Source organism: Nomascus leucogenys, chromosome X (assembly GCF_006542625.1).
Source record: "Nomascus leucogenys isolate Asia chromosome X, Asia_NLE_v1, whole genome shotgun sequence".
Classification (NCBI taxonomy): Eukaryota; Metazoa; Chordata; class Mammalia; order Primates; family Hylobatidae; genus Nomascus; species Nomascus leucogenys.
Genome location: NC_044406.1, coordinates 117,512,965 through 117,585,053, shown reverse-complemented (window position 1 = coordinate 117,585,053; position 72,089 = coordinate 117,512,965). Strand labels below are relative to the sequence as shown.

General features: G+C 40.5%; 2 pseudogenes; both read left to right on the top strand.

Moving 5' to 3' along the window:
- Positions 1-38,519: 38,519 nt before the first annotated feature.
- On the top strand, positions 38,520-38,956 carry LOC100583918 (annotated as a pseudogene).
- Positions 38,957-46,242: 7,286 nt separating this feature from the next.
- On the top strand, positions 46,243-58,442 carry LOC101179610 (annotated as a pseudogene).
- Positions 58,443-72,089: the final 13,647 nt, after the last annotated feature.

The window sequence follows — 72,089 nt, the reverse complement described above, 5'->3', positions numbered from 1 at the left end:
CTTTAAAATCGTTGAGAGTAGATTTTAAGTATTCTCATTTTAAAAAATCATAAGTATGTGAGATAATGTATATATTAATTAGTTCGATTTAAGCATTTCACAATGTATGCGTTTTCAAAACAACATGCTGTACCTAATAAATACATACAATGTTTTATCCGTAAATTTAAAAAATTAATTAGTTTTCAAAAAGCAGTTCCCAACTGCCAGACATAGTTGATGACGCCAGAGACAGAGTCCATAGTCAAAACCTAGGAGCTCAAGATAGGAAATGCCAAGAAAAACAAATAATGACTGAGGCCTTACCCTGCAGGGCAAGATGGCAATTAGAATAGCTAACACATATTGGATGTGCAGTTATGTGCCAAGCATTTTCATAAGTGTTTTAGAAATGGTGATTTATTTCAGCCTCACAGTAACTTTATGACATAGGTACACGATTACAATCTTCATTGCATACGCCAGAAAACCCGAGCACAGAGAGGTTAATTAACTAGCTCAAAGTCACACAGCCACTAAGACGGGACCCCAGTCCTCAGACAAGCCTACAGCATTGTTAGTTGTTGGCGTCAATTGTGCTGAGCCGAGGGAGGCAGGAGGTACAAGGAACACGGGAACAGCCAAAAACAGCGCCATCCCCAGCGCCTATCCTACCCATGTTGTTTGTGGAGATGAACATTCACACTGTGGGATCTGAGAGGGGAAAGGGCGGTAAGGGGAGGAGTATCCCAGGCGGCAGCAGAACGTGGTTTTTAGCCTTCATTCCCTCAAAGATGTGTGTGAGAGGTATGGGGGCGCTGGTTGGTCCTGAGCTCTAATTTCACCCATTGGAACAGGAAAAACTGGACCTGTGAAAACGTTGCCCTCAGCCCTGAAGAGGTGAGACGTCCTGCCGATGTCTCTTTCGCCATCTAGTGGCCAATGGGATGTATGACACACAACGCAGAACCTGAGAGACGTGGGGAGCAGGGGCTCCTAACCTGGGGCTTGGCGAGGCGAGGGGAGGGGAGGTTCTGAGAAAGCAAAACTCCTAGAATCCTCTGTATCAGCAATTCTGGTGCATTTTCCCGCAGCTGCCATGAGATCCGCAGTGGATTTTGGGACACATACGATGTAAGGGCCACAGCTGGAGGGTGGGGAAAGGGTGGCCAGAGAGGCCTGCTCCCGTTGCAGGTGGCTCCAGCTGGGGGAACTGCAACCACGGGAACTTCTTGGTGGAGTTTAGGCCGTCTTGGCATGGAGAGGACGGGGCGGCCCCTTCCCTGAGAGAACCCTGTTGGGCCCCTCACGTTTTCTCGGCCATCAGGGCCTGGACTGGAGCCCCCGGAGTCTCTTCTGCCAGGCAGCCTGGGCTCCCTCCTAGGCCAGACCGAGCCCTTCATGCTTTCTTTCTCGCCCTCTGGAATATGGCCCGGGGACCCTACCTGCTCCCCTCTCCATAGCTGCCACCTTCTACTCCACCCTGTGGGTTCAGCTGTCCCTTCGGAACGTGGCTGCCAAGGGGGCCGCAGCCGGCCCAGCTCCTCCCTTGCCTGGGACCCAAATGGCCGGCCCTGACCCTTCCTGATCATAAAGGCTTCACTCCCCTCTTGCTCAGGCAGGGAGGCATTCAGGGCACACACAGCCGACTGACACCTTCAGGGGCCACAAACAGCAAAGACACTTTCAGAGGGCTCACAGTCACCACCACTGGCCTGCAGGTTCCTCCCACCTTTTGACTCAGAGACGCCATGTGTAATCTCTTTATATTTCAGAATAGCAGCCCCCCACTTTGTTCCTGACCCCAATCCATCCTACTATGCATTGCTTATCTGAAGCAATATGTATTCCTTCTCAGCACAACCCTTATCCTCACACTTACTTCCACCTCTCCTTCCACCCCTAACTTGACCTCTATCCCTGATTCCAACCTAATCCCTTACCCTATGTAAAATCGGTGCTTCCTGTTATCAAGGAAATGAAAAACAGACATCTTCAACCCTCACAAACTTCCCAATCCATCCCGTCCCTAACTATGATCCTAACACTAAGAATAATTGCAAAAATCCTGCGTTGTGGACACACCTGACCCTCGCTCACCCCATCTTCACTTGATCCCTGACTGCTACCAAGACCTCTTTCACCTATAGATCACTCTTTTTCAACGTCCATATGATCGCCAAAGCACACACCTTTGGTTTCATCCTGTCACTAGTCCTGATGCCATCTTTAAGTGTCACCAACTATTAGACACACACCTGATCCTTTATCCCCTCACCTTGCTGTCTTTTAAGAAATCAAGACTGGAAGATACACAGTAGTGAGAAGATGTCCAGGAGGTGCCCTCTTGATTCTGTGGTCTGGGAGGTCCTCCAGAAAGGATGAAACTTCGTGCCCACCCACGCACCCCGGCTCCAACCCCATTTCCTAGGCCTCTGCCTTTCACTGAGGAATGATTTCCACTGGTTTCCTGTAAGGCCATGTCGCAGATATGGTTAGAACTTGTGTCTGGATCTCATTTTACTCTGCTTCTGGGGCCTGGCCTGACATGAAATGCTAATCTGGTCCGGCTTATGTTTACGTCAGTGAAGCCAGCCTCATGAAGAGGACGTGCACATTAGACCACAGTGGGGTTTCTAGAACATGTCCTGTCCCTACATAGGTGACACTATGGGTCAAGGTATCTTTGGTCCTAGATGCAGGGGCTAGCAGACTCTTTCTGTAAAAGGCCTGATGGTGAATCATTTAAGCTATGCAAGCCACAGGTGGCCTCAATCACATAGCCTCCATTTTTTCAAGCGAAGCTTTAAAAATGTAAAAATCACTCAGCTTTCAGGCCTTACAAATACAAGTCACTGGCCACATCTGTTCTGTGAGTTAGCTTGCCAACCCCTGGCTTAGACATTCATTCTCACCTCTCAAATCCATCAAAGCCCTCCCTCCTCTCCTGGGCTTTCCATAGTACAAGTGCAGGTTTATAATGAATTTCCTCACCATGAGTACCTGAAAAGAGACTATGGAATTGAGTTTTGTGTACAGTGTGAGGGAGAAGTAAAGTTTCATTTGCACGCACGGATGCCCAGTAATCCCAAGACCACTCATTGAAAACTCAGTCATTTCCCCCACGGAATTGAAATGTTGCAGCTGTCATATATCACATGTTTTATTTTAAAAGCTATGGCTTTCTCATCTGTGACTATGGAGGCTACAAGACAGTGTCATGTCCTCTTGAAAGTGATGATGGGAAAAAAAATCAACCCAGAGTTCTCCATCCTTGAAAATATCTTCACAGATGAAGGTGAAATAAATGTTTTCAGACAAAAGACAACTAAGATTCTTTGTCACTGTAGGCATACAATAAAATAAATGCTATAGGACATTCTTCAGGTTGAAGAAAACTACATCAGAGGAAAATTCAGATCTTCCAGAGCCAGAACATATTTCAGAGTAAAGAACATCAGAAAATTTTAGTGTCTGAGCATGTACAAAAAAAATTTTCACTTAGTTCCTTTAAAATACACTTGAATGCTTAAAGCAAAAGTTCTAACATCGTTTTGTGGTGTTTATAATGTATCTAGATAAATTACATATGACAATAATAGTATAAAGGACACCGAGGAATAGTAAAAGTATGTATATTGTTATAAGGATTTTACATTCTGTATGAGGCAGTAAAATATCAACTCTGAGAAGATTATAAAAAGTTAAGGACGCACATTGCAATCGCAAGAATAATCACTAAAAAATAACACAAAGTGGTATAGCCAAAAGGCCAACAGACATATTATAATAGAATTCTAAAAGATAAAGTGTTCTAATACTTGAAAGGAAGGAAAGGGGAAATGGAAGAATACAAATTAATGAGGACAAACAATGTAAACTATAAAATTGTAGCCCGAAATTCAAACCTATCAATAAATACATTAGCTGTTAACGGTTAAACATTCCACATAAAAGACACAGTTTTTTTTAATAGATACAAAAGCAAGACCAATTATACCTTGTCTGTAAGATATGGACTTTAGCAGCTTTAGAAGTGTTTTTGTAGAATCATTCTATGTAAACAATACTATCCTCTGTGAAAGCACTTTCACTTCTTTCTTTCCAAACTTTAATCTTTTCCTTTCTTTCCTTCATTCTTTTCTTTTTCTCTTTTTTTTTTTTTTTTTTTTTTTTTTGCCTAATTGCACTCCTTAGAAAATCTGGTATGATGTTGAATAGAAGAGGTGAGAAACGAATTCCTCAGGTTGCTCTAGATCTTGAAAACAGTGTTGACTTTTTCAGTGTTAAGTATGATATTAGTTGTATATTTTTACCATACTGAAGATATATTTTCTTCAATTTCTAGTTTGGTGAGAGTTTTTTAAAATCAGGATTGGCGTTTATGTTTGTCAAATACTTTTTCCACACAATTTCAGATGATTATATGCTTTTTCTTATTAATTTTATAAATATGAATTAACCTGTTAATTTTTGAAACTTTTAAAAACAGCTTTATTGAGATACAATTCACACACTATAAATTCCACCAATTTAAAATGTACAATGTGGTGGTTTTCAATATATTCACAGAATTGTGCAATCATTACCATAATCAATTTTAGAATATTTTCATCACTCCAAAAAGAAATATGCCTAATAGCAGTTAGTTCTCATTCTCAGCTTCCTCTAGTCCCTGGCAAACACTAATCTACTTTCTGTGTCTATGGATTTGCCTATTCTGGAAACTACATATAATTGTCATCCTACAAGATATGGTCTTTTGTGTCTGGCTTTTTTCACTTAGCATGTTTTGAGGGATTTTTCATGTTTGTACAATGTATCAATAATTTATTCTTCAATATGGTTGAATAATAGTCCATTGTATGGATATACCACATTTTTTAGATATATTCATCAGTTGATGGACATTTAGGTTGTATCTACTTTTTGTGTGAACATGTTTTCATTTCTCTTGCGTAGGTAAATAGGTTTGGAATTGATTAGTCATATGATGATAGAATCTTCAAACTTCTGGGGAACTGCCAGACTAATTCTAAAGTGATTGTACCATGTGATATTTCCACAAGCCATATATGAAGCTTGCAGCTTACCCATATCCTTACTGACACTTGTTATTATCTGTCTTTTTAAAATATAGACAACCTGGGGGCTGTGAAGTAGTACTTCACTGTGTTTTTCATTTGCATTTCTCTAATAGCTAATGAGATTGACCATCTTTTCACATGCTGTTAGCCATATACATATCTTCTTTGGATAAATATCTATTCAGATCATTTGCCCATTTTTAAAAGAGTTATCTTTTTATGACTGAGTGGTAAGAGTTTTTTATATTCTGGATACAAGTCCCTTACCAAATATATGATTGGCAAATATTATCTCCCATTCTGTGAGGTTTTTTTCTTTCTTTCTTGATGGTATCATTTGTGAAACAACTTTTTTAAAACTTGATGAAATCTGGTTTGTCGAGTTTTTCCTTTGGTTGGCTATGCTTTTGGTATCCCTAAGAAACTAATGTCTAAAACAAAAGCATGAGGATTACCCTTATGTAAGACTGTTTTTCTTTACTGTTACACAGAACCATAAACATATACGGATTCTAGAGGGTGAATATGTACTACATACAGTTTCTGGAAGGCTTCTAATCAAACACTAGTATAGTTTATATCTCAAAAATACAAGTTAGAGTCTACAGGTTTTAACTATTTATGTCTTAAAAATTGAAATGTTGAAAACGAGCAAGGGTTGCTTCTGAAATTTACAGAAAATCCAAAAAAGGTCCTAGTATACATTTAATAAAGGTACAAGTTGTACAATATTGTTTTATTTCAGATTCTATTTTCCATAAGAATAGGCACACTTCTATACACACGTTGAAATGATTAAATGTCCTACTTTTAATGGTCATGGAAACAAAAGCTTTTGGCAAATAATTACTTAACATAAAATCCAGTCTTCTTTGGCATGCTTAATGGCATTGTAAGTGGCCTCGCTATAAAAGACCTGAGTAAAGCATAAAAAAGAAAAATAAATTAAAAAGAGAATTCCATATATAGATCATGTCCATTTAAATTCATACCAAAAAACCCCTGTACACTCCCATGCAAAAGTGTATATAGAAGAAAAGGTGGAATGCACTAGATTGAAATATCAATTGAGTTTGTGTGATTGAGAGTATCCTCTCTTTCCTGTTTTATGATTACTCATTTATCATTTCTTTGCCACATGTATTTATTATCTTTAAGAACTTAAGAACAAAGCAATCATATGAGATTAAAAATAAAGTACTATCATGAAGAGATATGCTATTCAGTATCCATTATTCAATGTTGAATGAAGAAACAATGACACAAAACTCTACCTACATTTTAACTAGAATGTAATCGAAGAAAATAAATGGTATATTCCTCCCTGGATGAATGTATGTATGCCCCAAGCATCTCGTCAGCAAATAGGGGAGTTTATTGATGTGCAGTAGGATATATTTATTTAGTTAAATAATATCAGCTCTCATGAGTTGTTGTACACCTTGTTTACAACATTTGAATACATGTACCCATTAAGCTGCTAATAGTGGTTCCCTTGGGATAGGTTGATTTGGGATAAAGTATTTCCTTAGGTCTTTCATTGATTTGTGCACTGTATGAAATTTTTCATAATGCTTCTATTATCTTTGTAATTCAATAACAAATCCAGAATAAATATGTGCAGAAGGCCGTGTGCAGTGGCTCACGCCTGTAATCCTAGCACTTTGGGAGGCCAAGGTGGGCGCATCACCTGAGGTCAGGAGTTCGCGACCATCCTGGTCAACATGGTGAAACCCGTCTCTACTAAAAATACAAAAATTAGCCGCACGTGGTGGCGCATGCCTGTAATCCCAGCTACTCAGGAAACTGAGGCAGGAGAATCACTTGAACCTGGGAGGCGGAGGTTGCAGTGAGCTGACATCGCGCCATTGCACTCCAGCCTGGGCAACAGAGTGAGACTCTGTCTCAAAAAAAAAAAAAGTGCAAAAGAAATTATTGGTGAAAACTTGCTGTGTTGAACACATGAGAGAGTCCTAAGGAATCTATATCTCTGAATGTATACAACATATATCTGTGAAATATGGTTGAAAATACAACCATATTTTGCAAGTCCTTGTCCTCTTGAGGTGGCATTACCTATGATTTTGCTATGCTTCTTTAAAAATGGATGTTGTACCTGAACACATTTAGAAATACATCCGATTTGTGAAATCCCAAAAGTAAGAGGCTACTCTCTAAAATATAATCAGTATTTCAAAGAATATTTAATGAGGTTTGGAAAGTACTCTAGCTACAATATGTACAGAAAATGTATCTGAACACTGAAGGTACAAAGGAATTTGAATATTATTTTTAATGTTATTATATGTACATAAGAGATGAGAATGACATTTTGTTTATTTATTTATTTATTATTTATTTTTGAGACGGAATCTTGCTCTGTCACCCAGGCTGGAGTGCAATGGCACGATCTTGGCTCACTGCAGCCTCTGCCTCCTGGGTTCAAGCGATTCTCCCGCCTCAGCCTTCTGAGTAGCTGGGATTACAGGCATGTGCCACCACGTCCAGCTAATTTTTGAATTTTTAGTAGATACGGGGTTTCACCATGTTGGTGAGGCTGGTCTTCAACTCCTGACCTTGTGATCCACCCGCCTTGGCCTTCCAAATTGCTGGGATTACAGGCGTGAGTCACCGTGCCCAGCCTCTTTTATTTATTTTGGAGACAGAGTCCCACTCTGTCGCCCTGGCTGAAGTGCCATGGCACAATCTTGGCTCAGTGAAGTCTCCACCTCCCTGGGCTCAGGTGATCCTCCCACCTCAGTTTCCCAAGTAGCTGGGACTACAAGCACACTCCACCTTGCCAGGATAATTTTTGTATTTTTTTGTAGAGACAGGTTTCACCATGTTGCCCAGGCTGGGAGAATGACATTTTAAAAGTCTTTATTCTTGTTGAGATTGAACTATCATTCATTTTTGGCTTCATGATTTCTCAATATCTGAACAGTTTGCCAACAGCAACTATTGCTTTTTAAATTTTCTGGATAATAAGACTCCTTCCAGGGTTGAATAAAAAGTTTTCAAGTTGTCCATGTACATATATGTATATGGGAACATGGAAATTGTATGAGATAATGATGACGTTTCTGTTCAAAACTACCTTCGGTATTCATTCAATTATGTTTAAAGATAAATAAACATACACATTAGTATATAGTCATGCCCCGTATAACGATCTTTAGGTCAATGACTGACTGCATACATGATGGTTATGCCCTAATATTATAATATCGTATTTTTATTGTACCTTTTCTGTGTTTAGATACACAAATACTTACCATTGTTACTATTGCCTACAGTATTCAGTATAACAACATGCTATACCACTTTGTAGCCTAGGGGCAATGGGCTATATTATGCAGCCTAGGAGTGTAGTAGGCTATACTACCTAGATTTGTGTAAGTACACTATGATGTTTGCACAATGATGAAATCACCAAACAATGCACTTCTCAGAATGTATCCTTGTCATTAAATGAGGCATGACTCCGTATCCATCGATATGTGTACTTATGTTTAAAAAGTATACATATTTTTTGAGACAGAGTCTCACTCTGTCTCCAGGGCTAGAGTGCAGTGGTGCGATCTTGGCTCACTGCAACCTCTGCCTCCCAGGTTCAAACAATTCTCCTGCCTCAGCCTCCCTAAAAAGTGTATATTTTTAATTATGATTATTATAGTAACAATGAGCTTAAATTTCACTCTTTGTCTGTATATTCATGTGTGTTTGTATATGTATGTATATGTGTACATGTATATATGTATACACATAGAAATTTTGATATTTAGCTTCATATATAATAGTAACTTAACATTCATATGGGATTTATTCATATATCATAATTTTGATCATATTTTCACTTCTGTTTTCTTGGCAATTTGTCATTATGAAAAATTTGCAACACCTAATTTTTAGGAAATAAATAAAGGGAAACATTAAGAAAAGGTTATAGATGAATATAAAAATATGTCAATGCATTCACCTTGAAACTTTGATAGAGTACGTGTTTGGGTCACAGTCACAGTGCTAAAGAGATGAGGACACAGACTTTATTTATACAGTAATGCAATCTGTCGTTAATTTTTTTAGTAATAAAATAATATTAGGCCAGGTGCAGTGGCTCATGTCTATAATCCCAGCACTTTGGGAGGCTGAATTGGGAAGATCACTTCAGCCTACAAGTTAGGGATCAGTCCAGACTGATGGGCAACATAGGGAGACCCCTTCTCTACAAAAAAATATAAAAAAGAAAAAATTAGCTGGGTGTGGTGGTGTGTGCCTGTGGTCCTAGCTACTCCAGAGGCTGAGGTGGGAGGATTGCTTGAGCCTGGAGGTCAAGGCTACAGTGAGCCATGATTGCATAGACTTGCCAGACCCAGTCTCTAAAAATATAATAATAAATAAAATAAGATGAAATTTTAGATTTAATTGTAGGTTAAAATTTTGAGAAGGAAGGAATATCCTATATTTTCTGATGCACGCATGTTATACTTGTGATTCAATATTTGTTTTAGAGTATATACATGTTAACATAATAAAGATTAGAAGCTCTTCAAATCATGATACCTCAGAGGAGACATCATAGGAATTAAATTTCCAGTTGTTAAATAAGTGTTTTATGAAGTGAACATGTCTTCAGAGACCATATTGTTATCGAATGTAGCAATCAAGAAGCTCTTGGTCAATGTTTCATTTACTAAAAATTCAGGTCTTGCAAATTTTTCATAATAATGACAAACTGCCCAGGAAACAGAAGTGAAAATATACTCCAAAACATAACATACAAATAAATCTCATTTTAATGTAAACTTACTATTGTGTATGACACGAAATATAAACTGTTTATGTGTATTTATTGAAATGAGTGCATGAGTATATGAGTTTGCATGTGTATGTTGAAACTGTGAAAGGAAAATAAATCTCAGGACCCCAAAATCACTAAGCCAAAGGGAAACGTCAACCTGGGAACTGCGTCAGGCAAACCTGCCTCCCATTTTATTCCTAAATAAGATGGCTACAATGACTGAACAAAACAAAAACAAAAAGCTACATATCTCCCTCACAATTTGCCCACTAGGAAATTCCTTGTGAGCCCCAAGATTTTTACCCTGAAACAGTTCTGTTGAATTTCACCCTGACAATGCAAATTTTGGCTTATCCTCACAGGTATGGAACAAAAGACAGAACTCAAAGTCTTTCCTCTGCTCACTTGAGACAAATGCGCGTCTGATTGCTTCCTCTGCCCTGTGTTTATTTTATCCTATGTAAAAAATGCAGATTCACTGAGCTAGGTGAATGTGTACGTGACTATTCCTCTACCCTCATCTCACCTATGAAGGGCTGATCAAAGACTCAAAAGAATGCTACCCTTTGCCTCTTATCTACCCACAGCTTTTCAAAATTTCTTCCCCTTTCCCCAGTATCTGCCCTTTCCCTTTTAAATATTGAAGCCCTCAAAATCATCTTTGAAGGAAGGCATGGACCTATCTCCCAGGCATGCTTGTGCTTAAACTGGCAAAATAAATTTCTAAAACTATTGAGACCTGTCTCAGACACTTTTTAGTTTACAAAACATAATCCAGATGTTTATCAGTATTACTAATAGGTACTGTTTATGACAGTGCTTTACTCTTGGTCAGCACATGGTTCTTTTCTGAATCCTTTGCAAATCCTTTGCAAGCACCATGTCTTAATTACTTAAGATAAAATACCATAAGATTGACCCCTAAGTGATAAGCACATACACACTATAAGTCACAGGAAACCATTGACAGTCATATAATAACATAGGAACATGCCTGTGTTCCGATCTTAAATTATTTTGACTATGAGACTGTATCAGTCTCCTCTGACTGGAATTTATACATATTTGAGTTTGTGTATCCCTCCAAATGGGCACTGTATAGCACGCAGTCTTGAGAACCATCTAGACACTTACCTTAAGGTTCCAGACAACTGCTTCTCCCTCAACACACAGGCCTAGTGCCTAGGCCAGAAATGGAGTAGGACTCCCAGGAAACCCGGGAAGTGAGTCAGGCAAGAACAACATGTACAGGTGCCTGGATTTGCCCTTCTACAAGCCCTTAGATGCAACCATTTGCTTTTCCGTCTAGGCCTGGATCCCTGAGGTTTGACCCGGATACACCAAGACAATTTAGCACCATGAGAAAAAGCTAGGTGAAGAAAAAGCAGAACTGTGAAGACTAGGTAAGTGGAAATTGAGTTCTTGAACTGAAAAGACCCCTGATGAGAGTGTAGGTTTAGGCGCCAGTTTGATTTCAGATGAAAAACCAAAAGCAAAATCACAATAGTGTGAGCAAGTTTCTCAAGTCAGCCATATTTCCTGGTGCCTTAATCTGTTGGTCACTTTTTTTTTCACACCGGACGGGTGGGAGAAGAGGGCTTGGGGCAGTATTGGATAGAATTCCAGGAGCAACACTGCCATCGTGAGGAAATTTCTGGAAAAAGCCCCATCCCTTAGAGGACTTGTATTGGAAAGTTCCATTCTGTTAGATGCTGAGCAGGCTCGGACCATGAGCTGGATCTTAGTTACACCTCCTGAGGCCTACCTGAAGCTCTGGACAGAGTGAAGTCCAGGTGTAGGAACTGGCCCGTGGGGAGGGAAGACTAAGTCGGCCTCTGGCAGGAAGTGCAGGCCCAGGAAGTTGTAGGGTGGAGTCTTGGTATTCTCCCAGTATGGGCGGGACTGGAGGAAGCCACCAACCAACGAAATACTGCGCCTGTGGGTATTCGTCTCTCTCCCCGCCCCCGAGAGTCTGGGAAAGGCTGACACGTGGTGCCTTCAAGCTCTGGGGCCTAGGACCTTTGTGGTAGCAGAGTCAGTGCAGAGAACCAGACAATACCAGGTTGCTTATAAAAGGATGCCATGTGCTTGCTGGAGGTCCCAGGTGCAACCAAATTGCTTGCAGCTAGGAGGACCTTGAAGAGAAATGGAATCAGCCCGCGAAACCAAGAAGAGCTGACCACGCACAAACAGATGAGAACCAAAACCGAGTGAAGAGGATTGAAGATGAACCCACATTTTAAAAGTTCTTGTCTGCTGGAGGTGGCATTACCTGTGACCTCGCTTCACTTCTCCATACATGGCTGTTATAGCAGGTACATTGTAAAGAAGCGTGATTATTTCCAGAAATGCAAAAACATGTGGCAAGATTTTAAAACCTGTCATTATTCTAAAGAATACTTAATGAGATTTGAAAAGCATTCAAGTTACAAATGAGGAAAACTTGTTTTAACATTCAAAGTACAAGAGAATTTGAACATTTTTTTAAGTATATATTATTTGTGCAAAGTGAAGATATAAGAATGTATGGCAAGGATATTTTTAAGTGGCTATTTCTTGTTGTGATTGAAGTACCGTTTACCCTCTACTTTATAATTTCTTAAAATCTAAACGGTGCCAGCAGTGGGTGTAACTTTTGTAATTTCTTGAAATAGAAAGGTCTTCTAGAGTAAGATACAAAAAAAATCCAAGCACTCAAATATACATTGTTATTCATGTATGCAAATGGTATAAGGTAGTGTTGAAGACTTTGTGCAAAACTATATCCAGTTTGCATTCAATTATCTTTAAAGGGAAGGATAGTCCATGCTCCCAGAGGTTGAATAAAAATAAATAAATAAATAAAGAGAAGTAAATATATATATAATAGGTGCAATCATTTTCTTTTCCCTCTAGGCCTGTAACTAGGTAACTTGGACCTATCTATCTAATGCATATACATATATATTCATTATGCATATCATGCATAGTCATGTCAGTGTTAGAGTGAGTATGCGTTTCAACTTTATAGATTTTACATAAAATTTTAAGATAAATTTTTGTATAAGTTTTGAAAAATATAAACAAAAGAAACCCTAATGTTCTGAGGCATAAGCACATAGTGCCTGTTCCAATGTTAGTATATATATATAGTCAGCATAGTAATGATTAGGTAAGGCAGGTATCAAAATTAAGATACTTGAGTGGTGGCATTATAGGTATTATGTCCTGTGTATAAATTTTTTTTAATTGAGAACTTAACATTCTTTAATGAATTAGTCAATCAAGAAGCTCATTGCAAATGTTTTATTATCTAAAATCCAGGTCTTGCAAATATTTCATGACAATTTCAGTTACCCAGGAACGAGCAGTGAAAAGTTTGCATCTAAAATATGATGCATATATAAATTTAATTTAAATATGTTTATTGTAGTGTATTACCGTAAATATAAACCTGTGTGCGTGTTGAAATAATGGGAGTAAATATGCAAAAGGCTATTAGTGTTTAATACAAGATTTTATGACAGTGCTTTTGTTCTTGATCAGCACATGGTTATTTTCTAAATTCTTTACAAGCACCATGTCTTAATTACTTATGAGAAAACACCATAAGACTGATTCCTAAGCTTAAGCAGTGGCACACACATACATAATAAAGTCATAGGAAGCCATTAAAAGTGAAATAATGACGTGCATGGGAACTTGCTTGTGTTTTAATGTTGAATGATGGAACCATAAGACAAAATCATGTTCCTTTCTACTGGAATTTTGTAAGTTTGGAGTGTGTGTGTCACCCCAAGAGGGACATTGTATGGAATTCAGCCTTGAGATCTATCTGGACCCTCCTATTAGGGTTCTGACATGGCTGCCCCCAACTCAATACACAAGACCTAGTGCCCAGGTCAGAAAATGGAGGACTCCCAGGGAACCTGGCAGTGAAACAAGTCACATGGCCTGGTGCCTAGATTTGCTCTTCTCTAGGCTGTTATTTCCATTATTTTCTTCACTTTCTTAGCCCTAGGTCCCTAAGAATTTCCCACTGAAGCAGATAAGTTGGGAAATTGTTGGGGATCAAGGTTGAATGAAGAAGAGCAGACCTACAAAGCTGTGGTAGAGTGGAAATGGGATTCTTTAAACAAAGTATGGCTGATGAAACTGGGTGGTATAGGCTTCAGTTTGAGTTCAGAGGGAAACCAGGAGCAAAAGTGAATTCGAATGAGCAGATTTCTCCCAAACAGGGCCAATAGCAAGGCATCTTTGTTTCCTGTCTCCTTTGTCTTGGTGGCTTTTTTCAGATTGAATGGGTGAGAGGAGAAGGGCTTTGGGGGTGGGGTGCCCAGGTAGGGCTAATCAGCTTTTCCAGAGCAATACTGCCATCAGGAGGATGTAGTTTGACAAAACACAAACCCAAAGTTGTTAGCGCTCCCTCAAGTTTTAGCAACTGAGAAATGTTGGGCCTTTTGTGAGGTTGAGTGGACCCTAGCCCTAAGCAGGTCCCCTTCACTTTAAATCTGAAGCCTTCCAGGAGCTCTGGACAAAGGCAGGATCCTGGGGGAGAAGCTGATAAGTGGGGGGTCAGGGGGAGGACTGAGGGGACAGATGCTAGGCAGGTGGAGTATAGGAAGTATTGGGGCTTAGATATCTACCCAGTGAGGGTAGGGCTAAAACAAATGGCTCAGATCCTATTTGGGGGGACTTCTGGCCACATATCCTCTGGCCGTGCCTCTTGAACAATGAGGTAGGGGGTTGGCACAAGGTGTCAGCAATGTTAGGGTGCAGATGAAACATCTCATTCCAGATGATATCTAACAGCAGCCAGTGTGCTTTCTGGGGGTCTCAAGGATACCTAAAAGTCTGGTGCCCCCATTGCCTAGAGCAAGGAAGACCTGAGGAGAAGGCAGTGTGTGTCACTTGGCCAAGCCAATAAATCCTTGAACATCAATAGGAGTGCAGATATACACAAGCAGAAGACCTGGAAGTATTTTCCTGAAGCCAGGAGGTAACAGCTACTGTGGTTTCGCAGCACTTTTTCTAGGGCCCAGTGTGAAGGCCTACCTATTTAGAGAGACCTACTCTTAGCTCTATTAGGGGAACAGAAATGAGTTCTTTAGCTGTTGGCCCTCCCCTAAGGAAGATGAGGCCATTGAGACTTGGGACCTAACTGTTCATTCAGATTAGCAAGTATTGTTCTCTGTGCCTGCTTCTTAGCCTTTTTCTAATGAAGATTCCTTGTAAGGCCTCTAAAAGCTGAGCACATCAGGACCCTCAGGACACTTGCTCATAGCATAGCAAGAAAAGGCAAAAATTTCGTAAGATTGACTGCACGTGAGAGTTTTCTCGTGTATCAGTGATGGATTCAGTGGCTGACCACTTACAGAAGAGAAAGGAATGCTATTCTCATGCACTGCTGTAATATATGGTCACCACCTGAATTCTACTTACCCAGGGTGGAGCTATAACATCTACTAGGAAATTTTTAGCAACTACTACAAAGACCATAGGGTCCCTGGGGAAATTGACTCTCCTGCTATTCATGCCTTGGTCTAGCTGTCCTTGAGTATGTTATAGGTTGACATGAGCCAAGAAGGGTTTGAAAACATTTGAGAAAGCATGTCTCAATGGTCGCAAATACCTTATAAAAGTGTAAGGTGACCTCTGACCTTTTCAGCCTACTTCAGCTAAGCAGGTGACTGAGAGAAACCCTGCATCAGATGGGTTAGGCTGCCTGCTGTTGAGTCATAGTTTGACTTGACCATATGCTAGACTAGGAAAGCTAGATGTGTGGAGACAGTGCACCATATCTGAACTTAGAATTGTGAGTGACAGAGAGGTAGCCCCAGCCCTAGAATTCCTCAGGGTCGGGAATTTTGTATTCCCACACATTTTGGTTTACATTAAGAGACTATCTGGTCAGAGAGTGGATAGAGGCCTAAAGCAGCAGCACCCTGCTGAGTCCCAGGAATTCAAACGTGACACCGTGACCAGTAATAGGAGATTATAACTATTGCCAACTCTCAATACCACTCCATCATTGACACTCAGCTCAGATCAAAAGCTGTTTCAAAATGTAGTTAAAAAGAAAACCACTCAGCAGGAAAGATGGCAAAGGAATAAGGCACCTCTATTATCACAGTCTCAAATTCACCAGTACTGAAGTAAATTGCAGTTCACTGTGTTCTTCCATAATGCCCTTAAATCTTCATCATAACACCAAGCAAGCCTTTGAAAAGGAATCCATTGATGTCAGTGTTTGTGTAATGATTTGTAGAATTGGACAAGCTCCTACCAGGTGAGAAGCACTGTTAATTGGTACACCTCTTTGAAGGCCAATTGGCCAAATCATTTAACCTTTCACATGAGCATACCCTTTGTCCAGAGACTACCTCTTGAAAATGATCACACAGCCAAACTCCCACAGGAAAGTAGAAAGGAGAGGACAAAGAGGATCGCTGAGATTTCTTTTGCAAGGATGGCGGTGGGGAGGGGGCAAAACATCCATTGTCCAAGTTCAACTACAGTAAGTTCAGCTATAGTAGGTAGTCTTTTTAAGCCTTTGGAAAGATTGAAATCCATTCGTCAAGTCCTCAGTAGGGGAGATGACCACACCTCTGATTTAGGGAAGAAAATGCAAAATGTTGTAACAGGAATCAAACCATTCTGGTTGGCTAATAGCAAGGAAATAGAAATGAAAAATGAAGTCTTTCTTTCTCTCTTAATTACATACATTATTAGTTCAAGTTGAACACATAAACCTATTGGTTCAGAAAAGTAAATAGGCAGAAAGGAAGTTATCTGGAAAGTTCCCCAGTCAAGCAACTAACAGTGTGTAATTTTCTACAGTGATGTTTCTAATGACTTGCCTTCACGTTTTAACTTACACTTGTCTGAAGGCTTGAAATGTTGAAAATGAGAAAAGCTTACATTTGCAAGTTTTTTAAAAATCAAGAAACCAGCATCATCTCAATATATAATTAGGAAAAGAACGTATTACAAGATGTATTTTTCTTTAAAACATACACACTTCTACACACACGCAAGATTTAAAGGCTCTATTCTGAAATTCTATTTCCAAATTTTACTTAACAGAAAATCCAGCTTTCTGAAGCATATTTAATGACATATGATGAGACTTATGTGATGTGAGACCTGAGAAAACTATGATAGAAAGAAGCAACTCAAGGTGCAAGGATATTCCTCATGTATCATGCAAGGATATTCCTCATGTATCATGTAAGTAAAAAGTCACCAAATCTTGACAACCTGTCCACATGTGCCCACACATGTACAATTATATAATAAAAAGAGCAGAATGCAATATAACAAACATCAATGGAATATCGATTAAACTTCTTAAGGTATCATTTCTTTACTGCTATTTATTTGTTCCACTTACTGATTTTTTTCCAGATGCATATAATTCTTACGGTTTGATCAACAGTAAAAGAATGCTATGAGATTTAACCATAAAAAACTATCTTGTTCCTCAAGAAAAGTTAATGATATTGGAGAGTACTCATTGTCCAGTGTTGAGTTGAGAATTCAGGGCACCAAATTCTATGTGTAGTGGGACCAAGGAGGATGAATTTGAAGAAAAGAAATGGAAATGTGTGTGTGTGTGTGTGTGTGCGCCTAGCATTGTGCTGAGGAATGTGGGGAGTATATTGATGAGATATAGATGAAATTTATTTCACTGAATAACATCAGTTCTTATTGAAGTTATATATCATTTTTCTAATGTTTAAACCAATATACTCATGAAGCTGCTAACAGTGGATGCCTCAAAAAAGTGGGATTTGGAATAAAGTGTTTCCATTTGTTCTTCATAGATTGTGTATTCTAAGAGATTTTTCAAGAAGCTGATAAGATATTTGTAATTTGAGAGTCAACCCAGAACAAATATGTGCAGAAGAAATTATTGGTGAAAACTTGATTTGTTGGCTATTTGAGACCTAATATATTTATATATTTAACTGATCACAGAAAACAGGTGTATTCAGGACACCCACATTTTAAAAATCCTTATCTGCTTCAGCGGGCATTACTTGTGGCCTCACCGCACTTCTTTGTACAAGGCTAATGTGTCTGGTTATTTTGTAAACAGGTATGCTTAATTTTAGGAAATGCAAAAATATGAGAAGCAACCTTAAAAATATTGCATATTCCAAGGAGTAGTTAACGATGTTTCCAAAGACCTCAAACTGTCCTAAGTGAGAAAAGCATGTCTGACATACAAGGTAACTGGGATTTTAGGTTAAAAAATATACATTAAATATAGATAGGGAAGATAAGAGAATGTATGGCAAAGACATTTGAAAAGTTATTTCTTCTAGTTTTCATTGAGATACTATTTATTTTTGGCTTTGTAATTTCTTAAAATATGAGCAGATTTCCAACAGCAGATGTTACCTTTATAATTCCTTCGAAGAGAAACCTCCGTGTAGAATAAAGTATAAAGAAATTTCCAGCTAGGGAAAATAGATGTTGATATATGGAAACATGCAATTTATGTAAGTTGGTGCAGAAGACTTTGTATAAACCTATGCCCAGTATAAGTCAAGTTATAATTAAGGTGAAATAAATGTGCATATATATAAAGCAATATTATACATTATATATGCCATATTTAAACTATATAATCAATGGAGCAATAGGAAACATTTTTGTTTGTTTGTTTTTTGAGACGAAGTCTCGTTCTGTAGCCCAGGCTGGAGTGCAGTGGCGTGATCTCAGCTCACCACAACTTCCGCCTCCCGGGTTCAAGCGGTTCTTCTGCCCCAACCTCCAGAGTAGCTGGGATTACAGGCGCGCGCCACTGCACCCGGCTAATATTTTGTATTTTTAGTAGAGACGGGATTTCACCATGTTGGCCAGGCTGGTCTTGAACTCCCGACCTCGGGTAATCCGCCCGCCTCGGCCTCCCAAAGTGCTACGATTACAGGCGTGAGCCACTGCGCCCAGCCAAGAAACATTTTTTTTGCAGTGTTTTGATTACTAAACATGAAGACAAAAATTTTATATAATGTGGCCAAACTGAGAATCAGGAGTGGCAATCTCCTAGGCAAACCATCATGTACAAACAACCAGTTTTAATATAAATTCATTGTCACATATGAACATAAATATAAAACTCTGTGTGTATTGAAAGGAGTAAGAAGACATGATCCAAAAAGTTATCAGTGGTCTTAATCAGTTTTATGATAGCGCTTTACTCTTTATCAGTGCATGGTTATTTCTGAGTCCTTGGCAAACGTCATGTCTTTATTACTGAGGAAGTGGTTTTAAGGCTTATCTCTAAGAGATAAATGGTAAATACAGATACAAAGATAAATACACACACACACACACACACACACACACACACACGTCCCTACATACCCAATAAAGTGGTAGGAAGCAATTGCAGACCACTTAATGGCATCGGAAAGTGTCTTCAAATGGTAAATGAAATCACAAGACAAAACTCTTGGAATGAGAGCTATTTGGGCGCTTAAGACTCCAGCCAAATGGCTGCCAACAAGTCAACACATAAGACTTAGATCTCAATCCTGAAAATACAGAATTCCTTGGGAGCCTTACAGATGGATGAGCCAGGCAAGGACATGTGGTTTGGTACTTAGAGATAACCTCCCGGCCTTGAGTTTCTAGCATTTTCTTTTTCTGCTTAGGCCTGGATTCTTGAGTCTTGAATCCAGAAGCAGACAACGTGATAGCTTGGGAAAATACTGGAGATGTAATGCTGAGTGAGCGAGAACACAACTGTGAAGGCTAAACCTATTGGAAATGTAGTTCTTAAAAAGAGAAGGCCTCAGTTTCGTTTGAAATGAAAACCAAAAGCAAAAGTGCAGCAGCGTGATGAGATTGTCTCAAACTGGGCAAAAGTAAGGCTGCCATGTTTCCTGGCGCCTTTTTCTTGCTGGAGTTTTTTTGGACAGAAAGGGCGGGAGAAGGACTAGGGAGCAGTACTTGTTGGCATATCTGGAGCACGACTGCCATCGTGAGGAAATAGTTTTAAAATACCCTACGCCATTACAGCGTCCGTCCCGTGAGGTCTTTCGGTTTAGAAACGTCCGTTCAGCGGAGAGATTGAACAGGCTCTGACCCGAAACTGGGCTTCCCTGACTTCTCTGAGTTATTCCGGGAGCTCTGGGCAAAGACTTGATGCTAATATGACAAAGGTGGCATCCAAGTGTTAAAGCCTGTTGTTGGCGAGGCCGGACAGAGCCAACAGCTGCCGGAAGTCCGGGCACAGGAAGTTATTGGGTGGGGCTTCCGTTGAAAAATTTCAGGGCCCAGTGCAGGGCTTGTGCCCATCGTCTCCTGTTCCTGCCCCTGTCCGTCAGAAGATGGTTTAAGCCAATTCACCTTGTTCTGGAGCCATAGAACCTGGGCTCCTTGTGATAGCAGCATCACAATTCATAGAATAGGCTAATTTGAGGAGATACCTTATAACAGCATTTGTGCTTGCTGGGGGATCTCATACACAGCAAAAGTCTGGACCCCATTGCTTTACAGCAAGGAGGGAAATGAAGAAGCATTGGGAGCCATCCTGCCGAGCCAAAAAAGGCCAAATCTCCTGCTTAGAGAGCAGAGGCATACACTAAGAGGCCAAAAAATGTTATGCCTATAGCCAAGGCCTGTCCCCTAATAGAGCTTTGCCGTGATCTCAGGTCTCTTTGTGGGGTTGGTGGGGAAGAAGGGAGGAGTGCGCATCTCTTTATTTGTTCTCCCAGAGGATGCTGAACTCCTTGAAGTCTAGTGATTCTCCTCCTACATAACAATTGTTCTTCTCTGTTACTTCTTCATAAAAAGCTCCAGATGAGGATACTTGGTAAGCCTGACAACCCATACTTCTTGCTCCTAAGTTGGTGGAGAATGTCTAGAATTACTTGGGATTCACTGCATAACGGAGAAACATTCTGGCGCCCTCTTCTACTTTCCTCACTCAGTTAGCATTTGACCTCATGGAGTAGTTGAAGATGATTTTTTGTACGTGTGTTTGCGTGTAAGCGTCCTGTGACTAAAAAATTTAAAACTTTCTGTTTCTGTCGTATTTAAACCAACGGCAAAATTGGTAAAGGAATTAAACAGGCAATTTACAAAAGAAGAACTCCAGCTGTTTATTAAATAAATGAAAAGATATTCAATTTTACTAGTGTTTACGACGTTCCAATTATCTACACACATTGTGTTTATGTATATATTGTGTTAGTTTATAAATATATGCACCAATATTTGCACATATTCCTATATCTATGCATACATACCTGTTATATATATGTATGTACTATGTATATACGCATGCACATTAAGTTATATACAATTTTACAAATATAGAGATATATATATAAACACATGTACGTGTATGTGTAAATGTGTGCACAATTAAAATAATTCTATTCACTTAAATATTATATTCAATTACATATTAATAATTTCAGTTAAATATTCATTATAACTGATATAGTAAATAAATATAACTAAATTATATTAAGTTAAATATTAAATAATTCTATTCGGTTAAATAATTCTATTCAATTAAATATCCTATTTAATATTCTTTTATCCCCAAGGCTTAGAACAGTGCTCGGAACTTGGCAGGAATTAGATAAATATTGGTTAAAGGAATGTATGATTTCCTCTACATATTGAGAGAGCTGAGATGATAAACACCAAAGTGCAAATAGTAGTTACTGTACTACCATATACTGTTTATGAATGGGTGCTCATGCCTCTTTTTTGAAAAACATTTTTCATATGAAAGGATGCTTTATAAAAGATAAGAAACATCTATTGTTTTAATATATTTAAAAATACAATTCCAGATTATTAGGTATCATCAATAGTAAGAGTCTTTTTTTTTTTTTTTTTGAGACAAAGTCTTGCTCTCTCGCCCAGGCTGGAGCGCAGTGGTGTGATCTTGGCCCACTGCAACCTCCGCCTCCCAGGTTCAAGCAATCCTCCCACCTCGGCTTCCCAAGTAGCTGGGATTACAGACATGTGCCACCATGCCTGGCTTATTTTATTTTATTTTATTTTTTGAGATGGAGTCTCGCTCTGTCGCCAGGCTGGAGTGCAGTGGTGCAATCTCGGCTCACTGCAACCTCCACCTCCCAGGGGTTCAAGCGATTCTGCTGCCTCAGCCTCCAGAGTAGCTGGGACTACAGGCGCGTGCCACCACACCCAACTAATTTTTGTATTTTTAGGACAGACAGGGTTTCACCATGTTGGCCAGGCTGGTTTCGAACTCCTGGCCTCAAGTGATCCACCCGCCGTGGCCTCCCAAAGTGCTGGGGCACCAGGCATAGGGGAAACTGGACACATTGGAGGAGGTCAGAAAATTTTGAGATAAATTTTGCGAGGAAAATTAAATTGATCAAAATCTGTAATATGAATGAGACTCTTGAGAGATATTTTAGTCAATTTGTATATGTGTGTGTTTGAATGAACTATGAGTACACAGACCATCAAATGAAATGCCAAGTAAATTATTCTAGGGGACAGAGACTAGAGGAAAGATGTCCAGAAAAAGAAAAGCAAACACAATTTAGTACATGGATCATCTCAAGATATTTACATTGTCATAGTATTGTATGCATTAAACATTGACACAAGCAATTATAGCTACATTGGGAGGATGGGAAGAAAGGAAGGATGTAAGTGAAGTAGTAATATTGATATTAGTGAAGTGTAGTGAGGGCAAAGAAAGTGAAATATTCTTCTAGAAGGAAGAGTATATATTATGAATGTATGGGTTAGTTTATAGATTGGTAATATGGGCATTCTATTTAGGGATACATAAGCAAGTAAAAACTTACTAGCTAAGAGTGTTAAAAGTGTTTCAGTCAGCCTGGCACGGTGGCTCACGCCTGTAATCCCAGCACTTTGGGAGGCCAAGGCAGGCGGATCACGAGGTCAGGAGATCGAGACCATCCTGGCTAACACGGTGAAACCCCGTCTCTACTAAAAATACAAAAAATTAGCCGGGTGTGGTGGTGGGTGCCTGTAGTCCCAGCTACTCAGGAGGCTGAGGCAGAAGAATGGCGTGAATCCGGGAGGCGGAGCTTGCAGTGAGCCGAGATCGCACCACTGCATTCCAGCCTGGGTGACAGAGCAAGACTCCATCTCAAAAAAAAAAAATAAAAAAAAATAAAAAAGTGTTTCAATCTCGGAGGAATGTCAGAGATGGCATAATGTTGTTTGTAAAGTATTGTACAAATAACTAATGTTGAAAAATGTGTTCATGTATAATTTTGACTTAAAATCTTTAAAAACTGTATCTATCTATCTCTCCATCCATCCATCCTTCTGGTATACAGGCAGAATTCTAAGATGATTCCATCTCCTTGTATAATTCCTTAAGTATGAGTGGGACCTGTGAATATGATAGATTATCACTTCTCTGATTCCTTTATATTATATGGCAAAAATGATAGGGTCTCAAAAGGGAGATTACCCTGGGGGGGCCTGATCCAATCAGGACAGGAAAAGAGGGCCTGGTGGTCTGAGATCTTCTCTTTTGCTAGCCTCAAAGAAGTAAGCAATTATGAGTTCTATAGCTGCAACAAAATGAATTCTGCCAACAACCACATGAGCTTCCAAGAGGATCTTGAGCCTCAGATGAGTCCCCAGCCCTAACCGACACCATGATTGCAGCCTTGAGCTGAGGACCTACCTGAGCAATGCCCAGACTCCTGACTCACAGAAACTGAGATAAAAAATATATGTTGTTTTAAGCTATTAAGTTTGAAGTAATTTGTTACATAGCAAGAGATAATGAATACAATGCTTACACACGGGGAAGGAAAAAAAAAAGAAAACCTAGTAGTATGGACTGAAAGTTTGTGTCACCTCGAAATCCATATATGAAAGCCTTAACCCACAGTGCGATGGTATTTGGAAATGAGACTTTTGGGAAGTAGTTAAGTTTAGATGAGGTCATAAGGGTGGAGCCTACATTATGATTAGTGCCCCTATAAGGAGATGAAGGGACAGAGCTTTCTCACTTTGCCTTGTGAGTATACAACAGGAAGGTGTCCATCTGCACACCTGGAAGAGGACCCTAGCCAGGAACTGAATGGGCTGCCACCATGATCTTGGGCTTCCCAGCCTCCAGAACTATAAGAAATACATATATTTTGTTTAAAAATCTATGATGTTTTTATGGCAGCCCTCCCTGACTAAAACATCTAGAATAAAGTATGGAGAAATATTAAAACTGGTTCCCTCTAAGAAAATAATGTAGGAGATTCAGTTTACAAACTTAAAAGAACATATATTGACTATTGTTTTGTTAAGGAAAATAAAATAGTAAAATGCAAACCTGTGAATTCAGTGCAATGACATAAGTGAAAAAGTGTTTGTGTGTGTGTGTGTGTGTGTGTTTGGACTTCCACATTTAGCATTGTAAGAAGTGTATTGATAATTACAAAGACAAATTGGTCACATGACAGATGTACTGAATAACTATATGTTTTTAAGTGCATGAAAAAATAGATACACCAAAGTGCAAAGAAAAGTTACATCTGAAAACTGGTTTTAGATAAGAACTCACCTTTTTGTTTAATACATTTCTTCATTAAGAGTTTCCTAAGAACAGGCTAGGCCCAGTGGTTCATGCCTGTAAATACAGCACTTTGGGAGGCTGAGACAGGAGGATCACTTGAGGTCAGGAGTTCAAGACCAGCCTGGCCAACATGGTAAAACTTCATCTCTACTAAAAACACAAAAATTAGTCAGGCATGGTGGCGGGTTCCTGTAGTCACAGCTACTTGGGAGGCTGAAGCATGAGAATCGCTTGAACCCAGGAAGTGGAGGTTGCAGTGAGCCGAGATTGCACCACTGCACTGCAGCCTGGGAGACGAGTGAAAGACTCCGTCTCAAAAATAAATAAATAAATGTAAAGGTACATTTGGTATGTCACATATGACATGACAAACCAATGAGAGCTATATAGGCTATAAGAAAATAATCTCAGGAATTCGGCCAAATAACAGCCTTCCACCAAACAAAAAGATTAGTGTCTCCTACAAAATGGAGGGAGATTCCCTGGTAACCTAGAAAGCTGCGTCAAGGACCATGATGCCAGGTGACTAGAGATGACCTTTTCCAGGCCTGGAACTTACGGCGTTTTCTTCTACCATTTCATCCTGGAATCCTGAGTCTTGTTCAACTTTAAGAAGTCAACTTAATACATTGAGAAAATGCTGAAGAACTAATGTTGAGTGAAGAAGAGCTGAACTGTGAAGCCAAAGATGTGGTGGAAATTTAATGCTGGAAAAGGGAAGATGCCTGACCAGGGCGGGGTGGTTAAGGACTCATTTTGATTTAAGATGGAAATAGAAAGCAAAAGCACAGTGGTGTGAACAAGCTTCCTCAAACTGGGCAAGAATTGAAACAGTTTTGTTTCCTTGTGCCTTTGTCTTTTGTTGGCGTTTTTTCATACTGGATGGGCGGGAGAAGAGGCACTGGGACAGGGCTGGTTGACATTTCTGGAGCACTACTGCCATCGTGAGGAAATCAGTTGATGAAAACCCAAGCCATGAACAATTCCTCCCAAAAACCCAGGATGTTGAGGAAGGTTGCACCTATGGGGAAGTTGGGACGGCTTCTGGCCTCAAGCATGATGTCCTTGCCTTCATCTTTCAGACCTTCTAGGATCTGTGGATAAAGGTGTGATATAGTTGTAGAAGTGGCCAGAACGGACCGGGGGCAGGCAGGAAATTCATGCACAGGAAGTCCTGGAGGTGGAGCTTTTGTGTCCTCCCAGTACAGGAAGAGCTAGAGGAAGCCGTTTACTGCTAAGTGCAGGGCTTCTGATCATTTGCCTCCTGCCCCTACTCCTTGTTGTAGAGGCAGACAGTCTGGGACACAGTCCTCTAGCACACTGGGGCCTGGGATATGAGCCCCATTTGGCAGTAGTGTCGGAGCTCAGAGTACAGGGGGAAAATTCCCACTATTTATTGTAGAGCATATATTGAAGAATGCATTCAGAGCTGAGAGGCAATAGATAATTGACAAGAAGGGTCAATAACTCTCAGGAGTGTCTTGGAGACGTGGTAAAGCATCCCTTAATGATCCCAGATGTCTTGTGAAGGTGAAAGGTCATTGCTGATCTCCTGATCTCAGTTAAAACAGACCGAAAGGGAAGGCCTGAACTAGATGGGTTAGCATGCCTGCCTTGGAGCTGCATTTTGACTAGGTCGTATATTTGAAGTAGAGTAGACAAATGTGTGCAGACAGAATTGTGGATGGCACTAGCAGTGGCCTCAGCTCAGGAATTCCTCAGGCTCAAGAATGTTATGCTCACCTCACCTGGCTATACTTAATAGAGGCTAACAGGCCTGATTGCAGATGGAAACAATTTCATTGTTTCAGGCATAATAAAAATAACAGCAAAAACAGGAAACCATAAGCAATTATTTGTCAGTGTTTACTGCCCTTCAACCATTGATATCCATTACAGATCATTAGCTATTTCAAGATGAAAAATTAAAGAGAAACAATTCAGCAAGGAAAGAGAAAACGAACCAGGCACAAACTTCGCAGAAGAAAAAGGCCACGGAACAACAAAGTCCATTGGCAGAGGTTCTCAAATTCACCAATACTCAAGTAAATTACAGTGTGACAAAGTCTCAACCATTCCCCACCTCTTCAAAATATCCCTGAGTAAGCTACTGAACATGAAACCACTGATAACACCTGGTTTGTGTGAACATTTGTAGAATTGGACAAGTTCCCGTGAGGTGGGAAGCATTGTCAATTGGTTTAACTATTTGGTGGGCAATATGTGTGTATCACTTAACCTTTCACATGAGCACACTCTTTGTCCAGAGTCAAGGTCACATTCCCATAGGAGACAGGAGTGTAGAGATGAGTAGGTTCATTCAGCTTTCCTATGCAACGTCAGAGAGTGGGGAGGAGCAAAGGGTCTATTCTCTAGTAGATTGACTCCACATGTTTCAGCTATACCAGGTAGTCCTCTTAAGTCCTTGAAAAGACTGAATTCCATTCTCAGTGTCCACATCAGTAAAGATATTCCACCTCTTTGATTAGGGGTTAAAGCAAATTATTGACTCTTTGGGATCAAACCATCCTAGTTTACTAATACAAGAAAACAGGCCGGGTGCGGTGGCTCACACCTGTAATCCCAGCACCTTGGGAGGCCAAGGCAGGCAGATCACGAGTTCAGGAGATCAAGACCATCTTGGCTAACATGGTGAAACCCCGTCTCTACTAAAAATACAAAAAATTAGCTGTGCATGGTGGCGGGTGCCTGTAGTCCCAGCTACTCAGGAGGCTGAGGCAGAAGAATGGTGTGAACCTGGGAGGCGGAGCTTGCAGTGAGTCAAGATCCTGCCACTGCACTCCAGCCTGGGCGACAGAGCAAGACTCCGTCTCAAAAAAAAAAAAAAAAAAAAAGAGAAAACAAAGGAAAAAATAAAGTCTATCTCTCTCTACTTATTCCATATATGACTACTGTAAGTTGAGTGCATATATATGAATTCTAAAGAATGAATTTGCAGTCTTCTAACGAAGCTACTCATTGTGTCTACCTTCCTGTAGTAATTATTTTAAGGCCATGCCCTCAAGTATTAACGTTATACATGTCTCCATGTTTGAAATAGTAACAAGCAAGGTTTACATTGGAAATCAAGAAACAAAGGTATACCCTTCAGGTTTTAAAATGGCCTTCAGTGTAAGAATCAGTTTCTCTGAAAATTATACATTGCTCTGTTTACATATGGAAATAAAAAAAAATTACTTTTTATGGTGAAGAAAACAAAAATCTTTGGGCAAATTTATAAGTAACACAAAATCCAGTCATCCGAAGGATATTTAATGGCCCATGCGGTGGCCTTATAATAAAAGGGAAAAGTAAAAGGAAAAATTTCAAAACCCAAGGAGATCTGCAAACTATGGGGAAGCCTAAAGTCATACCAACAAACCCATGAGTGCTCACACATACATGTACTCATGCAAATATTCAAATGGAATAGATTTAGAAGAGAGCAGAAGAAAGACGATCAAAATACTCATGCTTGTTTTCATGGACTGCTCAGCATTTTCTCGAAAGGATCATGTACAGAGATCATCTCTGGTACAAAAGAGTGGCACTAAAGAGGCAAGTTTTCTGGGGTCCTGATGTACTCAACTCCTTGAAGGATATCTTGTCAGGCCTACAAGGAATCTTCATCAGAAAAAGGCTAAGGAGCAGGCACAGAGAACAATACTTGCTAATCTTAATGAACAGTTAGATCCCGAGCCTTAAAGGCCTCATCTTCCTTAGAAGAAAGCTAAAGAACCCATTTCTGTCCCATTAAGAGAGCTGAAATGAGAGCAGATCCCTCCACGTGGGTATGCCTTCACACTGGACCCTAGAAAAAAATGCTGCAAAGCCACTATAGCTGTTAACCCCTGGGCTCAGAGAATACCTCCAGGCCTTCTGGTTGTGTATATCTGCACTCTTATTGATGTTCTGGAATTTATTGACTTGGCACAGTGACACATGCTCCTTTTCCTCAGATCCCTTTTGCTCTAGGCAACAGAGGCACCAGACTTTTGGTGTCCCTGAGACCTCCAGCTGCTGTTAGATGCCACCTCAAATGAGATTCATTTCCCCCTCCTCACATTCTAACGTTGCTAACATTGGTGCCCATACCCCAAAGTACAGGGATATCTTGTGCCAGCCCAACAGTCTCATGGTCTAAGGGGCAGGGCCAGGAGACCAATGCCCAGAAGCTGTGTGTAGACTGTAGTTTTTCTATAGTCTTGCCCACAGTGAGAGGAAACCAAAGCCCTGCATCAGTCCTGGTACCTTACTCAGCAGCTTCTTCACTGAGATTTTGCCTTTGTCCAGACTGAACTCCTGGAAAGCCTAAGAGTTGAAGTTGAGAAGGCCCATCTTGGGGTCAGGCCCTGTTGGACCTTTCAATTTGCTAAATCTTTCTTAACTGCTAGGTAGGAGGGAAGTTCAAACCCAAAGCTTTTGCTTTTGTCAAACTACTTCCTCGCGATGGCAGTATGGGCCCAGAAAAGCAAACTAACCCTGCCCCTAGGCCCTCTTCTCCCTCCCATTCCATCTGAAAAAAACCACCACTAAAAGGCAAAGCCACCAGGAAACATGGCTACCTTGTGTCTTGCCCAGTTTGAAGAAACTTGCTCACACCGCTGCGCTTTTGCTTTTGGTTTCCATATACAATCAAACTGAAGCCTAAAACCACCCACTCTCATTAGGCATCTTTTCTTTTCAGTAATTCAGTTTCCTCTACCACAGCTTCATAGATCTCCTCATCAGTCACCATTAGATATGTAGGATTTTCCCCATTTTCAAGTTTTCTGATACAAGGTTCAAGTCCCAAGGAGTCCGTGCATGAGGAAAAGATATTGCTGGAACTCCAAAGCTTGTATGAGTCTTGGCTATCTGTCTCCATCAGACGTTGTGGTCTTTGACCTGGCTCATTTCCCAGGCTGTTATGGCGTACTCCATTTTCTGGCTCACATATTTTAGAAAGTAACCAAAATGGCATCCTTCTTTTTAAATGTCTTTCCAGATGGAGAACTCACTAATAAATATTTCAGTTGCTCAAACTTGATGTTCAAAATAAATACTCATATTTAGCTATTATCATTCAAAGATGTTAGAGTTAAGCTCTTCCATAGGTTTTGAACTAATATGTTAAAACATTATCGACTTTATCGTATGACCTTTTCTTACACTTTTATATTTTTATGCCTCATACGTATTCATGTTTTAATTTTCACATAGATGATGCCTTGAATGAATAAAGAAGCAACACATTTTAAATAATTAATTGGGCAGTTAGGTAGAGAATGTACATTGTGTATCCTCCTTAGATAATTATATAATTTATTGTCCAAGTTGGACAACTGTGTGAACTGTGACTTCCTAAGGCAAACTGAATGTTCACCCTATTTATCATTCCACAGTCTTGAGACAAATACTGATCACCTCTTTATGCTTTATTTACCTAAATATATTGATAATTCTTTTTTTTTTGAGATGCAGTTTCTCTCTTGTTGCCCAGGCTGGAGTGCAATGGCGCAATCTCAGCTCACCACAACCTCCGCCTCCCGGGTTCAAGCGGTTCTCCTGCCTCAGCCTCCCTAGTAGCTGAGATTACAGGCATGTGCCACCACGCCCGGCTAATTTTGTATTTTTTTTTAGTAGAGATGGGGTTTCTCCATGTTGGTCAGGCTGGTCTCAAACTCCTGACCTCGGGTGATCCGCCCGTCTCGGCCTCCCAAAGTGCTGGGATTACAGGCATGAGCCACCATGCCCGGCCTTTTTTTTCTATTTTTGAGACAGAGCCTTGCTCTGCCACCCAGGCTAGAGAGCAGTGACGCAATCTCGGCTCACTGCAACCTCTTGCTTCCTGGGTTCAAGTGATTCTCCTGCCTCAGCCTCCCAAGTAGCTGGGATTACAGGCATGTGCCACCGTGACCAGCTAATTTTTATATTTTTAGTAGGGACGGAGTTTGGCCATGCTGGCCAGGCTGATCTCGAACTCCTGACCTCAGGTGATTGGCCCGCCTTGGCCTCCCAAAGTGCTGGGAGTACAGATGTGAGCCAGTGCGCCTGGCTGATAAATTTTAATTTGTATATACACATACATGTTTACAAAAATTGGGCATTGTCCTGCATATTTTTTCTTTTATACTTTTTCTCTTGGTTATATTATGAGCATTTTGACAGTAGTACTTTAGTTATCCAAAAGTATAATTTAAAAATATGAAAATAGCTATTTATTTATAAGAAATAGAAATATTTCTATTTATATAAATATTTATTAGTAGAAATATTTAAAATTAAAAGAAATAGACTCTTTTAATAAAGAATATTTAGAAAATATGGAATTCAGATAAGTGAACACAAAATGACCTATCGTATTACTATAATCTGTATGTATTTTTTCTTTAAACACCAATTGCATAATAGCGTATGTTGGATGTTTTTTCCCTGATATTTCTATTTTCTCCTCTTTAATCCACTCTTCATTTTTCTCTACTTCTCGGCGTATCAAATGGCTAATCTGTACGGACTATGTAATCTGGCTGTCTTCCTCTATGGGTCCTGGTTATGTTCTCCTATAAAGGGTTCTGACAGGATTTCAGGAGTAGGTTAGGTATTTATTTAATCAGATTTATGGGTTTGACTCCATCCCTTAGCCAAATACCACTATCTTGACAGTATCCAGGAGGAGTAATTGAAATATTTGGCAAACAGCCTTAATGAATACCCATATACCCATAAATATAGTTAAACAACGTCAGCATTTTTAAAAATTAAAACATTAGAACCTGAATGTGACTGTATATTTCTACATTCCCAACTCTAATTAATCTTTTTTTTCTGAGCCAAAGGGGTCCTTGGGCCTATAGGTAGCTAGGGATAAGTGGGGCCTTTATGGGAATTTCTCCCTTGAGCTGCCTGCCAGGCTGGAGTGCAGTGGCGCTATCTCGGTTCACTGCAACCTCTGCCTCCTGGGTTCAAGCAATTCTTCTGCCTTAGCCTCCTGAGTAGCTGGGACTACAGGCGCATGCCACCAAGCCCAGCTAATTTTTGTATTTGTTTTAGTAGAGAAGGGATTTCACCACATTGGCCAGGATGGTCTTGATCTCTTGACCTCGTGATCCTCCCACCTCGGCCTCCCAAAGTGCTGGGATTACAGGCATGAGCCACCGCACCCGGCCAGAACTTTTAAAGCTTGCAATGAAAAGGAACAGATTGTGGAAAGGGCTTGGCCTGATAAACAGGTGGACTAATAATTGGAAGGTCAACTGAGTCGGACTTATTTTCGCCAGTTTTTCCCCTATGCCAAGAATACAAGATAGAACTGAATTTATTACCTGAGTCCTCCGTGGACCTGAGACTTGGAGAAGCAAGAAAACCAATAAAAGTTGGGAGGCTTCCTCAAAGTGCCTTGGAAGTGAGCTGACAGTTTGCCTAATGTAGATCCTAAGAATGTGAATTCTGAAGCCTTACTAATCCGATTTTAAAATTTGTTTCTAACTATTCTTCTGTCACTTTGCATAAGGTATTTAAACTTTCTTTGCAGCTGGGCACGATGGCTCACGCCTGTAATCCCAGCACTTTGGGAGGCTGAGGCAGGCGGATCACAAGGTCAGGAGTTCGAGACCAGCCTGACCAACATGGTGAAACCCCGTGTCTACTAAAAACACAAAAGAAAATTAGCTGGGCATGGTGGCAGGTGCCTGTAATCTCAGCTACTCGGGAGGCTAAGGAAGGAGAATCGCTTGAACCCAAGGAGAATCGCTTGAACCCAGGAGGCGGAGGTTGCAGTGAGCAGAGACCACACCACTGCGCTCCAGCCTGGGCAACAGAGCAAGACTGTGTCGCAAAAAAAAAAAAAAAAAAAAAAAAACCTTTCTTTGCTATCTGTCCTCATTAATTAAGTGGCTAGAATCATACTACTTACATTAGAAGGATGTTGTGAGGAATAAATATATAAATTTGTATTCAGATCCTTAGAATATTCCCTGGTATGTGGTTAAGTGTTCGATATTTGTTAGCTATTGTCCTTGATGGTGGTATTCCAGTAGGTTACAGGAGTAAAGAACACTTTATACTCTACCACTTGTGGAATTTCAGCTACTTGTTACTTAGTAACTCCAACAAAATAAATTGTAGCCCACTTAAGCAGCATTAGCAGCCTTAGGCCCCTAACAGCCTCTGAACAAGCCAACCTTTGAATCAGCAAATACAGTAGCTAGATGAGAAAAATGACAACTTGAATTAAAAAACAAATATGAAATTATTAAGATTCAGATGCCTCCCAAAAGCCTTTGTTTAGGAAAACGCTAAACCATTAGGAAAAGTTTTGAAAGGGAGATCAACTGACATTGAATGAGAGGCTAGAAGGATCAACTGCATAAAATATCTCAAAACAAACGAAAAAATAAAGCAATGGGAAAAATAAGGAAAAGTTAATAACCTTAAAGATTTAAGGTTTTAACATATTACTAAAAGATGTTACAATAGGGAAAAAACAGAATAAACAAGGCAAAATTTAAGGTAACAAGTAGAAGAAAACTTCCCACAATTGAAGAAGGCCCAGATTGTAGAGCCTCACTATGGTATAGAACGGAATAAAGATATGCACTAAGCATATGTTGGTAAAATACTAGAATTATTAAAAAGTCACCTTATAATCTTCCCAGGTAAAAATTAAAACTTACAAAAGAAATATTGGAATGAGACTGCATTCTGACTTCTCTGCAACACTGGAAAACAAATATCAATGGAATAACATCTATAGACTATTGGGAGAGAGAGAATACAACATAACCGCTGTGTGTCTCCAGCCAAGAAATTATTCATCAGTCAGACTGAACAGAAGTTCCTTGTGCATATGGAAACCTTCAGACCATATATCATCCACATATCCTGTATAAGGATAATACTTGAATAAATATCTAGACATGGCCAGGCGCGGTGGCTCATGCCTGTAATCCCAGCACTTTGGGAGGCTGAGACAGGTGGACCACCTGAGGTCAGGAGTTCGAGAGCAGCCTGGCCAACATGGTGAAACCCCATCTCTACTAAAACTACAAAAATTAGCCTGGCATGGTGGTGGGCGCCTGTAATCCCAGCTACTCGGGAGGCTGAGGCAGGAGAATTGCTTGAACCTGGAAGGCAGAGGTGGCAGTGAGCCGAGATCTCGCCATTGCACTCCAGCCCAGGTGACAGAACAACATTCCGCCTCAAAAAAAAGAAAAAAAGAAAGCTAGTCAAGTGAATATTCCAGAAAAGAGAACTGAAGTGGATGAAGAAGGAGAAACAGGAATAAAGACCTTACACTCTTTATAAATGAAGAACATAAGCACTCCAAATAGTCATAATCGAGGGACTCTACTGCAAAGGAAATAACATGAATACAGAATAAAAATATTAAAGAATTTTAACAAATCTTTTAAGTAGAAAAAATATAAAAGGACGAATTGGAATACATATTTTAATGGGCACAACATCTTGGGTTAGTTTTGAGGAAGAAATCAAGTACCTTGAGTTAAGAAATAGTGTGCTTTGGGGGACTTTATAGTACTTTGTTTCGGGCAACATTAGAAAAATATGTGGCTATTTGTGGACGTGGAGAAATGAAGGTAACTATTAATGGAAAATTAACAATTGGTAAAAAGATATAATCAACAACTCAAACATCAAAAACAAGAAGTGGGGAAAAAAAGTAATAAACATAATGTAGAAAGGCAGGAATAAAGTTAAGTGTTTTCTTCATTACAGTAAACGTGAGTGGACAGAATTATCTCCTCAAAAGACAGAAGTCATTATATTGGGCTAAAATACAAAAAGCAAAACAATAACAAAAACAACCCTATACAGTACTTTTAAAAATTAAGTCACTTAAAGCCAAGAATTATAGGAAGTTTTGAAAATTAAGGTTGGGGCAAATAAATATCACACCAAAGGAAAGTAGCAGTACCAATATTAATATCAGACAAATGCGCTTTTGAAGTGAAAAGCACTAAAACATAAAAAGAAGGACATTGTGCAATGATAAATAGAGTAGCATTGAACCAATAAATCAATTGTCATAGAACTGATACCTTTATGATACTGCATTTTCCTATGTTTGATCATGGTGTCTGCATTTATTTCAATCTTCTTTACTATTACTTAGTAATTTTTTTTTTTTTTTTGAGACAGGGTTTTGCTCTTGTTGCCCAGGCTGGAGTGCCATGCCATGATCTCGGCTCACCGCAACCTCCACCTCCCAGGTTTAAGCGATTCTCCTGCCTCAGCCTCCTGAGTAGATGGGATTACAGGCATGCGCCACCACACCTGGCTAATTTTGTATTTTTAGTAGAGATGGGGTTTCTCCATGTTGGTCAGGCTAGTCTCGAACTCCCGACCTCAGGTGATCCGCCCGCCTAGGCCTCCCAAAGTGCTGGGATTACAGGAATGAGCCACCACGCCCGGCCTTCTTAGCAATTTTATATGATTTTCAAATGAAAAGTCTTAAACATCTATTATTCCTTGTTAATTTATTTCTGTTTGTTTTTTTGAGACGGAATTTCATTCTTGTTGCCCCAGTGCAATGGCGTGATCTCAGCTCACTGCAACCTCCGCCTCCCAGATTCAAGTGATTCTCTTGCCTCAGCCTCCCAAGTAACTGGGATAACAGATGCCTGCCACCACACCTGGCCAATTTTTTTGTATTTTTAGTAGAGATAGGGTTTCCCCATGTTGACCAAGCTGATCTCGAACTCCTGACCTCAGGTGATCCACCCGCCTCGGCCTCTCAAAGTGCTGGGATTACAGGCGTGAGCCACCAAGCCCGGCCTATCCCTAGTTAATTTATAGTTATTGGTGCTATTGCACATGGTGTCTTCTTTAAATTTATGTTTTCTAATGCCCTTTGCTATATAGAAATACAGTTTACTTTTATATATTGATCTTATGGCCAGTTTGATGTATTCTCTTATTTTACACATGTATAAAATTATATAACATATATGACATTTTACTTTTCTTCTTTTCTAATCCTGTTTTCATTTCATTTTTCTTTTTTCATTGCCTTCAGGACTCTATTTGGTAGAATTGCTATAATCGAGTAGCCTTCTATTATTCGTGGCTGTGAAAGGAATTCTTTAGCTATTTTCCCATTAAGCCTTATGTTAGATGTAGGTTTTTGTAGATATCTCTACTAGATTGAATGTGAAAACATCCTAAATTCTCCTCCTAGGGTGAATGTGAATTTTCAGTTCCTTTTCCAGGAAAAAGGTGGACTCTTTTCCCCTATTTCTTGAATCTGGGCTGTCTCTGTGACTTGATTTAGTTAATAAAATTCTGAAGTCATGGTGTGTCAGCTCTGAGTCTCACAAGACTTGTGTGCTTCCATTTTCCCTTGCAAACCTGCTACCAGTGTATGAATATGCTCAGGCTGGCCTGTTGCAGGATGGGGAGGAGAGACCAGCAGTCTCTACAGTGAATTTACCCCCAAACATGTAAGAGATAGCATTAGCAGAGCTGCCAACCTGACCCAGTGCTGATGCCAGATGCTTGACAATCCAGGCAAGACCATGATAACAACAACACAGTATATTTGTAGATTCTTTTTTTTTTTTTTTTTTTTTTTTGAGACAGTCTTGCTCTGTCGCCCAGGCTGGAGTGCAGTGGCCTGATCTTGGCTCACTGCAATCTGTGCCTCCCGGTTTCAAGCAAATCTCCTGCCTCAGCCTCCCGAGTAGCTGGGACTACAGGGGCATGCCACCACGCCCAGCTAATTTTTGTAATTTTAGTAGTGACAGGGTTTCACCACGTTGGCCAGGCTGTCTCGAACTCCTGACCTCAGGTGATCCGCCTACCTCAGCCTCCCAAAGTGCTGGGATTACAGGCGTGAGCCACTGCACTTGGCCTTACTTGTAGATTTTTGAGCTATGATAAGTGCTTGTTTTTTAAGCCACTGAGTTAAAAAATAGTTTTTCACAGAGCAATGATTAAATGATACAATAACCAAATTATGGGAGTTCCTTTATATTCATGGCTTCCTAAAAGTTTATATTGTAAGTGCTGTTGAATTTACCAAATATTTTTATTTTTCTGCATCAATTGAGATGACGATATACTTTTCTCCTTTATTTGGAAAAGTAGTGTGTGACATTAGTCCCTTGGCAATGTTTTAACTCCCTTTCAGTCATGAGATAAATCCAACTTGATCATAGTTTATTGTCTTTTACAGAACTATGGATTAAATATGCTCATATCTTTCAATTTTTAAGTCTCCACTTATAACTGAAGTGGGTTTGTATTTTTCTCTTTAGTCACAATCTATGTTTGATTTAGGTACCAATGTTATAAAATTTGCTCAGAATATGTTGGGGAGTAATTCATCTCTATTTCCCCTCTAAAATATTTTGAATAAGATTGGAATCATCTTTTGCATAAAAATTCATAAAACCGGACGGGCATGGTGGCTCCTGCCTGTAATCCCAGCACTTTGGGAGGCCCAGGCGGGCGGATCACCTGAAGTCAGGAGTTCCAGACCAGCCTGGCCAACATGGCGAAACCCCATCTCTACTAAAAATACAAAAATTAGCCAGGCATGGTGGCACGCACCTGTAATCCCAGCTACTTGGGAGGCTGAGGCAGGAGAATCACTTGAACCCAGGAGGTGGAGGTTGCAGTGAGCCGGGATCGCACCATTGCACTCCAGCCTGGGCACAAAGAGTGAAACTCCATCTTAAAAAAAAAAAAAAATCATAGAACCAACCTGTAACCATGTGGGATAAGTGCTTGTGTTAAAGGAAAATCCCTAAATGTGTTTTATGTTTTAATCCATATGCTTCCCTTCAGGCTTTTTCTATCTTCTGCTCTTTGCCACCTGTGAGGTCCCTGAAAATGAAGGCCAATACTACCCTGGTAAGCAAATACCTGAAAGGTCAAAGAGACTGGGTAATCTGGTGTTCCCGTTAATTCTCTCTGTCTATAGAGTTTTAATCTGAGACTTTCTCTTTTGTGAATTCTTTGACACTTTTAAGGAGAATTTTGTATTTTGTCCTATGTATTTTGTTTCCATTGGAGAGATATGGAGGAGAAATGGTCCAAATATTATAGCCAACCATAAACAAAAACTGAATTACGCCTAAATCTATTTAACAAGTTGAAATATGACTAAGCTGTTCAGTAATATTTGTCATTTATTTCAACGAATATTTTCCTTAACTTTCTGAGGAAACTAAGTAACTAATTTCAAATGAGAAGAAATACAATGAAAACAAAAATAAAGTGAAATAAAAATTTTAAAATATAAGGCACAAAATTAATGATATGAGAAAGTGCTTGTGTTCCCATGTTAAAAGATGAAATCATGAGACAACCTTTTAGTAACTTCTGATAGGGGTTTATACATACTTATATATGTATACTACTCAAAGTCGGCATTTATGGCATGAAGTGATGAGCAGTATCTAAGCCTTCCTCTTAGGGCTCCAAGCAAACAGGTGCCTCTCATTTTACAGAGTCTAACCCCGTAAATGGAGAAAGACTCCTTGAGGGCATGAATATTGACAAAGGCTATCTCCTTGACCAAATTGTAGATAGGCTCCTCTGAGCCCTCTTTTTGACTGAGCTCATTCTTGAGTCCTGTCTTTGGCTTGCCTAGTCCAGTTTTAATAAGAATCTTAACTCAGTTTGGCAAGAATTCCCCTACCCTTGATGTCTCCTCTCTGTGATGTTCCACGCACTGACCCCCCTCACTCTGCTCCTTGACTATAAATCTCCAGCCATCTTTGCTATGCTCAGAATGGAGACTGATCTATTTCTCACCTATTGCAATGTCCCTATTGCAGTAGTTTTGAATAGTCTTCCTTATCACTTTCACAAGTGCCAGAATAATTTTCTCTTTAACAATAGCAAGCCAAGTTAAGGAACATGTGGCCTGCTGCCTAGAAATGCCCCAATCCTGCCCTTAATTTTTCAAAATTGTCTTCTTCCTCCTAGGCCTAGCTCCTTGAGACTTGCCCCTAGACGTCAACAATTTGATCATGTAGGGAAAATGCTTGAGATGTAAAACTGAGTTAAGAGCAGAACTGCAAAGATTAGGTTAAGTGGAAATTGAGTTCTTGAAAGATAATATTGCCTGATAAAAGTGGGTGGTTTAGGGTGGGATCTGAACATGGCGGTGGTGGTAGCTGCTAAGGCGCTGAAGGCCCGGGGGGATGGAGGGCAAGAAATGCCCGCGTCCTCCGGGGGATTCTCGCAGGAGCCACAGCTAACAAGGCTTCCCATAACAGGAACCAGGCACTGCAAACCCACAGCTCCCCAGAGGGCAGGGAGGAACCTGAACTCCTATCCCCCGAGATGGAATACATTCCCAGAAAGAGGAGCAAGAACCCCATGAAAGCTGTGGGACTGGCCTGGGCCATCGGCTTCCCTTCTGGTATCCTTCTCTTCATCGTCACCAAGCAGGAAGTGGACAAGGACCGTGTGAAGCAGATGAAGGCTCAGCAGAACATGCGGGTGTCCAACATGGGCAAGTATGAGAGCCAGAGGTTCAGGGCCTCTTCCCAACGTGCCCCGTCCACTGATGTTGGGTCTGGGGTGCAGACCTGAGGAACTATGCAACTCTCCTAAACTGTATTGACTGTGAAGTCCTCAGGTTTGGCCAGGATTCCAGTTCTTGCCGCTGAGGTCCACTAGAGGGCGCACGAAGCCCAGGTTGCTGCCAACCCCTACCCCGCCCCACACCCAGGAGCCAACCAAAGGCAAATAAAGTTATTGAGTGTTTAGTGGGGGGGGGGGAAGGGGGCAGTTTAGGCCTTGGTTTGATTTAAGATGGAAACAAAAGCAAAATTCCAGCAGTATGAGCAGGTCGCCCCAAACTGGGCAAAATGCAAGGCAGCCATGTTTGGTGGCGCCTTTGTCTCTGAGTGGCGTTTTTTCACACAGGAAGGGCGGGAGAAGAGTGCCCCAAGGCAGGCTTCCTTGCAAATATGCAGCACTACTGCCCCTGTGAGGAAATCATTTAAAGACAGAATGCGCCATTACAGCGTTCTCCCCTTGAGGCCCAGCTGTTGGAGAAGGTCTGGCCTGTGGGTAGGTGGAAGAGGCTGGGGCTCCATGCTGAGCCTCCTTGCCTTCTCCTCTAAGGCCTTAACAGAGACCCGGACATTGGTGGTATCTTGGTATAAAACCTGGAGAGTGAGGGGCTTGGAGTGAACCATCAGCTGCCAGGCGGTACTGGCACAGAAGTCGTGGGGCGGGGCCTCACTTCCTCCTGGTGTGGTCAGGACTGGAGGGACCCATTCAAACACAAATGCAAGCTCTTGTGGGCATCTGTCTCCTATTCCTGCCCCTTGGAGCAAGAGTTAGCAGGCTTTCACGTGGTACCACCATCCTATGATGAAGGCCTTATTATATACAAGGACTCCTCAAGGAAGCTATGGGACGTTGGTTTCTTGTGGCAGCTGTGTCAGAACACAAAGAACAGGCCAATTCCAGATGACATATTGCAGAGGCAAGTGTGCTTGCTGAGGATCTCAGGTCAAACATCTAGAGATTCACTGCCTGCAGCCAGGAGGAGCTGAAGAGAAGTGGGGCCACGTAGCCAAACCAAGAAGTAATGAAACGTCTAAAGGAGTAGATATGAAAAAACAGATGGAGAAGAAGTAATCCAAATATGTTAGCCAAGCATAAACAAAAACTGGAGTAGAATTCAATCTAATTTAGATGTTTTACATATGACTAAGCTATTAAAAAATATTTATCATTTATTTCAACACAGACAGTGAAAAGGATTGAAAAAGAACACACATTTCCAAGTCCTTGCCTGCCAGAGGTGTCATTCCTTGTGATATCACTCTATGACTTCATACACGCCTGTTGTAGAAGGAACATTGCAAAGAAATGTGATTATTTCTAGAAGTGCAAAAATCAGGTGGCAAAAATGATGTCACTGAAGATCATGAAGGAGGACACGTTGGCACATCATCCCTCCACAGAAGCAACAACGAGCCAGGCATAAACTAGAAAGAAGTGTAGGCCGGGCGCCGTGGCTCACGCCTGTAATCCCAGCACTTTGGGAGGCCGAGGCGGGTGGATCACGAGGTCAGAGATCGCGACCATTCTGGCTAACACGGTGAAACCCTGTCTCTACTAAAAATACAAAAAATTAGCTGGGCGTGGTGGCGGGCGCCTGTAGTCCCACGTACTGGGGAGGCTGAGGCAGGAGAATGGCATGAACCTGGGAGGCTGAGGCAGGAGAATGGCATGAACCTGGGATCTCGGAGTGAGCCGAGATCGCTCCACTGCACTCCAGCCTGGGCGACAGAGCGAGACTCCGTCTCAAAAAAAAAAAAAAAGAAAGAAAGGAAGGAAGGAAAGAAAGAAAGAAAGAAGGAAGGAAGGAAAGAAAGAAAGAAAGAAGAAAGAAAGAAAGAAAGAAAGAAAGAAAGAAAGAAAGAAAGAAAGAAAGAAAGAAGTGTCAGAATCCACTTTTACAGAACTCTAGAGCTTGTCAAAAACTTACAACACTCAGAGAAGCCTTGACGAAGAAGTAAGTGGCTGCTTTGTGGTGAGAGAGTGAGAGCTGCGGCATTTTAAATTGCCTGTCTACCATCCCCCAGCCTCCACAGTGCCTTCAGTATAGCTCCTACCCTCGTGCATAGGTATAATACAGAACTTGTTCTCAAAGAATTGTTGCATTCCAGTTTGACCTGTCTTTTGGCTCCCTAAAGGATTGGTTTAAGAGCTTGCTTTTGTTTTGCCTCACTTGGAGTGTTTCCAAGTTTGGAACAACTCCTGAGGGGCATGTGTTGAAAAAACTTAAAGACACAAGTATTGGCATAAGAGTCTGGGGCAAGGGACAACAGTTAAAATAAAGAATAAACAGATGGAAAAGCATGGGAAGGAAGAGGCTATGAAAGGAAATACTTGGGGGAATAAGAACTTTAAAATGTTCTTGTATATACTAGAGAAATAAGAAAGCCATGCACATGAGGCTGGACAATTATTCAGAAAATGCCTGAGAAGACCTTAAGGTCTCATATCTCACTAGCTTTCAGGCCCCTTGCAAGCTAGAAGTGAAGACTACAGCCTGGCTAGTTGAAAGAGTGCCTCAACACACAGAGCCAGTCTTCAAGGACTTAGAGAATACTTCTCTTTCTTTCTTTCTTTTTTTTTTTTTTTTTTTTGAGACGGAGTTTTGCTCTTGTAGCCCAGGCTGGAGTACAATGGCACGATCTTGGCTCCCTGAACCTCCGCCTCCCGGGTTCAAGCGATTCTCCTGCCTCAGCCTCCAGAGTAGCTGGGATTACAGGCTTGTGCCACCATGCCTAGCTAATTTTTGTATTTTTAGTAGAGACGGGGTTTCACCATGTTGGCCAGGCCAGCCTCGAACTCCCGACCTCAGGCGATCCACCTGCCTCAGCCTCCCAAAGTGCTGGGATTACAGGCATGAGCCACCGCACCCGGCTACTTCTCTTTCTTTCTTAGGTTCCACGTGTTTAAGGAAACTGTCAGAGTACTAGGTGACCACTAAGCTATCAGAACACTGACTCCAGTGGCCACAAATGATAAAAATACAGACTTTACAAAAGTATTTAAGAAAAGTTACTAAAAAAGCAAATAACAAACGACAACACACAAATGCTATCAACTAACCCCATGGGGTGGAGAGGCAAGTGTGTTTAGAAATCTAATTTCCAGAGTTGATACAGTATGATATCGAAACATCTAATTTTTATTTATATTTATTTATTTATTGAGATGGAGTCTTGCTCTGTCACCAGGCTGGAGTGCAGTGGCGTGGTCTCGGGTCACGGCAACCTCCGCCTCCCGGGTTCAAGTCATTCTCCTGCCTCAGCCTCCCAAGTAGCTGGGACTACAGGCGCACGCCCCACGCCCAGCTAATTTTTGTGTTTTTAGTAGAGACGGGTTTCACCATGTTGGCCAGGATGGTCTTGATCTCCTGACCTCGTGATCCACCCACCTCAGCCTCCCAAAGTGCTGGGATTACAGGCGTGAGCCACCACGCCCGGCCCAAAACATCTAATTTTTAATGATAAACAAAAAATAAGACATGCAAAGAAAACAAGAAGGTATGGCCTACTCACAGGGAAAAGAGAAATTCACAGAAACTGTGCAGAAGGAAGCCCAGGCACTGGGCTTACTAGAAAAGAATTATGTCAACTCTCTTAAATATGCTCAAAATGTTACCATAAATGAAATACAACGAACTAAAGGAAACCAAGAGAATAATGTCTCACCAAGTAAAGAATATCAATAAAGAGAGAGAAATTATTTTTTAAAAAGACAAATAGAACTTTTGGAACTGAAAAGTACAGAAACTGAAATGAAAAAAAATCACTGGAAGTTTCCAACAGCAGATTAGAACAGTTAGAAAAAAGTCAGTGAATATGAAGCTAGAGCAATTGAAACACATGAATATAAACATGCAAGAAGCTCAACAGACTCCATGTAAGATAAACATGAAGAAATCTACAATGAGAAAGCTTATAATCCTGCTGTCATAATACAAAGACAAAGCAAGAATCTTGAAAGCATCGTAAGAGAAAGGCCTTAATTATATACAAGGACTCCTCAATAAGATTAGCAGCCAGTTTTTCTTCAGAAACCATGGAAGCCAAAAGGCAGTGGGATAACATATTTAAAGTTCTAAAAGCAAACAAACTTGTCAATAATTCCATATCCCCCAAGACTAACTTTCAGAAATAAAGGAGAAATTAAGACATTCCTAGATAGAAAAAAAACTTACAGATTCCGCCAATAGTAGACTTCCCATGACAGAAATGCAAAACGGAGTCTCTCAGGATGAAATGAAAAGACACTAGATAGTAACTCAAAACCATATGAAGAAATAAGGAACAAAGAAAAGGGTAGCTACACAGATACATAAAAAAGCCAGAAGAATTATATTTTTGGTTTATAATTCCCTTTTCCTCCCATATGATTTTAAAAACAAATGCATGAAACAATAAGTCTGCATTAATAGGTACACAATGTTCAATTATGTAGTTTGTAAAAATAACACAAAAGGGATTAGAGCTTTAAAGGAGGAGGTTTTATGTATTATATAAACTACTTTATAGATTAATAAAAATTGATTGCTCTAAAATTAAGATATTAATTGTATTCTGCAGGATAACCATAAAGAAAAAAATTAGTATATAGAGAAAAAGAAATGGAAAGGAATAAAAATGGTGCACTAGAAAAGATCAATTAATCACAAAAGAAGGTAGGAATTGTGGAATTGAGAAAAAAGCTATAAGACATACAGAAAATATATAGCAAAATAGCAGGAATAAGTCCCTCTTTACCAGTAATTACGTTAAATGGATTAAACTCCAAGGCAAAGATTGGCAGAATGGATTTTTTAGAACATCCAAATCTATGCTGTCTAAAAGAGTTGGCTTTAGATCCAGTTCACAAATGGTTAATAGTAATAGCACAAAAAAAATATTTCATGCAAAAAGTAACCAAAAGAAAATTGTTCTGACTGTACTGATACCAGACAAAATACACCTTAAGACAATAATTGTTTCAAGAGACAAAGATGGACATTATATAATGATAAGGTCAGTCTGTCAAGATGTACTAATTAAACATACATATTTATTTTACAAGAGTCCCCAAATACATGAGGCAAAAACTGAACAGAACTAAAGGAAAAAATAGAGTTCTAAAAAGTAAGTTGGTGACTTCAATACCCCACTTTATTTATTTATTTATTTATTTATTTAGAGACAGAGTCTCTCACTCTGTCACCCAGGCTGGAGTGTAGTGGCACCATCTTGGCTGCAATTTCCGCCTCCTGGGTTCAAGTGATTCCTATGTCTCAGCCTCCCGAGTAGCTGGGATTACAAACGTGCGCCAACATGCCCAGCTAATTTTTTTATTTTTAGCAGAGAAGGGGTTTCACCATTTTGGCCATGCTGGTCTTGAACTGTTGGCCTCAAGTGGTCTGCCCGCCTCAGCCTCCCAAAGTGCTAGGATTACAGGTGTGAGCCACGCCACCCAGCCTAATTCCCCACCTTAAATAATGGATGAAACAACTAAACTGAAGATCATTAAGGAATTAGAGAATGTGAACAAAGTTATGAATCAGCTAGACCTAAAAGATATAAAAATATATCTTACCTTGAAAGGTAAGATTCTATCACCTACCATGTAGACCATGCTGTACCAGGAGAAGGGAACTGGCTTTTGTGACATCCTGGCCTGTGCCTAACTCTCTTTTAGACTTATCATGGTTGATTTCAAAGATGGCCTATGGACATAGGTGTACTGACACACAGCAGTGCCTTGCAGAGGCTCTGGGAAGCAAAGCACGAGGTCTTCCAGGTATTTTGTGAAAGAGAAAAATGACCTCTAACCTTCCCTTCATATATCATCTAAAGAACACTCACAGCCTTGACTAGATGAGTTAGGCTCCTTAGGTAGCCCCTTCAGCCTTCACAAAGTCTGAATTCCATTCTCTGTGGCCTGATTGGCAGAGACATTCCCTGCCTCTGATTTAGGGAGAAAAGCAAACAGTTGGACCTTGGGGATCAAACCATGTAAGTTTGCTAACACTAGGTAAGAGAAATGGCAAAGTCAAGGGCATTTTACTTCTAACATGTGATAACCTTGAACCAAACGTCTAAACATGTATGTATTCTAGAGAGCCAATATGCACATTGTAATGTATCTGTAAATTGAAAAAATTCAAACAAAACAACTAACAGTGTCTACTTCTCTAAAGCTGAGTTTTTGAGAGCACATTTTCCAGTTTTACTTTTATTTATAATGAAGGCTTGACGCATTGACAAATAAGGCTTAGTACTGATAACATTCTGAGTAATACCATGTTTTTATCTAAAAATAAACAGCACTGTTTACATGCTGGGATGATTAAATGTCTTGCTCTTACTAGTCAAGAAAATTAAAAACTTCTAACAAATTATTATTTAACACAAAATCCAATTAGCTGAAGTATGTTTAGTGACATTTTAAGTAGCCTTTCTATATAAAACCTGAGAAAAATGATAGAAGGAAAAATATTAAATTAGAAGGACATTTCACATACAGGGTGTTATTTGATGTTTATAACAAAAAAAATTCCTGCACATGTACATTCCCTCTACCCCCCAATAAAATGCAAATAGGAGAACGAGCTAAATGCAATTGAGAAAAACAGTAATTGAATTTTGATTGAGTTTATGTGATAGAGAATATGCCTCATTAACTTGTTATAATTGTTTAATTTTTCATTTTTTTGCCAAATGTTTATATCATCCTTAGGATTTGAGCATTAGTTGATTCATTGCTATTTTTGAACAATAAAGAAATGTTAAGAGAGTTAGCAATAAAGTACTATTAGTTACTCCATACCATTGGAAATTTCCCATTACCTAACATTGTGTGAAATATTCAAGGCACTAAATACTACCTATAGTTTGATGAGGATGGAATTGAAGGGAGTAATTAATGTGATTGTGTGTGTGTGTTGAACACTTCGTTGTGCAAATAAGGGAGTATATTAATAAGCCTATCGCTTTAGTTAAATAGTATCACCTCTCATGAACAATCATAGAACCCATTTATAATATTTGAATGCATGTAGCCATCAAGCTGCTGATGGTGGTTGCTTCATGAAAATGGGATTTACGATGAAGTGTTTTTGTTTGTCCTTCATAGATTTGAATATTCTAAGAGATTTCTCAAAAAGCTGATATTCACAATTTGAGAAGCAATCAAGAACAAACCTGTGCTGAAAAAGTTGGTGCAAATTCCTTATTGACCACAGATGGAATTCAATAATTTATATTTCTTCGAAACGTAGAAAAACGGAATATTGGGATCCGGTGGGGGGGCCGGCGGCGGTCTGGGAGCGGTGCGCCATGTACACCATCACCAAAGGGCCCAGCAAGCTAGTGGCGCAGTGCCGCACAGGTCTCAAGCAGCAACAGGTGGAGGGCCAGCTCCACTAGCTCCTGAAACGCCGGCAGCCCCCGCCACCGACCTTGCAGCCCCAGCGGGCGCAGCCCTTCGCGCAGCCGCCAGGACCCTGGCCCCTGCCAAGTCCAGGCCCAAGGCTTGTGTTAAATCGTGTGAATGGCCGGCGTGCCCCCTCCAAGTCCCCATCCCTCCAGGGGACCCAGGAGACCTACACACTGGCTCACAAGGAGAATGTCCTCTTTGTGTCCGAAGCCTGGCAGCAGGTGCAGCAGCAGCTGGATGGTGGCCCAGCCAGTGAGGGCGGGCCAAGGCCTGTGCAGTACGTGGAGAGGATCCCCAATCCCCGGCTGCAGAACTTCGTTCCCTTCCCTTGGCCCAGCTGTCGCAAGCTGCTATGGCCAGGGGCCGAACCCGTCTGACCTCAGTCCTGCTCACTGTGCCCAGGGACCAGAGACCAGCCCCTGGGGATGTCGGAGAGGAGCTCCAGGCTAATAACGTCGAGAAACTGCCAAAAAAAAAAAAAAAGGAAAGAAAGAAAAGAGAAAGGGAATACTGATAATAGATCCGCATTTTGAAATTACTTGTTTCTTGGTGGTGGCATTAACTGTGACCTACCTGCTTTTCTTTATACAGGGCTACTGTATCTGAAAATATTGTAAAGAAGCAGATCTAATTTCAAGAAATGCCAAAAACAGGAAGGCACTCTTAAAAAAAAACCTAGCATCCCACAAAATATTTAAGAATAATCTTTAAGAATATTTAACAAGTTTGCAAATGTTTAAGCTACAATAAATGTAGAGAACATATTTGAACACTGGACATAAAAATACATGGGAACTTTAAATAGAGAAGTTCTTATATGACCAATAGAAGACGTGAATGTGTGATAAAACCATTTTAAAAGTCATTTCCTATTGGGATTGAGAGACCACTTGTTTATGGTATATATACACCTATGTGTGTACACATGTTTACTAACCATAGTCATGATTAGTCATGGTAGTGATTAGTCATGGTAGTCATTTCAGTTAGCATGCTCTGTGCCTATATCCGTATGTATGTGTGTATGTACTTATTTATACAAAACAAGATGTTAAGGAGAATTCGTACATGCATTTAATGCAAGCAAATACTTTCCCTTCAAAACTTTGTTAGAATACACATCTGGTCTGATCCAAACCACAATGTACAGATTAATCCAATTTTAATATAGATTTATTTTTTGTGTGAACCAAAATATAGTAGGCGTATGTATGTATACATTGAAAAGTGTGGAAGAAAATAATCCAAAATGTTATCAGTTGTTCTTAACAGATTTTATGATGGTGTTATTCTTCTTGACGTACACAAGATTATTTTTAAACTACATGGCAAACACCATTCTTTTTTAATTTTTTTTTTTTTTTTTTTTTTTTTTTAGAGACTGTTGTGTCACTGTGTTCTTCAAGCTGCTCTGCTCCTGGGCCCAAGCTATTCTCCTGCCTCAGCCTCCCAAGAAGCTGAAACTACAAGAACACGAGACTGTACCTGGCTTGCAAACACCATTGCTAATAAGAAGATATTGTAAGACCGATACTCAAGAGATAAGAGGTAACACACACACACACACACACACGCATGCAGGCACACACATACACACTCAAGTCACAAGAAGAAGCTGAAAAATATTTAATGGCATAGGAACATGTGGAAATATAAATTATTCACTGTTAAACAGGGGACAATTTTTAAAACTGTGTAACTATCTTTTTTTTTTTTTTTTTTTTGAGACAGTCTCACTCATTCTGTCGCCCAGGCTGGAGTGCAGTGGCGTGATCTCGGCTCACTGCAACCTCCACCTCCTGGGTTCAAGCGATTCTCCTGCCTCAGCCTCCTGAGTAGCTGGGACTACAGGTGTGGGCCACCACACCTGGCTCATCTTTGTATTTTTAGTAGAGACAGGGTTTCACCATGTTGGCCGGGCTGGTCTCAAACTCCTGATCTCAAGTGATCCACCGGCCTCGGCCTCCCAAAGTGTTGGGATTACAAGCGTGAGCCACTGAGTCTGCTCCAAAACTGTGTAACTTCTAATGGGAGTTTATACAGATGTAAGTATATGTATCATGCCCTGTGGAACAATGTATTACATACAATGATGTGCGCTGTCTTGGCCTTCTCTTCCTACTTCTACCAAACACTTTCTGACAATTCATCACATAACCTGAGAAAATGGAGGAGGACTCCCTGGTTGTCTGGGGAGAGGAATAGGTCAAAGATCACCTAGACTTGTGAATTGGTGGCTCATGATGATCTCCAGGCTTCTGACCATTTATTCTCGCTTTTCTTCTCTGATCCATCTAATTTCCGGCCTGAGACAGACATTTTGATACCAAGTGAAAGTACTGAGCCAACCCACATAGACTAAGTATGGAAAACATTTAATTTCTTGAAAGAACAAGATTCCTGATGAAGATGGGTGGTTTAGGCTTTGACTTGATTTCACATGGAAAAGAAAAGCAAAAGTACAGGAATTTGCACAGGTTGCCCCAAACTGTGCAAAATGCAAGGCAGCCATGTTTCCTGGCGCATTTGTCTCTGGGTGGCGTTTTTTCAGACAGGAAGGGCGGGAGAAGACTGCTCCAAGACAGGGCGTCCTTGAAAATCTGAAGCACTACTGCCACCGTGAGGAAATCGCTTAAAGACAGAATAGGCCATTACAGCGTCCTTCCTGGGAAGCCTCGCTGTGGGGGAAAGTCTGGTCTGTGAGGAGGTGGAAGAGGATTGGGCTCCGGGCTAGGTCTTGTTGCCTTCTCCTCTAAGGCCTGAAGAGAGACCTGGACTTTGGCGGTATCTTGGTGTAGAACCTGGAGAGCGAGGGGCTTGGAGTGAAGCAGCAGCTGCCAGGCGGTCCTAGTACAAGAAGTCGTGGGTCGGGGCCTCAGTTCCTCCTGGTGTGGGCAGGACAGCAGGAACCCTCTCAAAGACACATGTAGGCTCTTATGGGCATCTCTTTCCTGGTTCCTGCCCCTTGGAGCAAGAGTCAGAAGGTTTTCACGAGCTGTCATCTTGCTATGGATCTTTGGGTCTCTGGTAGCATCAGTGTCGCGTACAACGAACAGGGTTATTCCAAGGGAAGTTTACAGGATTTGCTATTAGAACCTTCACACTCCAGGTTCTGTAGCAAGATACCGCCAATGTCCAGGTCTCTTTTAAAGCCTTAGAGGAGTAGGCGAGGCCTCCTGGCATAGAGGCCAAGCCTCTTCCACCTCTTACCAGACCAGACCTGCCCCAACAGGTAGCCCTCACTACAACTCTGTAATGGCGTAGGGTTTCGTTAAACGACATCCTCACGATGGCAGTAGTGCTCCAGATATGCCAAGAAGTCTTGCCTTGGCGCCCTCTACTCCCGCCCTTCCTGTATGAAAAAACGCCACGCATCGACAAAGGCGCCACCAAACATGGCTGCCTTGCATTTAGCCCAGTTTGGGGCCAGCTGGTCTTACCGCTGCACTTTTGCTTTTGTTTTCCACTTGAAATCAAACAAGGCCCGCCTTCATCAAGAATCTTGTGCTTTCAGAAATTAAATATCCTCCTGTCCAAGGCTTTGAGGGTATGATTTATTTCACAGAGTTACGGGGCCAGTACATTTCATGGTATAAAATTATCTTTTTCAGGGGATGAAGGCACAAGGAGAAAATTACTTGAAACTTGGAGATCTTCTCTGGCAATCAATTTACAAATTCTGGTGTTCTTTGATCTGGCTCCCCGCCCAGACAACCAAGGAGTTCTTCATGTTCTAGCCTCATGTGTTGCACTATAGGCAGTAATTTGGCATCTGCCATAGAGGAGGGATCAGATAGTTGTCATTGCTGCCCGCCACATGTACTCCACATGGAATGATACTCATAGTGCATATGTTCAATTCCTGTCGAGGTTACACAGAGTTATATCTCATGGTCGCATCATTAAACATCAAAATACAACATTTCCCATGTGTTACATATACTTCAAGTATTTCCTGAGACTTTACACGGTGCCTATGTGGGGAATGGATGGGTACGTTATGTTTTCTCCCTTGGAGCAAGAGTTAGCAGCCTTTCAGGCAGTGTCACTCTGCTGTGAGGCATGAGTCATTTGTTGCAGCAATGTGAGAACACCAAGGACAGACCAGTTCCAGGTGGGATGTAGCAGGAGCGAGTAAGTTTTCTGAGGGTCTCAAGGTTACCCAATTGTCTGGAGACTAGAAGGGCATAAAGAGAAATTGAACCACTGAGCTAATCAAGGAAGAGTTACATCTTCTTCTCGTGGACTGTTGTACATAAACACATGAACCAAAAACAGTGAAAGGGATTGAAAATCAATCTACATTTTAATAGTATTTGTTGGAGATGGCATTACCCGTGATCTGACTTCACATTATCATGTATGACTATTGTGGCAGGTATGTTTTCAAGAAGCATGATTGTTTCTACAAATTCAAAAACAGGTGGCAAAAGTGACATCAATGAAAATTATGCATTAGGGAACTTCTGTAGTCCCTCTCTCCAGAAAGGCAACTCAAAACAATCAAGAATCTATAATTAGAAGATCATTTTCTCAACACGACATATGGGGTATTTATAAAAAATCTACAGGTAGTATTATACTCAAGAGTGAAAGACTGAAAGCTTTCCTCCTAAGATCATGAACAAGGCAAGAATGCACACTTTTGCCCTTTTCTTGAACAGTACACTTAAAATTCTAGTCAGGGTCATCAGACAATGAAGATATATAAAAGGCATCCAAGTTGAAAAGAAAAAAATGGAAATTATCTCTCTTCATAAAGATGATGATCTTATAAAAATGCTTTAAAATGCAGAAAAACCATATTGGAGCTAATGAACAATATTCAGCAAGCCCCGCAGGATAGAACATTACATCGTAAAAATCAGTTATAGTTGTGTACACTAGCAATGAACAATCTGAAAATTGAATTAAGAAAGCAATTCCATTTATAATAGCATCAAAATAAATCATATTTTAAGGAGAATATTTCACTAAACAGATGAAAGACTTGTACATTGAAAATCACAAAATATGGAGAAGAACTTAAAGATTACCTGGATTTTTAAAAAGGACATCCTATGGTAATGAGTTAGAAGACTAAATATTTATAATATGGCAATACTAGCCATAGAGATCTATAGATTTAATGTAATCCTAATTATTATTTCCATGAGCATTTATTTTTGGGAAAAAGAGCAAATTCTAAAGATCCTATTAAATTGCAAGAGATCTGAGTAACCAAAGTTTGAGTAAGAAAAACCAAGGTGGAAGACACACTTCTAGATTTCAAAATTTACTAGAAAATCTAGAGTAATCAAAGCAGAGTGATGATCAAATAAGAATACACACAGTGATTAATGGAAGAGATGAAGAGTCTGAAAATAAACCCAGACATTGTGGTCAATTGACTTTTCACAAAGTTTTCAAGTTCATTTAATGAGACATGAATAGACTCCTTAAGAAATAGTGCTTAGACAACTGGTTATCCACATGCAAAAGGATGAAGTTAGACCTCTACCTCACATCATGTGCAAAAATTAACTCAAAATGTATCAAATGTCTAAAGGTAACAGTTAAAGCTATAAAACCTTCAGGGAAACTATATGAATAAGTCTTCAAAACTTTAGATTTGGCAATGATTTTTTAGCTATACCGCCAAAAGCACCAATAACAAAAGAAAAAATAAATTGGACTTCCCTGGAATTAAAAACTTTTTGCATCAAAGTGCACAATTCAGAACTTGAAAAGCCAACTTACGGAGTGGGAGGAAATATTTCCAAATCAATTATCTAAAAACTGCTAATATCCAATACATATAAAGGACTCTGAAAAACAACAAAAGACAACACAGTTTTTAAAAAATAGGCCAAGGGAGAGTGACATCACCAAAATGGTAGAGTGGAAGCAATCTGACTTTACCCCAAAGAAAACTAAAAACAGCTGTCTAGTGCCAAGATTGTCACAAGCAATATTGCAGAACTGAAAATTGAGACTATGACGATCTGTGGGTCCACAAGAAAGTGAATACATATGAGCAGCTGGAAAGATTAATGGACTTCTGTCTCTGTGATTCCCCAACTCGAAGCTGCTAGGCACCATGTAGAAAATTCCCCCTGGACTCACGGTTTCCTCTGTAAAATGTGAGATCCAGGCAGGCAGCTAGCTAGCTTCTCTCCCATTTTGGTGTCCTTTGCAGGAATGCTGTTCTTGCCTCACTCCCTAGAAAGCATCCTGACTGCCTGTAGGAAGAAAAATCTCCGAGGGCAGCTAGAGACAAAAAGTGGAGTCGAAGCTAGCAACCTCAGTGCATTAAATTTGGGGACTCGTCTTTTACTGAGACAAAGAAGACCTCAAATCAGAGGGCATCAGCAGCAACATGAAAATGAACAGGAATGAAAAAAGAACCGGAAAGGCTATACTCTGGCCCAGCGTGGTGGCTCACGCCTGTAATTCCAGCACTTTGGGAGGCCAAGGCAGGCGGATGACCTGAGGTCAGGAGTTCAAGTCTAGCCTGGCCAACATGGTGAAACCCTGTCTCTACTAAAAATACAAAAATTAGCTGGACGTGGTGGCACACGCCTGTAATCCCAGCTACTTGGGAGGCTGAGGCAGGAGAATTCCTTGAATCCAGGAGGCAGAGACTGCAGTAAGCCGAGATCATGCCATTGCATTCCAGCCTTAGCCACAGGGCGAGACTCCATCTCAAAAAAAAAAAAAAAAAAAAAAGAAAGAAAGAAAGAGAGAAAGGCCATACTTAGATAAAATAGATTAAAAGCCAAAAACTGTAAAGAGAGACAAAGAAGGTCACTGTATAACAATGAAAATGCCAATACAGCAAGAGGATACGACAATTGCATGTATCTATGTACCCAACACTGGAACACAGAAATACATAAGGCAAACATTTGAAGATCTAAACAGAGTGATAGAATGGCGTACAACAATACTGGGAGACTTCAGTACTCCACTTTCAGTAATGGACAGCTTATCTAGACAAAGAAACACTGAAATTAAACTGTTCTCTAGACCAAATAAACTTAACTGACCTTTACAAAATATTTCATCCAATTGCTATAGAATATAAATTCTTGTCATTAGCATATGGAACATTCTCCAGTATAGAGCATATGTTAGGCCACAGAACAAGGCTAAACAAATTTAAGAAAAGACCCAAAAATATGAAATTACTAGAAGAAAAGCCTGGGGAAATGCTTTAAGACATTGTTCTGGGGAAAGATTTTTTGTATAAGATCTGAAAAGCACTGGCAATCAAAGCGAAAATAGACAAATGAGAGTAAATCAAGCTAGAAAGCTTCTGCACAGCAAAGAAAACAACAAAGTGAGGAGACAACCTACAGAAAGAGAGAATATCTTAGCAAACTATTCGTCTAACAATGGAATAACAAATCACAATGTAAAACAAACTCAGCTCAATAACCAAAAACCAAATTATCTGATTTACAAATGGGCAAATGATCTGAATAGACATTTCTGAAAGAAAGACACAAATGGCCAACAGATACATGAAAATATGTTAAACATCACTAACCGTCAGGGAAACGCAAATCAAAACCACGTGAGATACCATGTTACCCCAGTTCAAATGGCTCTTACTAAAAAGACAGAAAATAACAGATGCTGGCTAGTAAGCAAAGAGGAATGCTTGTATACTGTTGCTGCAAATGTGTATTAATACAGCCACTATGGGACATGGGATGGAGTTTCCCCAAAAGCTAAAAATAGTTACCATGTGATGCAGCAATTCCACTGCTGAGTATATATTCAAAAGAAAGGAAATCAGTACATCAAAGAGATATATGCATTGCCATGTTTATTGCATCATTATTCACAATAGCAAAAATATAAAATCAACCTAAGTGTTCATCGATGGATGAATGGATTAAGAAAACGTGGCATGCATATAAAATGGAAGATTATTGAGCCAGAAAAAGGAATAAAATCCTGTCATCTGCAGCAATATGAATGGAACTGTAAGACTATGTCAAGTGAAATAAGCCAGATACAGAAAGACATATTATTACATGTCCTCACTCATATGCAGGAACTAAAAAGAATCCATCTGATGGAACTATAGACTAGAATGGTGGATACCAAAAGTTGGGAAAGGAGGAGAATAAAGAGAGATTGGTTAATGGCTACAAAAATGCAGTTGGACAGAAGGAGTAAGTTCTAGTGTTCAATAGCATACTTAGGGCGACCATAGTTAGCAATAATTTAATGCTTATTTCCAAATACCTAAAAGAACATTTGAAATGTTTCCAACATAAACAAATAGTAAATGCATTAGGTGACGAGTATCCCAGTTATCCTTTTTTGGTTATCACACATTTTATGGATGCATGAAAATATATGTACTACATAAATATGTACAAGTATATGCAAATTTTAAAAATAGGCAAAGGTCGGCCGGGCGCGGTGGCTTGTAATCCCAGCACTTTGGGAGGCCGAGGCGGGCGGATCACGAGGTCAGGAGATCGAGACCACGGTGAAACCCCGTCTCTACTAAAAATACAAAAAATTAGCCGGGCGTGGTGGCGGGCGCCTGTAGTCCCAGCTACTCGGAGAGGCTGAGGCAGGAGAATGGCGTGAACCCGGGAGGCGGAGCTTGCAGTGAGCAGAGATCGCGCCACTGCACTCCAGCCTGGGCGACAGAGCGAGACTCCGTCTCAAAAAAAAAAAAAAAAAAAAGAAAGATGCTTCCATTATTAGTCTTTTCAGAAACGTACATCAAAACCACCTGATGATACCAAGTAACACCCACTAGAATGGGAATTACTTAAAAAGAGCAAATATCGGTGGGGAGGTGGAGAAGTTAGAACTCTTCTAGAGTGTTGGTGGAAATGCTAAATTGTGCACCTGCTACAGAAAGCAGTTTATCAGTACTTCAAAAACTTAAACATAGAAGGAACTATATGAGCTAGCAACTCTACTTCTATGTATACACCACATATGATTGAAAACAAATACTCAAACAAGTACATGTATATACTCACTGTATGTATTTATTAACAATACCCAAAAGGTGAACATAAGCAAACATCCATCGCTTGATGAATGGATAAACAAAATGTGATATATACATATGTATATTATTCAGCTACAAAAATAAATGAAGTACTGACGTATATTACAACATGGATGAAATTTGAAAACATGCTAAGTGAAGAAAGAAAAAAAAGGCTACTTATTGTGATGATCAGTAGTGAGGGAACGTAGAGTAGTGTTTGCTAGGAGCTGGGCAGAGAGTGGAATGGGGAATAACTGCTTAATGAGTTCAGGGTTTTCTTTTGTGGTAATGAAAATTATTTGCCACTACATAGAGGTAGTGCTTGCACTGCATTGTGAAAGTACTAAATGCCACCAAATTTGAACATTTTAATGGTTATTTTTATGTTACATGAATTTTACCAACACAGTTTCAAAAAGTGCCAATATTTTTAAACCTATCATTATTTCCAAGAATAACTAACTATATTTGAAAAGTACTCAAGTTATCAGTGAAGAAAACTTGTTTTAACAATTATACTACAGAGGAATTTGAACATTAGTTTATAAATGTACATATTATATGTGCATAGGAAAGAGATCATAATACATAACATAGATATTTTAAAAATGATTACTTCTCACTAGGTTTGACCTACCATATGTTTTCTGCTTGTAATTTCTTAAAGTTTTTCTAGAGTAAAATATAAAAAAACTCAAGCACTCAAAAGTATATATTGATAATGGATATATTCAAAGATTATAAGGTGATGCTGAAGATTTTGTACAAAACTGCAAACAGTATGAATCCAATTATATTGAATGTAAAATGTGTGTGGGACTGTGTGTATTCATATCCGTTTATATGCATATACAGATTTTAAAATGCCATATATATTTTTTTTAGACAGGATCTCACCGTATCATCCAGGCTGGAGTGCAGTGGCATGATCGTGGCTCACAGCAGCCACCACCTCCCTGGGCTCCAGTGATCCTCTCGCCTCCACCTCCCGTGTAGCTGGGCCCACAGGTGCATGCCACCATACCCAGGTATATTTTGTATTTTTTGTAGAAACAGGGTCTCACCAAATTGCCCAAGAGGGTCTCAAACTCCCGGGCTCAAGCAGTTCTCCTGCCTCAGCCTCTCAAAACGTTGGGATTACAATCATGAGCCACCACACCCAGCCAATAGCATATGTTTTGAACCATGGCCAATGTTATAGTGAGTATGTGTTTGAATATGATATTTTTGGCTAACAGATTCATATCTTTAACTCATAGTTATATAAACAGACAGTAACAAAACATTGTAGCTGCATGTGACTGGTATGAATACATCCATCTTACAGTTTTCTTAGGGTTCACATCTAACTGACTGTGAGAGATGCCTAATTCAATTATCATGTATTGAATTTTGTTTTGCTTCTTTTGAGTTTTTAAAGATAAAATTTGAAGGTAAGAATTAGAGCTAAAATCTCAAGAATAATTTTAAAATCCTAATTTTCAGAGATATAAGTATGTATAATATACATATTTATATGATATGTAAATATTTATGTGTTTATATACATATAAACACATTTTTAGATTAAAAAGAGCAAACAGAGCTTATTTTTTAATGACTAGTATAATCACAAAGTTCTCTGCGAATAATTTATTGTCTAAAATCAAGAAATTGTAAATTTTATACGACAATGTCAAAAATTGGTCAGAAACCAAATTTTAGAATGAAAATTTTTACTTTACAATACATAGCTAAATCCAATTTTTTTTTTTTTTTTTTTTTTTTTTTTTTTCTGAGACAGGACCTCCTTCTGTTGCCCAGGTGGAAGTGCACTGGTGTGATGTCAGTTCACTGCAACCTCGGCCTCCCGGGTTCAAGCGATTCTCCTGCCTTAACCTTCTGAGTAGGTGGGATTATAGGTACTCGCCACTTCACCTGGCTTATTTTTGTACTTTCAATAGACACGGCGTTTCAACATGTTGCCCAGGCTGGTCTCAAACTCCTGACCTCAAGTGATCCGCCTGACTTGGCCTCCCAAAATGTTGGGATTACAGGCATGAGCCACTGCGCCTGGCCTGAACCCAATTTAAATGTAAATTTACTGTGGTGTTTGACTGTTTGACTGTATATATAGAACTTTTATCTATGTATTGAAAGTGGGAGCAAATACGAAAAAGGGTTATCAGTATTTTTTATTTTTATTTTTTGAGACAGATTCTCGCTCTTGTTGCCCAGCCTGGAGTGCAATGGTGCGATCTTTGCTCACTGCAAACTCCACCTCATGGGTTCAAGCGATTCTCCTGTCTCAGCCTCCCGAGTAGCTGAGATTATAGGCATGTGACACCACGCCCAGCTAATTTTTATATTTTCAGTAAAGGCGAATTTTCGCCATGTTGGTCAGGCTGGTCTCGAGCTCCTGACCTCAAGTGATCCACCTGCCTCGGCCTCCCAAAGTGCTGGGATTACAGGCGTGAGCCACAGCGCCCAGGCTTCAGTGTTTAATACACAGTTGTATGGCATTGCTTTTCTCTTGATCACCACATTTTTTTTAGCATCTTTGCAAATCCCACCTCTTTGTTACTAATGTGAAAATATAGGGCTGATTCCTAACTGATAAACAGTAACACACATACACAGCAAACTCATAGGACATAGTTGTAAGCCATTGCAGTTTAATGACCCAGGAAAATGTTTGCATTACACTGTTATATAATGAAACTGTAAGACAAAATCCTGGGATCCATCTGATTAGCATTTATAGTCATTCCTGTATTTGTGTACATTCAAGTAGGGTTGTGTGTGTCTGTCAAGCTTGAGAGCTATCTGGACTCTTATGTTAGAGCCCCACTAAATAGCGGCCTCCCTCTCAACATACAAAGCCTACTGACTAGGTCTGAACACGGAGTAAAACTCCCAGGGAACCTGGGTAGGGAGTCAAGAGAAGAAACACATGGTTTCTAGTGCCCAGATTTGCTGTCCTCCAAGACCTCAGATGTCAACATGTTTTTTTTTTCCTTTCTCTTTAGACATGGATCCCTGAGGTGGGTCCCCAATACTACAAGACAATTTGATATCATAATAGAACACTGCAGACACAATGCTGAGTGAAGAAGAGTAGAAATGGGAAGACTTGGTTGAGCGGAAACTGAGTTCTTGAAAAGAGGAGATGCTTGATGAGGGTGAGTGGATTACACCTCAGTTTAATATCCAGCAGAAGCCAAAAGTGGAATACCTTTATGCAAATGTAGCAAAAAGTTAGGTAGCCATAGTTTCTGGTGTCTCTGTCTCTTCTTGGCCTTTTTTTTGAAACGCAATGGGCGGGAGAGGAGCTCCTGGAACAAAGTTAGTTGGCTTTTCTCGCACAACACTGCCATCATGCGGAAATAGTTTCATAGCGTCCAAAGCCGTGAGCGTTTCCGCCATTTAAGCTCTAGCAGTTGTGGAAGGAAAAGCCGCCCAAGACACAAGTTGGCATTCCTACCCTTTTCTCTGAGGCGTGGCAGAAGCCATGGGCAAGTGCAAAGTCTTAGTGAAGTATCTGCTGAGTGAGGGACCAGGACTAAGCTAACTGTTTCCAGGAACTCCTGGTACAGGAAATAGAGGACAGGGTCTCAGTTTCCTCATAGTGGGGACAAAACTAGAAGATGACACAGCCAAGTGCAGACACTTGGGGCGTTTATGTTATGAATATGCCCTTGGGAGTTTTAGGCAATCTGGCTGTCCCTGTGTTATGCGGCTGTGACATTTATAGCAGCATTGTTAGATTGCAATGGACAGGCCAGTTCCAGGGACCATCTATCTAAAGCCAGTGTCATTCACGTGGTCCTCGATACACAAGAATTCTAAACACCATTGCCTACAACTAGAGGGACCTCTGTAGAGGAGTGAGGATACACTGACATGCCTATGAGGGCCAGATCATCTTTTAGGAGAGCCGATTTGCTAAAGTGGATGAAGGCCAAGAATGTGATGGAAGGCCTAAGCAGTTATCTGAGCGCACCAGCCAGCAACTTCTGTGACTTTATAAGTTCAGGAGAAAGTCTTTTGTCATAATGAGACCCCGATGACATCTCATTTCTGTCAAGGAGGCCACATAGGTAGCTCTCTTCTGTTGGATGTCCCTGAGAAGGATGGCATTGTTTAGGCCTGAGCAAATCATTATTTACCTCATCCTAGCTAGTATTTTCTGTATCAGCTTCAAAGCTATTTCCCGATGAAGACATCCAACCTTTGGTGTGGAGACCTCCAGATACTCTATGACTCATAATTGAAGAATCAATAAGAGTGGCTAAAATTGTATGGGTGACTTATTCCTCATGACATTCTTCCTCAGAATTTATTATCTCAGTATCTGAATTCTTAATGAAAGGAATTAATGTTAGTCTGGTTCTGCACTGTGACATTACAGTGCTTCAAGGGCTTGTTCAGGTATGACCTCTCCTGGCCTGAGGATTCAGGCGGGCATTCCAGGGCAAGGCATTCTAGGGTAGCCTGGCTTTTTTGACATCTTTGACTGTGTCTAGCTCTCTCTCTAGCTGGTTTTGTTGAGTTGAGTGATGATCTGCAGACATAGATGCTATTGGCATGCATGAATGTCTCGGAGACTCTAGGGGAAGCATTTCTCCATGATCTTTGTTCCTGGAAAGGACAAAAAAGATATCTTACCTCCCCAGAGTATTTCACCTAAAGTAGACTTAGACGTCTGCTAAACTGCCTCCTGTAGAGGAATAGTTTGACCCGACCATTTTCATGGAAGAATACAGACCTACCTATGGAACAGTATCTCATATCTGAAGGTAGAAATGCTGGTGGTGCCAATCCTAGAATTCTTTAGGCTAAGTGGTCTTTTATTCACCCCCTGCTAACTATCTTTAATAGAGAGGCTGTGTGCCTGGGCAGTGGATGGAAGCCTGGAAAGGAAATCACACCTAGCCAAGTTCCAGTGGTAGTGAGGAGGAGGTTGATTGGTTTATTCTGCAACGAAATGTAGTGTGGAGGGGCAATGAGCCTATCATTCCCATTTAGATTGGGTACATGTCATTCATCTGCACCAGACAGTCCCTTTATCCTTCACATTTTTTTTTTTTTTGAGGAGGAGTCGCCTTCTGTCGCCCAGGCTGGAGTGCACTGGCATGATCTCGGCTCACTGCAACCTCCGTCTCCCGGGTTCAACCAACTCTCCTGCCTCTGCCTCCCAAGCAGCTGGGATTACAGGCATGCGCCACCACACACAGCTAATTTTTGTATTTTCAGTAGAGACTGGGTTTCACCATATTGGCCAGGCTGGTCTCGAACTCCTGACCTCGTGATCCACCTGCCTTGGCATCGCAAAGCGCTGGGATTACAGGCATGAGCCACTGCACCTGGCCCGTCACAAAATCTTAATTGCATTCTCTGTGGCCTCATAAACAGCCATTCCCTGCCTCTGATTTAGGGAGAAAAGAAAAATTATAGAACCTTGAGGTTTAAACCTACCACACAGTAAGATAAATGACAAAGTAAAGTGTATGTTACTCTACTTCTAACATGTCAGAACCTTAAACCAAACGTATAGTCAAATATGTATTCTAGAGAGCCAAAATGCATGTTGTGATACATCTGTAATAATTTAAACAAAAAATTGGCCAGGCATACTAGCTCACGCCTGTAATCCCAGCACTTAGGGAGGCTGAGGTGGGCGGATCACCTGAGGTCGGGAGTTTGAGACCAGTCTGACCAACATGGAGAAACCCCGTCTTTAATAAAAATACAAATTTAGCCGGGCCTGGTGGTGCCTGCCTGTAATCCCAGCTACTTGGGAGGCTGAAGCAGGAGAATCGCTTGAACCTGGGAGGCAGAAGTTGCGGTGAGCCTAGATCAAGCCATTGCACTCCAGCCTGAGCAACAAGAGCAAAACTCCGTCTCAAAAAAAAAAAAAAATTATAAATAAATAAATACTGTCTACTTTTCTAAAGGAATGTTTTTGAGCGTATATTTTTCAGATTTTCCTTCATTTACACTGAAGGCTTGAAATGTTGAAAACAACACTTAGTATTGATGATATTTAAATGAATTCATGCTCCTGAAAGCTTTGTTAAAATACACACTTAATCTGCTCCAAACCACAATGTAGAGTGTAACCCAATTTCAATACAGATTTATTATTTGCATGAAATTAGGAATGTATATATGGCTGGGTACAGTGGGTCACACTTGTAATCCCAGGACTTTGGGAGGCTAAGGTGTTTGGATGCCTTGAGGTCAGGAGTTCAAGACCAGCCTAGCCAACATGGCGAAACCCCATGTCTACTAAAAATACAAAACAATTAACCAGGCCTGGTGGCCTCTGCTTGTAATCCCAGCTACTAAGGAGACTGAGGCAGGAGATTTGCTTGAACCTGGAGGTTGCAATGAGCCGAGACTGCACCATTGCACTGTAGCCTGGCTGACAGAAAAAGTTTTGGTCCCCTCAAAGAGAAAAAGTGTATATATATATATATATATGGAAATAATCCAAATGGTTATTTTTTGCCTTGACAAATTGTATCGTAGTACTTTTCATCTTTATTAGTACATTGATTTTTCTCAATCTTTGTCAAGCATTATTCTTTAAACAGTAGGAGAATACTGTAAGACTTATATCTAAAATACAAATTAGTAAAAAAAAGACACACACAAACACACACACACACACACACACACACACAGACACACTGCTTAAAGTCTCAGGAAATACCTGAAAAATATGTAGTGTCATGGGATCATGATGTGTTTTGATGTTAAATGATGAGACCATGAGATGAAATTCTGAGTAACCTCGACAGGAACTGAACATATGTAGTATCAGTATCATGCCATGTGGAGCACATATGTATGGCATGCAGCAATGACAGCTTTCTGGTTCCTCCTCTATGGTTCTTGCCAAATTGTTGCCTACAATGCAACACATGCGCTAAAACATGAAAAACTTCCTGATTGTCCCGGAGGGGAGCCAGATCAGAGACTACCAAGGTCTGTAACTTGTTTGCTAGAGCAGATCTCCTCTGAGGTTCAAGCAGTTTTATCCTTGTGCCCTCATCCCCAAATTTATCCCCTGAGGAGGCAGTTTGATGCCATGGAGACTACTGGACCTGTAAGTCTGAGGTAATTCATAATCATATAGATTAGGTTAGGAAGATTTTAAGTTTCTGAAGGAGTAAGATTCCCGATGAGGATGAGTGGTTTAGGCCTTGGTTTGATTTCAGATGGAAAACGAAAGTGCCACAGTAAGGCCAGATGGCTCCAAACTAAGCAAAAAGCAAGGCAGCCATATTTTCTGGTGCCTTTGTGTCTGGGTGGCGTTTTTTCAGACAGGGAGGGCGGGAGAAGAGGGATCCAAGATATATCTTGGCACATCTAGAGCACTAGTGCCATCGTGAGGTGGTAGTTTAAAGACACCCTACGCCACGTCAACGTCCTTCCCCTCAGGACTACCTGTTGGAGAAGGTCTGGTCTGTGGGGAAGTAGAAAAGGCCTGGGATCCATGCTGATCCTCCTTGCTTTCTCGTCTAGCGCCTTAAAAGAGATCTGGACTTTGGCGGTGTCTTGGTATAGAACCTGGAGAGTGAAGGAAAGCAAATCCTGTAAATTTCCCTTGGAAGAACCCTGTCAATTGTGCACGGATACTGATGCCGCAAGAGACCCAAAGACCTGTAGCAAGATGACACCATGGGAAAGCCCACCAGCTCTTGCTCTAAGGGGCAGGAACAGGAGACAGATTCCCACAAGAGCCAGAATTCGTCCTTGAGTGGGTTCCTGCTGTCCTGCCCAAACCAGGAGGAACGGAGGCCCCGCCCCCAACTTAATGTATCGGGAACGCCTGGCAGCCGCTGCCTCACTCCAAGCTCCTTACTCTCCAGTTTCTACACCAAGATACCGTCAATGTCCAGACCTCTCTTAAGACCTTAGAGGAGAAGGCAACAAGACCTAGTCTGGAGCCCAATTCTCTTCCACCTTGGCCCAGATGAGACCTTCCCCCATAGCTTCCTGGGAAGGAGTGTGTGATGGCGGAGTCTGTCTTTAAACAATTTCCTCACGGTGGCAGTAGTGATTCGTATTTTCATGGAAGCCCTCTCTTGGCGCACTCTTCCCCCGCCTTTTATGTCTGAAAAAACGCCACTCAGAGAAAAAGGCGCCAGCAAATCTGGCTGCATGGAGATTTGTCCAGTTTGGTGCAACTTTGTCTCACTGTTGAATTTTTGCTTTTTTTCTGTCCATCTGAAAACAAAATGAGTCCTGAACCACCCATGATCCTCAGGAGTCTTTTTCTTTCAGAAATTAAATATACTCCTCACTGTGTCTATCTGGATAGGATTTACTTCACACAGTTATAGTCCAGCAAGTTCCATGGCATCAAATTGTCTCCTCCAGGTGATAAACTTGGTGGATAAAAGTGCAATAGGGAAAAAATTATTTGAAGCTAGGAAGAGATCTTTGGCAAACAATTTACAAATCTTGGTGGTCTTTGACCTGGTTTCCCTCCCAGAAAACAAGGAGTTCTTCATGTTCTAGCCTCAAGTGTTGTTTGTAGTCAACAATTTGGCATGAGTCACAGAGTAAGGACCAGATAGCAGTCATTACTCCTTGGCCTATATGCTCCACATGGCGTGATCCTCATAGTCCCTATGTTCAGTTCCTATCGAGATTCCTCAGTTTCATCTCATGGTCTCAACATTTAACACCAGAACACAGCATGTTCCCATGCATTACATATTCTTTAGGGATTTCCTGAGACATTAGATGCTGTGTGTGGGGGGGATGGGTGTGTATGTCATGTCCTGTCCCTTGGAGCAAGAGTTAGTAGGCTTTCAGGCAGTGTTACTGTATCACAGTACTTCGTTGCAGCAGTATGAGAACACCAAAGACAGGCCGGTTCCAGGTGTGATAAAGCAGGAGCCAGTATATTTTCTGATAGTCTCAAGGGCATCTAGTTGTCTAAAGACTGAAAGGACCTAAAGTTTTACATCTTCTAGTAGAGTTGTTTTTTGTTTTTTTTTTTTTTAGATGGAGTCTTGCTCTGTCGCCCAGCCTGGAGTGCAGCGGCACGATCTCAGCTCACTGCATCCTCCATCTCCCAGGTTGAAGGGATTCTCTTGTCTCCCTCCCGAAACTGGGACTAAAGGTGGGTTCCCCCATGTTCGGCTAATTTTTGTATTTTTAGTAGAGATGGGGTTTCACCATGTGGGCCAGGCTGGTCTTGAACTCTTGACCTCAGGTGATCAGCCCATTTTGGCCTCCCAATGTGCTGGATTACAGGCATAAGCCCAAGCCACTGTGCCCGGCCATTCTATTTATTTATTTATTTAGTGGAGTTGTTACACATAAAGGGATGGGAAACAAAACCAGTGAAAAGGATTGAAAATTAATCCACATTTTAAAAGTACTTGCCTGTTGGAGGTAGCATTACCCATGATCTCACTTTGTTAGCAGTGGCAGAGAACCAAGTTACCCCCAGTAACAGGAGGCATATCCACATGGATCCAGAGGAACTTCAGTCCTGGCGCCTCAGAAGAAAGAACTTCACTGAGGGGCATAAAGCAGGAAAAGAGACTGAGGCAAGATTCAGAACCGGAGTGGAAGTTTATTTAACAGGCTTTAGAACAGGAAAGAAAGGAAAGAAAAAACCCTTGGAAGAGATCCAAGTGGGTGCCTGAATGGCCAAGAGAACAAAAAGACCTTTTAACCTTGATCCTGGGACCTTATAGGCTTGCCTCTTGCCCATGATTCTTCCTTTAGGGTGAGCTTCCTGCATGCGCAGTGCTCTCCTTACTCTTTGGAATTGAGCACTGTGCACTGTGTTTAGGGAGTTATACACATGCCCATCTGAGGCTTTTTTCTTTTTTCTGGTGGCATGTACCCGGAACATCATATTTCGCCATTTTGTGTGATAATACGCATGCCCAAGAAGCTGCTTCTCCCTGGGGCCTGCATTCAATTCGCACTTTTTTTTTTTAGACGGAGTCTCGCTCTGTCGCCCAGGCTGGAGTGCAGTGGTGCAATCTCCGCTCACTGTAAGCTCCGCCTCCCGGGTTCACGCCATTCTCCTGCCTCAGCCTCTCCGAGTAGCTGGGACTACAGGCGCCCGCCACCATGCCCGGCTCATTTTTTTTTTTTGTATTTTTAGTAGAGACGGGGTTTCACCGTGGTCTCGATCTCCTGACCTCGTGATCAGCCCGCCTCGGCCTCCCAAAGTGCTGGGATTACAAGCGTGAGCCACCGCGCCCGGCCTCAATTCGCACTTTTAATATTAACAGATGTGGATCATCAGGAGATTGTCTCTCCCAGGCTACCAAATTATCATTTTTAGAGGGGCAATGTGATCATTGCCAAACCATCATGTGACATTCCTACTGGGTCGGGGAGAGCCCTTTCCTGCCCTGCTCACTGCCTAACTACCTGTAACTATTTTTTCATATGTGACTATTGTGTCAGGCAAATTTTGAAGAAGGATGAGTGTTCCTACAGATTCAAAAACAGGTGGCAAAAGTGACGTCAATGACAATGGTGCAGTAGACACTTTCTGTAGTCCATCTCTCCAGAAAAGCAACCCAAAGCAATCCATAATATATAATTAGAAGATCATTTTCTCAGCACGATATATGGGGCATTTATTAAAACCTACAGCTAATAATATAGTCGAGAGGTAAAGACTGAAAACTTTGCTCCTAAAATCATGAACAGGAGAAAAAAGCCCACTTTTGCCACTTGTCTTAAACATTACACTTAAAATCCAGCTGGGGTCATCAGGCAATGAAGATATATAAAACGTATCCCAGTTGAAAAGAAAAAATGGAAATTATTTCTCTTCACAAATACAATGATCTTATAAAAAATGCTGCCAGGCACAGTGGCTCACACCTGTAATCCCAGCACTTCGGGAGGCCGAGGCATATGAATCACCTGAGATCAGGAGTTCAAGACCAGCCTGGCCAACATGGTTAAACCCCGTCTCTACAAAAATACAAAAATTAGCTGGGCATGATGGCAGGTGCCTGTAATTCCAGCTACTCGGGAGGCTGAGGTGGGAGAATCGTTTGAACCCGGGAGGCAGAGGTTGCAGTGAGCCGGGATCATGCCGTTGTACTCCAGCCTGGGCGACAGAGCAAGACTCCAGTCAAAAAAAAAAAAAGCTTAAAAACCCAGAAAAACAGTATTAGACGTAGTTAACAAGATCCAGCAAGCAACTGCAGGACAGAACATTAACTTGGAAAAATCAGTTGTAGTTGTGTACACTAGCAATGAATAATCTGAAAATTCAATTAAAAAAGCAATTCCATTTACAATAGCATCAAAATGAATCATGATTTCAGGACAATAATTAACTAAATAGATGAAAGTCTTGCACACTGAAAATCACAAAATAATGGAGAAGTTAAAGATAACCTAAATTTTAATAAAGAACATCCTGTGGTAATGGGTCTGAAGACTAAATATTTTTAACATGGCAATACTACCCATAGAGATCTATAGATTTAATGTAATCCTTATTGTTATCCAACGAGCATTTTTTTTTTGTTGTAAAAAAGGAACACAAATCCTAAAGATCCTATTGAATTACAAGAGATCTGAATAACCAATGTAAAGTCTGAATAAGAAAAACCAAGGTGGAAGACTCACACTTCTGGATTTCAAAACTTATTAGGAAAGCTAGAGTAATCAAAGCAGTGTGATAATCAAATAAGAATACACACAGTGATTAATGGAAAAGATGGAGAGTCTGGAAATAAACCCAGACATTGTGGTCAATTCATTTATGACAAAGTTATTAAGGTCATTTTACGAGTAGTTGATAGATTCTTTAACAAATAGTACTTAGACAACTGGTTATCCACATGCAAAAGGATGAATTTAGACCTCTACCTCACATTATATGCAAAAATTAACTCAAAATGTGTCAAATTTCTAAATATAAGAGCTAAAGCTATAAAACCTTCAGGGAAACTATAGGGATACATCTTCACAACTTTAGATTTGGCAATGATTTATTAGCTATGCCACCAAAAGCAGCAATAACAAAAGAAAAAATAAATTGGACTTCCCTGAAATTAAAAACTTTTCGCATCAAAGTACACAATTCAGAACTTGAAAAGCCAACTTACAGAATGGGAGGAAATATTTCCAAATCAATTATCTAAAAACTTCTAATATCCGATAAAAGCAAAGAACTCTTAAAACTCAACAATAAAGAGACAACACAATTTTTAAAAAATAGGCAAAGGGAGAGTGATGTCACCAACATGGTAGAGCAGAAGTGATCTGACTTTACCTCAAAGAAAACTAAGAACAGCTATGTAGAGACAAGATTTTTTTTTTTTTTTTTTTTTTGAGACGGGGTCTCGCTGTCGCCCAGGCTGGAGTGCAGTGGCGCAATCTCGGCTCACTGCAAGCTCCGCCTCCCGGGTTCACGCCATTCTCCTGCCTCAGCCTCTCCGAGTAGCCACAGGCGCCCGCCAACACGCCCGGCTAATTTTTTTGTAGTTTTAGTAGAGACGGGGTTTCACCGTGGTCTCGATCTCCTGACCTCGTGATCCGCCCGCCTCGGCCTCCCAAAGTGCTGGGATTACAAGCGTGAGCCACCGCGCCCGGCCAAGACAAGATTATTAGAAGCAATATTCCAGAACTGAACATTGAGACTGTGACGATCCATGGGGCTATAAGGAAGTGAAAAAGTGTGAGCAGCTAGAAAGACTAATGGACTTCTCTCTCCATGATTCCCCAACCCAAAGCTGCTAGGCACCATGTAGAAAAGTCCCCCTTGACTGGGCGCGGTGGCTCACGCCTATAATCCCAGTATTTTGGGAGGCGGAGGCAGGTGGATCACCTGAGGTCAGGAGTGTGAGACCAGCCTGACCAATATGGTGAAACCCCGTCTCTACTAAAAATACAAAAATTCGCCGGGCGTGGTGGTGTGCCCCTATAATCCCAGCAACTCGGGAAGCTGAGACAGGAGAATTACTTGAACCTGGGAGGCGGATGTTGCAGTGAGCCCAGATTGCGCCACTGCACTCCAGCCTGGGTGACAGAGTGAGACTCCATCCCCTCACCCCCCTCCTCAAAAAAAAGGAAGAAAAGAAAAAAAGAAAAGTCCCCCTTGGTTCACAGTTTCCTCTGTAAAATGTGAGATCAAGGCAGAGAGGTAGCTTCTCTCCCATTTTGGTGTCCTTTGCAGGAATCCTATTCTTGCCTCAATCCCTAGGAGGCATCCTGACTCCCTGTAGGAAGAAAAATCCCTGAGGGGGTCGTCTGAGACGGAAAGTGGAGTTGAAGCTAGCAACCCCAGTGCATTAAATTTGGGGACTTCTCTTTTACTCAGGCAAAGAAGATCTCAAACCAGAGAGGGACATCAGCAACAACATGAAAATGAACAGGAATGGAAGAAGAACAGGAAAGGCTAGACTTATATAAAATAGATTAAAGTCAAAAACTGTAGAGAGAGACAAAGAAAGTCACTGTATAACAATAAAGATGCCGGCTGGGCGCGTTGGCTCACGCCTGTAATCCCAACACTTTGGGAGGCCGAGGCGGACAGATCACGAGGCTAGGAGATCGAGACCTTTCTGGCTAGCACGGCGAAATCCCGTCTCTAGTAAAAATACAAAAATTAGCCGGACTTGGTGGCGGGCGCCTGTAGTCCCAGCTGCTCCGGAGGCTGAGGCAGGAGACTGGCACGAACCTGGGACGGGGAGCTTGCAGTGAGCGGAGATCGCGCCACTGCACTCCAGCCTGGGTGACAGAGCAAGACTCAAAAAACAAACAAAACAAAACAAAACAAAACAAAACAAAAATGAAGATGCCAATTCAGTAAGAGGATATAACAATTTAAAATATGTATTTACCCAACACTGGAACACACAAATATATAAGGCAAACATTTGGAGATCTAAATGGAGAGATAGACTGGTGTACAACAACAGTGGGAGATTTCAGTACCCCACTTTCAATAATGGACAGCTTATCCAGACAAAGAAACATTGGAATTAAACTGTACTCTAGACCAAATGAACTTAACAACTGACATTTACAAAATATTTCATCTAATTGCTGTAGAATATACATTCTTGTCATCAGTCAGCACATGGAACACTCTCCAGTATAGACCATGTGTTAGGCCACAGAACAAGGCTCAACAAATATAAGAAAAGACCCGAAAATATGAAATTACCAGAAGAAGAGACTGCGGAAATGCTTTAAGACATCATTTTGGGCAATGATTTTTTTGTAGGAGACCTCAAAAAGCACTGGCAATCAAAGCAAAAATGGACAAATGAGAGTAAATCAAGCTAGAATGCTTCTGCCCAGCAAGAAAACAATAAAGTGTGGAGACAACCTACAGTAAGAGAGAATATATTTGCAAACTTAAAAAAACTCAGCTCAATAGAAAAAAAACAAATATATCTGATTTACAAATGGGCAAATGATCTGAATAGACATTTCTGAAAGAAAGACACACAAATGGCTAATGGATGCATGAAAAAATGCTCAACATCACAAATCACCAGGGAAATGCAAATCAAAACTACAGTGGGATACCATATTTCCCCAGTTTAAATGGCTCTTACAAAAAAGACAGAGAGTAACAGATGTTGGCTAGGAAGCACAGGAAGAGGAATGCTTGTATAATGTTGCCTGCAATGTACATTAGTACAGCCTCTATGAGACACAGGATGGAGTTTCCCAAAAATACTAAAAATAGAATTACCATATGATGTAGCAATCCCACTGCTGGGTATATATCCAAAAGAAAGGAAATCAGTACATCATATATATATGTGCATTCTTATTTTTATTGCAGCATTATTCACAGTAGTCAAGATATGGAATCAACCTAAGTGTTCATTAATGGATGAATGGATTAAGAAACTGTGCCATACATATAAAATGGAAGATTATTGAGCCAGAAAAAAGAATGGAATTCTGTCATCTGCAGCAACCAGAATGGAACTTTAGGACCTATGTTAAGTGAAATAAGCCAGATACAGAAAGACAAATTATCACATGTCCTCACTCATATGTAGGAGCTAAAGGAATCCATCTCATGGAATGTATAGAGTAGAATGGTGGATACCAGAAGTTAGGAAGAGAGGGGAATGAAGAGAGGCTGGTTAATGGCTACAAAAATACAGTTAGAAGGAGTAAGTTCTAGTGTTCAATAGCACAGTTAGGACATCTATAGTTGACAATAATTTAATGGTTATTTCCAAATAGATAAAACACATTTGAAATGTTCCCAAACACAAATAATAAATGCAGTAGGGGATGAGTATCCCAGTTTTCCTTTTTTGATTATCACACATTTTATGCGTGCATCAAAATATCATGTGTACCCCATAAATATGTACAACTATAATGCATCAATTTAAAGAATTGGCAAAGGTCTTAAATAGAGAATTCTCCAAAGAAGATACACAAATGACCAACAATTACATGAAAACATGCTTCCATTATTAGTGTTTTCAGAAATGTAAATCAGAACCACTTCATGATACCACTTAACACCTACTAGAATGGATATTACTTAAAAAGAACAAATATGGGTGGGGAGGCGGAGAAATTGGAACCCTTCTGCAGTGAAGGTGGGAATGCTAAATTGTGCATCTGCTATGGAAAACAGTTTATCAGTACTTCAAAAATTTAAACATAGAAATAACCATATGACCTAGCATCTCTACTCCTAAGTATACTCCGCAAACAATTGAAAACAAGTACTCAAACAACTACATGTATATACTCACTGTATATATTTATTAACAATACCCAAAAGGTGAACACAAGCAAACATCAATCACTTGATGAATGGATAAACAAAATGTGATATATACATATGGATATTATTCAGCTACAAAAAGAAATGAACTACTGACATATATTACAACATGGATGAAATTTGAAAACATGCTAAGTGAAAAAAGCAAAATGAAAAAGGCCCCTTATTGTGATGATCAGTAGTGAGGGAAAGCAGATGAGTTTGCCAGGGGCTCGGCATAGAGTGGAATGGGGAATGACTGCTTCATGGGTCCAGGGTTTTCTTCTGTGGTAATGAAAATTATTTGCCACTACACAGAGGTAGTGCTTGCACTGCATTGTGAATGTACTAAATGTCACTGAATTTCACACATTTTAATGGTTAATTATATGTTACATGAATTATACCAACACAGTTTTAAAAAGTGCCAATATTTTTAAACCTATCATTATTTCCAAGAATAACTAATTATGTTTGAAAAGTACTCAAGTTATTAGTGAAGACAACTTGTTTTAACAATTATACTACAGGGGAATTTGAACATTAGTTTATAAATGTACATATTATATGTGCAAAGGAACAAATCATAATACGTAGCCCAAACATTTTAAAAGTGATTCTTTCTTCTCACTATGCTTGACCTACCATATGTTTTCTGCTTATAATTCTTAAAATTCTTCTAGAGTAAAATATAAAAAAAACTCAAGCACTCAAAAGTATATATTGATATGGATGTATTCAAAGATTATAAGGTGATACTGAGGATTTTGGACAAAATTTCAAATAGTATGAATCCAGTTATTTTGAAAGTAAAATGTGTGTGGGACTCTGTGTGTATTCATATCTGTTCATATGCATATACAAATGTTTAAATACCATATATATGTTTTTTTACACAGGATCAGACTCTGCTGCCCAGACTGGAGTGCAATGGCATGATCATGGCTCAATGCAGCCTCAACCTCCCTGGACTCAGGTGATCCTTTCACCTCCAC